This window comes from Solenopsis invicta, chromosome 10 (genome assembly GCF_016802725.1).
Source record: "Solenopsis invicta isolate M01_SB chromosome 10, UNIL_Sinv_3.0, whole genome shotgun sequence".
Classification (NCBI taxonomy): Eukaryota; Metazoa; Arthropoda; class Insecta; order Hymenoptera; family Formicidae; genus Solenopsis; species Solenopsis invicta.
In genome coordinates, this window is record NC_052673.1 from 7,534,761 (window position 1) to 7,606,849 (window position 72,089).

General features: G+C 35.5%; 4 protein-coding genes across 6 annotated transcripts; 3 read left to right on the top strand and 1 right to left on the bottom strand.

The window, feature by feature from the left end:
* The first annotated feature begins 13,916 nt into the window (after positions 1–13,916).
* Positions 13,917–15,394, top strand: LOC120358899. The gene is made up of 2 exons (XM_039454654.1): positions 13,917–14,146; positions 14,520–15,394. Exons 1-2 carry the CDS (start codon positions 13,940–13,942, stop codon positions 14,967–14,969), a joined length of 657 nt encoding a protein of 218 aa, XP_039310588.1. The 5' UTR covers positions 13,917–13,939; the 3' UTR covers positions 14,970–15,394.
* Positions 15,395–18,775: 3,381 nt separating this feature from the next.
* LOC120358767 lies at positions 18,776–19,336 on the bottom strand. Its single transcript, XM_039454026.1, has one exon. The coding sequence runs from the start codon at positions 19,334–19,336 to the stop codon at positions 18,776–18,778; it is 561 nt and encodes a 186-aa protein (XP_039309960.1).
* A 15,889-nt stretch (positions 19,337–35,225) lies between these two features.
* On the top strand, positions 35,226–39,821 carry LOC113003588. Of its 3 annotated transcripts, none has more exons than XM_039454652.1 (3): positions 35,226–35,776; positions 36,257–36,316; positions 36,666–39,821. In XM_039454652.1, exon 3 carries the CDS (start codon positions 36,837–36,839, stop codon positions 38,649–38,651), a length of 1,815 nt encoding a protein of 604 aa, XP_039310586.1. In that variant the 5' UTR covers positions 35,226–35,776; positions 36,257–36,316; positions 36,666–36,836; the 3' UTR covers positions 38,652–39,821. The 3 variants fall into 3 exon arrangements, with proteins under 3 accessions (XP_039310586.1, XP_039310585.1, XP_039310584.1); XM_039454651.1 differs by having other exon boundaries at positions 35,228–35,776; positions 36,241–36,280; XM_039454650.1 differs by having other exon boundaries at positions 35,234–35,776; positions 36,241–36,316.
* A 5,720-nt stretch (positions 39,822–45,541) lies between these two features.
* On the top strand, positions 45,542–49,254 carry LOC120358900 (putative fatty acyl-CoA reductase CG5065). Its single transcript, XM_039454655.1, has 2 exons — positions 45,542–46,687; positions 48,864–49,254. Exons 1-2 carry the CDS (start codon positions 46,479–46,481, stop codon positions 48,883–48,885), a joined length of 231 nt encoding a protein of 76 aa, XP_039310589.1. The 5' UTR covers positions 45,542–46,478; the 3' UTR covers positions 48,886–49,254.
* Positions 49,255–72,089: the final 22,835 nt, after the last annotated feature.

Consider the following 72,089-nt stretch of genomic DNA (forward strand, 5'->3'; position numbering starts at 1 on the left):
CCCAAAGCTGTTGATTTTCGAAACGCAGCGCGGACGTACGTTTAAGTCGCGATCGCGAACGTCGGTAAACGATTTGGACATGTTTGCGTATGTCAATTCAAAATTTGTGTATGTCGAAAAACATATAAAGTTACAGCTCACGCGATTATACAAGGACCTGATGGAGCAAAAGTGCGCGTTGGAGCGTCAAGTGTTGCAAAACGTTCTATCCCTCTCCAGTATCGCCCCAGACGAGATGGCGTTCCGCATGATGAAGATGCCGGGGTACACTGCCGTAATCAGGTGTACCGCCGGTGAGGTAATCCACCTGATTAAATGCGTGCCAGTCCAATGCAAAGTCCGGCATACGGAGGGTTGCCACAACGAACGGGAGGGTCCCAGATACGCACGAACCCAATCGGACACCACCAATCACGTAATCTAATCTAACCCAACCAACGGAAATACTCTAGGCATCGGCCGCTATAATTGGTGGTGTCCAATTGGGTCTGTGCGCATCTGGGATCCTCCCCAACGAACTCCCTGTGATGTACCGGAATGAATCCTATTTCCTGCAACCAAGGTCACGAATTCTCACGCGAAAAGGGATTGTCATGGGTTGCTCCCAGCGATGTATAAGATCCAGGATACATGGTTCCGCATCACCACTAGGCCAGAAGAAACAATTGCACCACCAATTATACAACCCTTGACGCAGCCGTCGTGGAAGTACGTCAGCCCGGATTCCTTAGCAGTTAGCGGAATATACACCGCGGAAGATCTCGATCGTCTCAGGGACCATATAATGTTCCCAGTGGAGAAGCCTTCGATGCTAAACACAATAGCCCGAGGTGCCATGGGACAAGATATACCAGCAGGTAGCATCTCAATGCTAAATTTAGTAGATGAGAAATCCTTGGACCGTATCCCGCAGAAAATGCAGGTAAACGAATCTGGAACGGATTCATGACCTTTGAATCGTTCAGCGCAGGAGTGCTGGCAATATTTGTCATTATAAGAATAATAAAATTAATCATTGACACAATTATACATGGGTATGCACTACACTCCATTTACGGATGGAGCATGCACTTATTGGGTGCCATATGGAGCTCGGTAACAAACCTCTTGATGCATAGGAAATAAGCAGCAAACACCTACATAAGTTATCAACAGGTAGTACGTCCTTATCCGCGCAGAACCCAGGGACGGGAAAATAATATCCAATTAAGAGGTGACTCCCACGGAGCAGATGGAGGGGCAAGGCGAGAAACCTTCGACCGAGCAATCGTATAGTCAACTGCGTAGATATTTAGAAACCGAAAACTTGTAATCAAATATTTCCTTTTCTATAAATATACATATATGTAGAATTAATAAAGAAAAATGTTGGACATGGTCCAACATTTTCATCGATGGGGGGAGGTGTTACATCCACTGTTTCCCGACATAAATTTTTTTGCAAGACTGTACCCATGGAAACAGGATAAGAAGCGTCTCCCTCCTCGATATCAGCGCTGCGCCCGGTAGCATAGGCGAGATAGAACCGTGTTACATCCGCCGTTTCCCGGTGTAAATTTTTGCAAAGATGATACCGAGTAAAACTCAGAACATAAAACTTTTGTTTGAGACTATAACCATGGAAACGGGATAAGAAGCGTCCCCTCCCTCGATATTAGCGCCGCGCCAGTGGCATGGGTTACGTAAACCACGAGGCGACGTCGGCCTCCTGTGTCTATGCGAGCATCTCCCTCCCCGGCACCAGCGCCGCACTCGGTGGCGTGGGTCATTTTGGGACCGCGTGGGAGAACACAAGACGCCTCCACATGACGACGCCGCTTTTCGTCTCCCAGTCTCCGACCTCAAACGTGAAAACACGTGTCGCACGCGTCCTCCGTTAAAACCCACGCGGTGTGCGGTAAAAGTTAAGCCACTTTCTAAATCTCGCTCCAATTCCTATTCTAACTGTAAATTCTAATTTTAAATTTGACTCTATTTCTGAAATTGATACCGATTCTAAATTAGTTTATTTTACGATAATAACTTTAAATTCAATCTTAAGTTGTTGGTGTTTTACTAACTCTAATTTCAACGGCGATTATAAAATTGTTCATTCTATTATGATAATTTTAAACTCAATTGTAGTTCGAGCATAATATAGCGTAGTGTTATGTAACATTAAATTTGAGTAAGGATAATTAATTTTAATAAATATTATATATAGTCCATATAATCTATTACGATAAAGCCTGTGATCATTTCAAATACCTGGCCTTGCCCCCACTAGCCATAAAGCCGGTGCAATTCGATTCTATTTACCTTCTGCGATATTAATCAAAAACCTAAGAAACATCATGTACTTCACTCGTGTGCAACGAGGCCTCCAGGAACCCCCGCGGGGAGCGAAGGACCCAGCGGCGCCGCAGTCCATTCACTTGGGGCGACCACGAGGTATCCACCCCACTCTGTACCCAAAGTAAGTGCCATATTCTCATTAAGCGTATTACGGCGCGTAAATTTCCTTTTGTCAAGTGTTTAAATAATGTGCCCGCGTACCCCGGCCTCTCAATCGCGACAAATAGTTTCAAGGAATCTCCCTGCCACTTATTACGATTGGGTAGCGACCGCCCGCTGTGTGCGCGCCGTGTTTTATCGTCATCGATTGGATCGCTACAATATAATTTGTGAAACTTGTTATCGGAACTTTCCCTCGACCGTCTCGGAGCATTATTGTAAAAGGAACCGCCATTACATAAATATCGGCGCTACTCATAATCCGGAACGGTGCATACTTTGTCGGATTCCCCTTACCACCACTCAAGTGATTCGCGATTGTGGAACATGCCCCACGGATCTAGGGTATTTTCTGGAGTATCTCGATCATGAAAACTCGGCCGCCTACGAGGATCCCGAGCCGACAATCCTCGCAATATCCGAAGAGGGCGTTTAAAGGAGAAAATTTTTAGCTTCGAATAAACTTCATCCCTCCCCCTTGCTCCTTTCTGTACAATCAATCGAGCAGTGTGAACGTGCCGTAAATCTTTGCACCGCGCCGTAACAACCGCGTGGGATGGCGACGCTACGCCTCCGCACGCCGATGCCAGGGACTTCGTCGCCCGACTCGAACATGTGAACACGCGTCGCGCCGCGCTCTCCGTAGCGAACCACGTGGCGCGCTGTACGGTTAAGGCTTTTCCAAATCCCACTGAATCACATGCTAAATTCAATCCCAATTCTAATTTTAAATTAATCCTAATTCAAATCAATCCTAATTCTAAATTTAATTCTAACTACAATTACTCCTAACTTTAAATTCCATACTGATCATATATATATATATATATATATATATATTATTTTATGATAATAATCCTAAATTTAAGTTAATGGTTGTCGCTTCATAATTCTGAATTTAATATTAATCCTAACTCTGTTCACGCCAATATAATAATCACGAACCTAATTTAAGTTAAATGTAATCAGCCGTAAGTTGTAACTCTAGATTTATGTAAAGTCAAATGATCTTTTGTTATTAAATATTGCATAGTGTGTAACAATAGAGTCTGTGTTAATTTTAAATACCCAGTGTCGTTCAGTCTAATTCGATTCAGTCGATCCTAAACAATATTACGCAACATTGCACGGCGACACGTGTTTCGCCCACGCGTATACCACATCATCACTCAGAGTCCGTGCCGAAAGAAGGAAATTCAGTGGCCCAACATCTACTCCATCAGGGGAGTTACGGCGAGAGATCGAGCGTTGCTACAGGGAGATGAGGTTTACCCATTCATTCTATAAATAAAGTCAATTTCGGGATCTGATTATTCGAATTGCGACGCGTCAACTTTCCTGTCGAGTAGGTTTTAAATAATGTGCCCGCGTATCCCAGCCTCCCAATCACGTCAAGTAATTACTAGGAATTTGCCGGCCGCTTATTATGATTGGGTAGCAACCGCTCGTTGTGTGCACGCCATATTTTTTTGCCATCGGTTGGATCGCTACAAAACCATTTGCGAGAATTGCCATCAAAACTTTCCCTCGAACATTGCCGAGCATTACAATAAAAGAAACCGTCATTATATAAATATCGGAACAAGTCATAATCCGGAACGGTGCATACTCTGCCGGGCCTCCCTTACTACTATTCGAGTAATTCGCGATTGCGCAACGTGCCCCGTGGATTTAATGTTCTTTTTAGAGTTTCTCGAACGTGAAAATTCCGCCTTATACGAAAATCCCGAGCCGACAATCCTCGCGATATCCGAGGAATCTGTTTAGAAAAAAAAGGGTTTTCCGCCTCCCTTTTTCCCCCTAGCAACCGCTCAGGTTAACCCACTCACTACAATTGAGTATCGGCCCAGTTAGAGTTGGTATAAAGAGAGTTGCGACAATGTATGTGCCTAATGCTGATTGGCTCCTCCATTAAGGGGGAAATTTCCGGTTAGCTATCAGTTAGGTTAGGTAAATTAAATAGAGCTGTACACACCGAGTGCCTTGGACTGTCGTTTTATCTTTGTTGTTCACTGAATGTTAAACAAGGATAAAATGATACTCGGAAGAACTTGGTGTGTATTCCCGAACGCAGCCTAATCATCTTTGGTTGAAGAGTGTGTTTACGTGTGTCAGTTGATACAAACTCTTTTGCAACCTTTTTGCAAACTCTGGAAAGAATATTAATTCTGAAAAGAATATTAATTACACAAGTGTAATTTTTGTCAATATTTTTTTAAAGCCAAAAAGTTAATTTTTTTTTAATAAATAATAAAAATAATGATATACAAATATAATCTCAAATTGTTTTAAAAATTTATCTATTTTTTTATTTCTTATTGTTAACATTTTATTTATTATTCCAATATTATTGTCATGTTATATGTAGACTAATGAATAATATTAAAGAAAATATGTTAAATAGTCTTTCTGTACACATTGTTTAGCGATATGGTACATTGTGCAACAGAAGGATGTCAAAACACTTTAATGTAATAATTATTTTTTTATTAACATATAATTTTTCTTTTAAACATTTTTTTTATATAACAATTTACGAGAAATTTAAGATGATTGAGTTAAGTATTTGATCCTGGTATATTTATAAAACTAACTTTTTCTTAGCATAATCTTTCTGCTACATAAAATAAAAATTTCCTTAAAATAATCTTTTTAAATTATATAATTCTAATTGTAAGTCGTAGAACTCAAAATATAAAAAACTTATATATATTTAAAAAAAGTAATGATTATTTAAAGTTAAAATTTTGTTTCATTGTTATTGAGAGCTTTCCAGCAACAAAACATAGTCATACACTGTGTGACACAGTATTACACAATATCAACTCGTAAAACACTGCTTCTATCAAAGCTAGATGTATTCGACCTCTCATGAATAAATAATATCGATCATTTGACATGGTTTTCAAAATTGTGCAGAAATTAAGGTTAAGAATGTTCGCTGTATACGAAAAAACGGCTCTGTATGATTGTGTCAAAATTAGAAAGCATTGAATTGTATATACATTGTGTTACACAGTATTGCTTGCTCATATTTTGAAATTGGCGCTATGTAGCTATATATTTTCCCCCTTAATGGCGATTTCCGAGTAATTGTCGCAACTCTCTTTATACCAACTCTAGGCCCAGTGCGTACACACCTCCATCTAGTGGCATTTGGGTCGTAACACCCTCACGCACGTGCGTGAGTCGTGTTACGGCCGTGATCATACGGCCGCCTGAAATATCGGTGAATTGGCGTGTCGCGCTTGTTCTATTAATTTTGTAGTGCGGTTCAGGCGACGGCGTGTCGCCGGCGCGACTCTTTTTGCGGAGCGTACTTTGTCTCGGAATTGCTGGATTCGCCTTAGCGAAGACTCGGCGTTCACGTACTTGCCGTATCGTTCAGAACGCGCGTGATTGGTTGCCGCGCTTCACGCGGAGCCAGTCGTCGTGATCGGCGCGTGTGGCGTAATTATGGTATGAGCTGCGATAATTCCCGTGTCCGGCTTATTAATTTCTGTTGTCAACTCCTTATCGCTCTGTATTTCTGTCTTACGTTAACCGCTATTCTTTTTTTCTTTATTGTATGCCGTCTCTATCATGCACTGCAATATATGTGATCTCTATCTGTTACATCGGCCCGATTTTACTTAATTTCTCGCCTACCCGTTGCCTCCCGTAAGAGAGCCGCTTCTCCCTGTCTCCGCTATCCCGCCCCTCTACCGGTTAGAGGAGCTAGCTGGCCGCGTGCGAGCGATTTTATCGTTTGAAAACCATTAACAGCATGTTAAAGCTGGAACTTCGAGCTTTAAAATGGTTTTTTGATTTTTTGTCTACGATGATTTTTCACGGAGTACGGATATCATTTGTAAAAAATGCAGGTTTAGCTTCAAAGTAGCGTAACTCGGTCAAAAAAAATCGTAGAGAAATTTTAAAAAAAGCATTTTGTAGGCAAAATGTTGTAGTTTATGAAGCTTTACTTGAATTGTTCGAAAAAAATTTGTTGGTCGAGCTGCAAAGTGTCAAAAATACGAAATTTTAAGGAACAAAACAGGGTGTGCTTTTTTACTGCATAAGACAAGGAAGTTAAAAGAATTTTGAAAATCTGCTGATAGAGCGTTAAAGTTGGATCTTCAAGCTTCAAAATGCTTTTTTTATTTTTTATCTACGATGATTTTTCACCGAGTTACAGTCATTTGAAAATAGCCTAATTTTTGGTGTCTGGAAAGTGTTCCCTATTTTCTTTTGAGTAGTGTAATTCAAGTTAAATTCTAAAAACAAAAGTAGTTTACTATAATTTATTTTGTCATTGTAGGATGGTTAGTGATTATTACTGTTAGAGACAAAAACTGCGCACTACCAATCCTTTGTTCGCCTTGGATAATTGAAAACGGTCAATTTTTCCGAAAAAGAAGCAAAGACTTGCGATCAGGACAAATCTACAAAATAAAGTTAGAACAGCGTTCGAAGGACAGCCGCTGTCGAGCGATAACATTGACAAATAAAGCAGTTTGCTTTAAGCCGCGAGCGTCGCGCGGGAACACAGATAATGTCCAAACAAAAATCGGCGCAAACTTTTATCCGACCCAATGCGAATATATATAAGCTCTGGACCGCGCTCGTTCAGGGAGAGAGTTTTGGACTCTCTGCTAAGCATTAAACTCAATCTCAGCTATGCTTGATCAAAAGATTCTCCCCTCCGGAATTTCCCTTTTAACATTTAAATAAAATATGTATCATAAATGTATGTATCTTTGTAAAATATTACGATAATATGTAGCTAAACTCCAGTAATCTCTACAATAAATCATTATCAAGTCCTACCCTTTTCCAATTTCTTCATTTTTAAAAATTACGCTCCAAATCCGACGCCCGGAGTAACACAAATATAATTATAATATTAAAATTTATTTAAATTAAGAATGTTAAAAATGTAATAATTTATATGTGAGACACTTACAATTGTTTTATTCAAAATTACATTCTTGAGCATTTAATCGTAAATATTTAAAAGTACGTATTGATGTCTATTAAACGGAGCAGCTGACTAAAGTTTGGGAGTTTAACAACTGATAAACAGGATAGAGCCGTAACGTCTTGCATTTATTAATAAAATATTAGGTTCTCGATCTATTACGCCTTAGAATTTGGCTAGCCTGACCATTAATCGAGATATAGTTAATGGTCAATGAGATATTTAATATTTACACTCAGATAAAAACATATTTCTGTGCAATTTTTGAAAAACTCGTCAAGAACGTTTGTATTGTCTAATCGTAAAATTGTGAATATTAGAACTTAAATTGTGATTAAGAATGATTCAAATATTATTTAGATGATCCAACAAAAGTTGTTTTCAACGAAATAAAAAGATCAATAAAAGCCAACATAAAACGTTTTTTTTTTTTTTATTAAGATTAAAGCTCATTTTACAATGGCCGTGACATAAGGAACGTGTTTACATCTTTACAAAAGCCATAACGGTTGTAATTAAGGTCCTAAGGTTTTAAGAACTCGTTTCTTTAATTGAATGTGTTTACGTTTTAACACGTGCTAGAGTATTTATCTTTATTTATATATGCGTCAGGTTTGAGCTTCCCTAATAGATTGCACGCCTGTTGGCTAGGGATCTTTTAGTATAGTAGTGTGGTAAGAGAGGCGCTGCGTGAGAAATCGCAGAGATCGAATCGCTTGAGCGCTCGTCGCCATAAGTCATAAGTCAATTAATACGTTTATAGTCGTGAGAAGTTCGGCACATTAAAGATTATCGTCTAGATACAACAAGAGTGTTTTTCACTTTACCCTTTAGTCAACGAACATTCAGAACAGAATGTAAATAAGATTGTAAACAAAATAAATTATTTTTATTTTTTGTGCATTACGGCCTTATGTTGTTAAACAGTCAGCAGCACAATATGATGACGTTAAATAATATATTGTTCGTAGTTCGTACATTTTATAGTTCTATAACCAAGAAATACTTTCTTCTTTATTTGTAACAGGAAAAAAAGAAATTATGGAAGAAGAGGACTTTTTGGATTATTTGAGGAGAACGATGAGCTCGACGATAAAGAGCTCAATAGTTGAGGCGAATCTTTTTTTGTGTAACAAATCAGAAAAACTATTATATGTAGCAACAACGACATGAAGAGATTAGCTTGTGCTACTGTTGAGGAACAATTATTTAAAAACAAGACTAGTAAGTATTTATTTATTAGTAAGGTAAGTAAGATTTATTTACTTGAAATCTGCCAAATGTTCAGAAATTTTCATTAAAAATATTGAGAGACTCAAATTAAAGCAGCAGAAATAATAAACGGCAGAAAATTAAAGTAGCTGGGATTTAAACTCGGGATTCTTTCATTCCAATAGAGAGAAAGAGAGAGAGAGAGAGGAAGAGAGAGAGAGAGAGAGCGCTAAACGACAATGAATAATCTTGCTGTATTAGAAATGTTAAAGCTACAAAATTTGCGAATGAAGAGGAACTGAATACATAGCATACACATATTTAAATCTTTTCGCATTCTTTGAGTGGGCGACATTAAATTGATTGTATCCTCGAGACAAATCGCAGAGTTTTTTTAAGTAAACTGGTTCCTGTCGGTGACGTTTCGGCGATACAATCAAAACATGGGAGCGGCAGCTATGAGGTAATAGTAAACATGTCAAGCAGTTTCGGTACGGCGGGTCCCGATAGCGCACATCCCGATAGCACACAAACCACTCACAATGGCAGATGCCTAGAGATTTTCCATAGGCTGGGTTAGATAAGTCAAGATGATTGGATGGTGGGCTATCGGGATGTGCGCTATCGGAACCCTCCCGTTTCAAAATAGTCTTGACCGTGAATAATTGTCAATACTCAGGAAGGCGCAACAGGGATACTTGTAAAAGATAACAGAACCATAAGATTTAAATTGTTAATTACTCGGCTCTTTTACTGATTAGGCGATGCTAATTCAAGTTCAAATCGTGATGTAGGAATATTATCGTGATTAAAATATCGAGAAAAGAATAGAATTGCACTATAAACGTTTTCTTGTGCATATCCAATCCTTTGTGTCTATGATGCTAAAAATCGGTTCAAGTTCTGGATTCGAAAAAAAAAGATACTAAAACTCGATTCGTAAATAAAAGCAACTCGGATGAAAATTTCGTATAGAAACCTCGTATAGAAAAATGCATCCTGTCCCATTTTCCGTACTAGATTCATTTTATACTGCCAATATTATTTTTTTATAAATAGTAAATGAATGTTGTTTAATGTAACATTGGACATCGAAAATTGTAATTTTCACAACGTTTAATAAATAAAAATCATAATATTTCAATATTACTATAAAATTCAGTAGCTAACTTCAGATATTTGAGTATAATGCTATCTAGAGTCATCAAAATACAACCATTTCTATTTGAGAACTTGAATCGAGAAGTTATGCAAAGTTAGATGCGGGGCCCAATGCGTATCTTTATGACTCAAACCGACATCAACGAACGACTCAAGGTATTGCCGAATACAAATTGATGAAGTTACGTACAATTAAATTTTGCATAATTTCAGCGATGATACTCTAATTAACTCATCATCAAACTTAAGCAAATTTTTTTAAGCTTTTTTTCAAGTATATGTCGACATTAAAGAAAATTTGCCGCTGTTTAAAGCCAAATTCTTTTTTTTGTGGTAACGGATTAAGAACATTCGTTCCACTTCTACGTCCCTTAACTGTGCAGAGATATAAATAAGCCAAAGCAAATCTCAGAATTCCACAGTTTAATGTGCACTCTACAGCGATTCGAAGGAGAACCCCAAGAAACTTCGATTCTTGCTGAATTTCTTCAATCGTAGTAAGTCAATTTCACTTTTTCATCTCTCTCTCTCTCTCTCCCTCTCTCTCTCACTCTCTCTCTCTCTCTCTCTCTCTCTCTATCTCTTATTCTTATTTTCCTTCTCCCTTTTTCTTTGGAGCTGACTGTTATTCGTGATTTCTTCTTTTTTCTCTGGAGGGGTGTGTTCTTCTTTATACTAGATCGCGTAGTCAATAGTGGTAATTGAAAACTCACGTATTATAAGTATTAGCGAAACAAAGTGAGCAGAATCAATTAAAACTATTTTTTTTTATTTGTTGCTATTTTGTAGCTAAAAAATTGTGAAAAAAACACAATTTGTTGCTCTGTTAGTTTTTTTTTTAATAATGTTCCGCTAACGGAAGATTGAGTCAGCGGGACAATATATGTATATACAGGGTGATTCAGGTCGCTCGGAAGATTTTGCACTTACGTATTCCTCATGAAAAATTGAGTCGAAAATGTTAATAGCAAAATGTTGAGGGGTCAATAGTTTTTAAACGGTGAGCGTTAAAAAGTATCCAACCACAGGGCGTGATGTTGGCGCCGTTAAGGGCGGCACAACCAAGCGGCCGGCCGGGCGCTTTGGCGGGTACCGGCACGGTGTCAAACTTCAAGTATTGTAAAAGTTCCATGAAATCTCTATTAACATCTTTCGTTTAGTTTAATTGACAAGAAGTAATGTCAATTGCAAACTCGTTAAAACATCAATTATCTGAATAAGAAAATGTGTGTTTTTAAAATACATTTTGTGTGTAAACAAATAAATTGATAAATAAAATCAATATTAATTATGTTATCTGATGAAATAATATTAAAAGCTTTCCAAACATTTCCAAAACTTGTTTGTCAAAAGTTTTATCAAAAACAATATTGGAAAAAATTTACATTTGAAATAATACACTCGACAGCAAAATTAAAGGCTCATCTATTCCGACTCCGAAAAATAGGCGTAATTCAAGAGAGTGTAACTTTGTTAAAAATGATTGTAAAAAATGTTAAAAAAAGCATTTTGAAGCTTGAAATCTTTAATTTTGAGATTGATAAGTCATTAAACAATTTACAGATTGTTTACGAAGTTACGCGGATTCAAATGGGGATAGATCAAATCTCTAAATGTTTTACAAATTTTGCAAAGCACCACGACATGAAATAAAAATTGCACGCAAATGTGATTTACAGCATTCGAAAGCGTAAATCTGAATCTTTAATTTGCTTACTTGTTGAGCGTTGTACGATTGTTTTCCCTGAGTTATGCAACACTGAAGCAAAAATGGCCTTTTTTTGCATCAATAATTAAATAATTCAGTGAATAAAAATCGTACAACACTCAACAAGTGCGCAAATTAAAGGTAAAGATTCACGCTTTTGAATGTTGTAAACCGCATTTTTGCAAAATTCGTAAAAAGAAATCCAACAAATGTCAAAATTTTGCCAAGGTGCACAGCGTGAAATAAAACTCGCAAACAAATGCAGTTTACAGCATTCGAAAGCGTGAATTTTTACCTTTAATTTGCGTATTTGTTGACTGTTGTACAATTTTTTTTCACTAAGTTATTCAGCACTGAAGCAAAAATGGTTTCTTTTTTCAATGTTGAATAATTCGATGAATACAAATCGTACAACGCTCAACAAGTGCGCAAATTAATGGTAAAGATACACGCTTTCAAACGTTGTGAATAGCATTTGTGTGATATTTTTAGTTCACGTTAAATAAACTCGCAAAATTCGTAACAAATTTTGCCGCATCTTTATTTTTATCCGTATAGCTCCGTAAAAGATATGTTTTCAAAGTCGATATTAAAAATATGCAGAAACATTAAACTGTAAAATGCGTTTTCATGTAACGAAGTTCTCTCTCGATCGTTGTATCATTTCAATCGTGATAGTCGTAAACGCTTCATCAATTTGATCACTCATTGGCAGTATTTACAGGCATGCGATGCACATATTCTTATTGTTTTCCGTAATAAGAAACCATGATATTAAATCTGGTGACTTCGTTGACTACGCTCGAGAATTTCCACAGTCAAACCACAGATCTTTTCGGTTTAAAATTTACCGTGTGCGTTTTGCATTGTGTTGCTTCGTCATGTGGAAATCACTTAATACGTTGCTTTTCCATGATATATCCAATGATATATCTTCAAATAATTCGGACAAATCTTCAGAGAAATAAATCACTATAAATATCGCCATCAATTTTTGTAGGAAGTTTGAATGGTTCGATGTGCACATACTTTATGGTTATTCTTCTATTTTTTTAACATATTAGTCATTAATTATTCTACAATTATTTTTTAAATTATCTAACATTAAAGACGATATGTAAAAGTGTAAACGCGATTATAAAATGGCAACTTTTTAAAATTAGGTAAATTAATTTTCTAAATAAACATAACGCTAACTACAACCAATTTCACCAAATGTTAAATTGACTATCACAATAATAAATAATTTAAATTTCCGAGTTTAAAAAATCAAGTTTAAATAATCTCAAAATATCAATACATTTTAAATCATCGCAACAAAATTATAATTTAAAATAATTTAAAATAAAATAGTGATATATTCAAATATTTTTGGAAATAACCTCTAGTGAAAATAATGAATAAATAAGTGATCTGAAAATAAATTATAGTCATTGAAAACAAGTAAATGTGCACTGCTACATTATTTTAAAGGCCACATTATTTTAAAATATTCGAAATTATTTTATTGCATCCAATGCTTCAATTACTAATTATAACAAAGTAAATGATGAAGTACATTTATTTTTATTAAAAGTAATAGTTGCCAATAATTTTAGTATAGCTTCTTCAGTTAACACTTTTCTAGTACAAGACTAGGGTCTATCTTCCTTATGATTAGTGATCCAATATTTCTTATCCGATTAATAATTGCAGAATTACATTTTCATTAGAATGTCTGAAAATTGGAAAACATTGGATGAATAATCTTGCAGTAGCGTCTACAAGAAGCAGAGAGAAGAAAATGAGCGCCATTTCCATAAAAATCTACTGCTACTCTTCGGCAAATTTCAACGAATCATATCGAATGATGCACATTTGTTTCTCTGTGTACATATGTATAATAACAAATTGTCATGACAAACAAAGAAATGTTAAAAAAATAAAAATTAAAAGAAAATCAAATATCCACGTTTTTCTGTCTTCAAAGAGTCAATTTTATTTTCAAAAAAATTGTCATGGAGTATTCAGCTCAAGAATATTGTGAGATGATAATATTGTACGGCGAGTGTGGAAGAAGCGCAGAAGCTACTGCAAGGTTATACGCTGAACGTTTTCCGAATCGCAGACATCCTAGTACAAATGTAATTTTGCGATTAATAAATCGGGCAAGAAATATCGGATCACTAAAACCATTACAGGCAATAAATGGCCCTGAGCGTCGTGCTAGAAATGTAGCAAATGAAGAAGCTGTGCTTCAGGCAATTGAAGAAGATCCAATGAGGAGCATTCGGAATGTTTCAAAAATGCTTAATTTGTCATTTTCGACAACGCAGCGAATCTTAAAAAATAATGAGATGCATGCGTACCACTTTTCACGTGTACAAAATTTATTGCCTTTGGATTATAATAAAAGAATAAATTTTTGTATGTGGATTCTGCAATGTCATAGAGAAGATCCTCATTTTGTGGAAAATATCATGTTTACTGACGAGTCGATGTTTACGAGAGATGGCATTTTCAATACACATAACTTTCATTTTTATGCAGATAAAAATCCGCATGTGTATAACATTGGCAACTATCAACACAAATTCAGTATTAATTTGTGGGCTGGCATATACAAAAATTCTGTGGTAAGTATTCTTAATATGTATGTTATAATATTAAATGTTATAATAATAAATACTTTACCTTTTACTTTGTTATGTTAGAAATAAAGCAATGAATGCAATAAAATGGATTTCGAATATTCTAAAATAATGTGGCATTTAAAATAATATAACAATGCATGTTTATTTGCTTTTAAAGATTAGAATTTATATTTTATTTCCAAAATTATTTATCACTATTTCATTTTACCAATTTTTAAAAGTTGCCACTTTATAATCGCATTTACATTTTTACATATTGTCTATAACGTTAAGTACTTTAAAGAATAATTGTGGAATAATTAATGACTAGTATGTTACAAAAATAGAAGAATAACCATAAAGCATGTATGTGCAGATTGGACCATTCGAACTTCCTGCAAGAGTTAATGGCGAAATTTATAGTAATTTTCTCTCTGAACATTTGTCCGAACTACTTGAGGATATATCATTAGAGGAGCGACGTGCTATGTGGTTCCAACACGACGGAGCACCTTCACATAATGCAAGGCGCACGCGGGAAACTTTAAATAGGAAATATCCTAATATGTGGATTGGCCGTGGAGGTCCTCGAGCATGGCCAGCGAGGTCACCTGATTTGACACCCCTTGATTTTTTTTTATGGGGAACTATAAAAGAGTACGTGTATCGCGTGCCTATAAATACTGTCGAGGAACTAAATTACCGTATTATTGAAGCGTTTGCGAATATCACACCTGAAATGTTAGAACGATTAAAACAGAGCTTTATTAGACGTGCTGAATTGTGTATTGAAATGGATGGTGGCCATTTCGAACACTTATTATAAAACTTGAAACATTATTATTCATTTAATTATTTATTTTAATTATTTATTCATTATTTATTTTTTTACTATTTATTTATTTGTTTATTTATTTAACTTCATTTAATTGCGTGTTCATCTAAAAAATTTGGATCAAAGGCTCATATAGAATTTTTGATTCGCGACGATAACCGTGTTATCAACACGAGAAATTGTTATACAAGATATTATTACAGTTAATTTATTGGAATGTACTAGCTTTTAAGAAAAAAAATATAAAATATTATAGTAGCTAGTTCCCGCAATTATTTTTATCGATTTAGTTTCTTCGATATCATCTTTGTAAATGACTATTTCGTTTATTTATTTCATTAATTAATATATTGTTTCCATGTGCTTTCGTTAAAAATAATGTAAAATTGAAAAATAAATTAAATTAAATACTGTGACTGTGGTCTTGATTAAAATAATTTTGTCCAATGGATTCTTTTTGTATTCAACTGTTCTTCGTTTTCAGGCGAGAATGTATAGAACTCCGATATGTCTAAATTTTTTTCTTTATTTTTGAGTGGTCAATAAAATGATTTCCCGTCACAGATGGTAGAAGAACTATGAGAATCAGAAACAAAAAGAATGAGACTTCAAAACTTTTTTTATACTATGTTAATTTTTGAAACTATGAGTTAAAAAACTTACAATACTGTGTTAATAAAGCCAAATATGAATATTCGTCTTTGGATCGATTCTTAGATGTTACTTATACGACTTACGGTAGGAGACTGCCAATTTAAAACAAGTAGGCCAACAGAAAGTGAGATAAAAATATAAATATAAGTATGTGTGTGTTTGTTATGCATATTCAAATGGAGATGCGTCAAATCTCTAAACCTTTTACAAAATTTGCAAAGCTCCACGGCGTAAAATAAAAAGTACATGCAAATGTGGTTTATGACATTCGAAAGCATGAATTTTTACCTTTAATTTGCGTATTTGTTAAACGTTGTACAATTTTTGTTCACCGAATTATTCAACACTGAACCAACAGTGCATTCTTTTGCTTCAGTGCTGAATAACTTAGTGAAAAAAAATTGTACAACAGTCAACAAATACGCAAATTAAAGGTAAAAATTCACGCTTTCGAATGCTGTAAACTGCATTTGTTTGCGAGTTTTATTTCACGCTGTGCACCTTGGCAAAATTTTGACATTTGTTGGATTTCTTTTTACGAATTTTGCAAAAATGCGGTTTACAACATTCAAAAGCGTGAATCTTTACCTTTAATTTGCGCACTTGTTGAGTGTTGTACGATTTTTATTCACTGAATTATTTAATTATTGATGCAAAAAAAGGCCATTTTTGCTTCAGTGTTGCATAACTCAGGGAAAACAATCGTACAACGCTCAACAAGTAAGCAAATTAAAGATTCAGATTTACGCTTTCGAATGCTGTAAATCACATTTGCGTGCAATTTTTATTTCATGTCGTGGTGCTTTGCAAAATTTGTAAAACATTTAGAGATTTGATCTATCCCCATTTGAATCCGCGTAACTTCGTAAACAATCTGTAAATCGTTTAATGACTTATCAATCTCAAAATTAAAGATTTCAAGCTTCAAAATGCTTTTTTTAACATTTTTTACAATCATTTTTAACAAAGTTACACTCTCTTGAATTACGCCTATTTTTCGGAGTCGGAATAGATGAGCCTTTAATTTTGCTGTCGAGTGTATTATTTCAAATGTAAATTTTTTCCAATATTGTTTTTGATAAAACTTTTGACAAACAAGTTTTGGAAATGTTTGGAAAGCTTTTAATATTATTTCATCAGATAACATAATTAATATTGATTTTATTTATCAATTTATTTCTTTACACACAAAATGTATTTTAAAAACACATATTTTCTTATTCAGATAATTGATGTTTTAACGAGTTTGCAATTGACATTACTTCTTGTCAATTAAACTAAACGTAAGATGTTAATAGAGATTTCATGGAACTTTTACAATACTTGAAGTTTGACACCGTGCCGGTACCCGCCAAAGCGCCCGGCCGGCTGCTTGGTTGTGCCGCCCTTAACGGCGCCAACATCACGCCCTGTGGTTGGATACTTTTAAACGCTCACCGTTTAAAAACTATTGACCCCTCAACATTTTGCTATTAACATTTTCGACTCAATTTTTCATGAGGAATACGTAAGTGCAAAATCTTCCGAGCGACCTGAATCACCCTGTATAATAATGGAACTGAATAGAAAAATAACATAAGAATTTATTGCTAATTTGTTGCTCATAAAATATGTTAGTTTCGATTTCGTTAATCGTGCAACAAGTATACACGACAGCGGAGAACTTCTCAGCAGACAGATAAAGAAGGAACAATCAGAAAATAATCTGTTGCTCTCAGGATTATGGTATCAAAATCATTCTTAGATATTGTAACATCAAAACATATCATGACTTGAATTACTTGCTAATGGCATAATATTGGGAATAATTAATTTATTTGAAGAACGCAAACGCCAAGTTCTAAAATCCATTACGCAATCAATGAATTTGTTACTTTTATGATTATGGTATTAAAATCATCCTCGGACATTGTACCATCAAAACATAACAGGATTTGATTTTGTTGCTAACTTTAACGCAATGGAAATAATCTGTTTATCCTGGGAACACGCGGTTCGTGCTCTAAAGTTTGTTGCCCGACTGTCAAAGAATTTGTTGCTCGCATGATTATTGTATCAAAATCATTCCCAGACATTGTATTATCAAGTTATATCAAGATACGAGTTTGTTGCTAATCGTAAGTCTTTAAAATTAATTATTTATTCCGGAAAACGCACGCAGGGTCACTTAAATTTCTTTTTTCATACTGACGTAACCAATTTTTGTTATACTGCAGTTAATAATAAATTTCGATTTTCGTTTACTTTAGTAATATGTTTTTTAGAACATTTTAATATCGATTTTATACCAGCAATAGAAGTATTGCACATAAAATGTGAAAAGTGGAAATTTTTCTAAAGTCTTACCGCAACAATCGGTGCTGTATTGTTTAGAAAAATGAAATTACATATTGCAAATTGCATAATTTTTTTGAAAACCAACTGTTTTTTTACACCAATGAATTTATCTCATTATTCTGTGTATAAAAGTATTAAGATATAATTATCAAAAGATTAATAGTTTACGAGATATTTTATACTTTATATCAAAATATAGTGGTAGAAACTGACTGAATTCCGTTTGTCGAGATTGAACTAAATTTATTTGTAAATAACAAAAATGAGAGCGCTGAACTCAAGCGTGTCGTCCGTGTCTCTATCGAGCACCTGTCGCCAACCATACCCCCGTCGTCGTATGCGCTTCGACATAGACTATACACAGTCGAGATAATCGTAAGAGGATTAAAAGAGAAAAGGAGGGAAATCGTCCATTCCGGTCGCCTTGGAGTATAATTGCAATAATGCAGTTTGCGACAAAAATAAGTGTAACATATAGAGTCTTAAAGTAAACATAAAAATAAGCTACGAAATGTATGTAAAGATAAGTGTCTAAGTATACAAATTATAATTTCTTAATTAATCGGTAAGATACATATCTTAGAGAGAGATCGCTTAACGATTCTTCCTGTCGTCTTTAACAAGACCGTTCGCACAAGTCCATCCGGATAGAGTTCGTAAATTCTACCAGTGTGCCACTATAAAGAGGGCAAATTTTCGTCTCTGATGAGGGCTAGGTTGCCCACCTGAATTTTGGCGTTACGTATTACAGTTTTCCATTTCGCACGCTGTTGTAGCTGAGTAACATAGTCCCTAGACCAACGCTTCTAGAACGATTGCTGCAGCTGTGTTAGTAATTGATAGCGGTTGACTCGACTCACGAAAAGATCCAACATCGAAGGTTCTGGTAGTGACAATAAAGACGTTCTAATTAAAAAATGTCCAGGTGTTAACATGTCTAATTCGTCGGGAGCGTTGCTTAACGGACTCAATGGACGAGAGTTGAGTATTGCCTCAATTTGTGTCAATACGGTATACAGATCTTCAAAAGAGAGTAAAGTATTATTGATTACAGTTTTTATATGAGTTTTAACGCTTTTTACATTGGACTCCCATAAACCTCCCATGTGGGATGAATACGGAGGAATAAATTTCCATGTAATTCCTTGAGTGGCCGCGAAGTCAATAATTTTAATTTGATGAGTGGGATGTAACAGATATTCTCTCATTGATCGGAATGCGTTGCTAGCTTCGATAAAATTTCGACCGTTGTCTGAAGTAATAGAATCGCATTTTCCTCGTCGCGAGATGAACCGTTTTAAGGCGTTTAAAAATATCTTGGTGCTAAGGTCTATAACTAGTTCAAGGTGTATTGCCTTGGTGGCCATACAAACAAATAGGCACGATAAGCTTTGCCTGACTTATTTCGCGAGATTTTAATGTTAAACGGCCCGGCGTAATCAACGCCTGTATGTTTAAACGCTCGTAACGGAGTTACCCTAGACGCTGGCAAATCACCCATTATTTGTATTGGACTACGAAGTCGCAACCGAAAGCACAGGATATATTTGCGTAGTACGCGCTTGATTGCGTTTTTTGCGTGGATAATCCAATACGTTTCGCGAAGTGTAGACAATAGTAGCTGTGGGCCCATGTGAAAATTGCGTAGATGTTTATCGCGTATGATTAATTCGGTCAACGTACTGTTGGAAGATAGGATCATGGGATGTTTCTGTGAATAGGTTAAAGGAGAGTGTCTTAACCGGCCGACAACGCAAAGTACTCCGTCTTGATCGATGAAGGGGTGAAGCAGAAGAATCTTGCTATGTGTGTTTACTTCTCTGTTTCGTTGTAAATCGTATAATTCTTTGGTGAATGTTTCCCTCTGATGAATTTTTACTATAGTAATGCTGCATGTTAAAGTTCTTGGACCGTAAGAGGTTAATAGAGACTTAATGGAGACTTTGACTTTGATAGTATACAATTTGTTTTGAATCTCATGCAAAGGGTTCGTTTGAGTTTGAGTAGTGTCGAAAAACGATTTATAATGTCGAAAGAATGAACCCCTACGAGCACAATCGATAGAGTACGGGCTTCGGGTATTTCAGATGGCAACTGTGTTGTAGATATTGGCCATAATGATACATCTTGCGTCAACCATGGGGGGCCTTTCCACCATAAGGTGGCGTCGATGAGTTGATTTGGGAACATTTCACGAGATATTAAATCAGCAGGATTGTGTTCGGAACGCACGTACCACCATTCTTATTGATTGGTCAGTCGTTGAATCTCTGCAGTGCGATTTCCCACGAACGTTTGCCATGTTGACGGTTCTCTCCGGATCCATGCCAGCACTATCTCCGAGTCGGTCCATAGTTGACGACCTGTAATTGTGCAAGTGAGAGCTTGTGTCACTCTTCTCCCTAAGTTAGCGAGGAGTACAGCACCACACAATTCCAGTCTAGGTAAGCTGATTGTTTTTAACGGAGCCACGCGTGATTTGGCGGTTAACAATTGTACGTTGATATTTCCCGTGTCGTCGACGGAACGAAGGTAGATGCATGCTCCGTAAGCGGATTGCGATGCATCGCAGAAGCCGTGCAGTTGAATGTCGATTGGATCGTGTAATATGGCGTGTCGTGGTATTGTCAGCTGGTTAATCGTTGACAGCTGTTGATAGTAGATCAGCCACATTTGCGTGAAATTTTGCCAATTCAAAACCTGCTGTTTGTAAAATATCTGTGACTTGAGATTTGATCGCTAAGAGTCCTTCCATTGATGAGTTCCCGGTGATCATGTCGTCGACGTAAAAATTTCAAGTGATGACCGTGGCTGCATGAGGATGTGCTCGTTTGAAATCGATAGCTAATTGTTGTAACGATCGTATCGCCAGGAAGGGTGCTGTGGCCGTTCCGTATGTGACAGTGTTTAGACTGAATGTAGTGGGGGGGGGACTTCTGGGTCCGGCCTCCACAGTATGCATTGATGTAGTCGGTGATCAGGTGTGACCATAACCTGTTTATACATTTTGACTATGTCTCCGGTTAGAACGAAAGAATGTTGTCGAAAGCGTAGTAAAATGTCGATCAGTTCCGGCTGAATGGTGGGTCCCACCATCAAGCAGTCGTTAAGAAATTTTCCAGACATGGTCGGGCTGGACGCGTCAAAAACCACTCTGAATTTAGCTGACGTCGGCATTCCCTTGACTACTGCGTGGTGTGGTAGATAATTGGCTTCTGCAGTGTCGACGTCTGGCAGTAGACATATGTCCGAGAGTGATATATTTCGAATAAGCCCGCAGATGATTAGATTGTTGTGGGATCGTAGATGAACTGGTATCATCTCTCCATACACTAACCATCCTAATTTTGTTGATTGTAGTCTCAATCGTTTGGCTCCCAACTGGATCCTATTCATTTCCAGGATGTCCCAGAAAATCTTTGCTCCCAAGAGTAAGTCCACATCTTGTGGTTTGAAGAAAGTTGGATCTGTCAGCTCGATACGCTATGGTACATTTAACGACGTGGCCTTGATGGGTCTGGTGGGAACAAAATGTGCCATTTCGTTGACAACAAGGAAATGAATGTCTGTATCGTATGTCGTGGTCGTAGATGCGATTGTGGTTCGCGTAGTCTCAATGATTGGTGTCTCCATGGTTTCCAAACATGAAATCGTTCGTTGAATTGTATCAGTGTTGAGTTTTAATCGTTGGCACATCGATTTCGTAATGAAATTCGATTGTGCTCCGTTATCTAACAAAACCCGAGCTTTCTGAAATTTGCCTTCGCGATCTTAAATATACACGACGGCAGTAGAAAGTAAAATCTCGGCTTCGAGTTTGCAATTATTGATTGCGCTCATCGATACAGAAGTTGTCGGTTTCTCGTGCGTTTGCTTGTTCCCTGTGCTTTCAGAAGTATTATTAGATGAACCCGCCATTTGGTCTGACGCGTTGGGTTTATCATGCATATGAAGCAACGTGTGGTGTTTTTTCGAGCAGTGTCTACATGCACGAGATGTACATTTTTGTGTTGTGTGATTAGAGCCTAAACAGTTGTAACAAAGGTTTAAGCGTTTAGTTTCATTACGTCTTGATTCGATGGATAGCTCCTTGAAAATTCTACAAGTGTATATTTTATATGCCTGCTTACAAAAAACACACACGTCTGTTTCATTCGTGGCTACATGTGCAAGGATGGTACCTTGACCATTACTAGCGTTATTTTGAGTCGTTTTTTGTACCATCACCTTTGCTGGCGTGGTTTTTGTATGCACCGGCTGGAGAGCCTCGAAGGAATTCGCATCGCGTGTTAAGAAATTCGACTAGTTGCTTGGTAGTAGACGCTTTTTCTTGTATTACTTTTAACTCCCATTCTTTCTTTGTTGTTGAATCTAATTTACTAGTTTTTCAGTTGAATCTAATTTACTAATTAAATAAATGATAAGCGTATCCCATTTATCTACAGATTCTTTTAATTGTTGTAATACTCGTAAGTGTTTTTGGAAGTTATCCGTAAGTAGAGTCCTATATAAAGAGAGAAGTGACATCGAACCCCCACCACAACCTTCAGTATCCAATTGAGTCCTCCACCGCCATTTTGGGACCGCTTTAACGTCATCAAACACCATTCGTATCATTCTACAAACAGCTGTGGTCACAATGGCTGCTCGCTTAGCCAATCAAGTATCAATCAGATTACCAATCAGAGCTTCGGACATCAATGTCGCTTCTCTCTTTATATAGGACTCTATCCGTAAGTACTCGTAATGACTCTGCCGATTTCTTAGGAATAGATGGCGTATTAAATAATTCGTGAACGTGATGGCGTACGAGATGTGATCAAAAAGTAAGGTGACTTTTCATTTTTATAAAAAAATATTCATTTATTTATCTAAAATTATGTTATCCCCTTCAAAATAATCCCCCTCTGATACAATGCATTTGTGCTAGCGCTTTTTCCAGTCATCAAAACATTTCTGAAATGCACTTTTGGGTATTGCCTTGAGCTCCTCCAGCGATGCAGCCTTAATCTCCTCGATCGTCGCAAATCTTCGTCCTTTCATAGGCCTTTTCAATTTTGGGAAGAGGAAAAAGTCGCAGGGGGCCAAGTCTGGTGAATACGGTGGCTGAGGCATGATGATAGTATTGTTTTTGGCCAAAAAAGTACTCACTAGTAACGACGTGTGCGCAGGTGCATTATCATGGTGCAGAATCCATGAATTTTCTTTCCACACTTCCGGACGTTTTTTTCTTATTGATTCACGCAAACGCCACATAACCTCAAGGTAATACTCCTTGTTTACCGTACGACCGTGTGGTAGGAATTCTTGATGCACAACGCCATGGTAATCAAAGAAAACTGTGAGCAAAACCTTCACATTCGAACGCACTTGTCGTGCCTTTTTCGGTCTTGGCTCTCCTAGGCTCTTCCACTGGGATGATTATGCTTTGGTTTCGACGTCATAACCATATATCCATGTTTCGTCACCACTTATAACCCTTATGAGCAGATCAGAATCATCATTGACGTCGTTCAACATGTCTTGGGCGATGTTTATGCGACGCTGCTTCTGATCAAAATTAAGCAGTTTTTGAACGAATTTCGCTGACACACGTGTCATACCCAAAACATCCGTTAAAATTGATTGGCATGAGCCAAATAATATGTTAAGATCATCAGCTATTTCTCTAATCGTGATTCGACAATTTTTCAACACAATTTCTTTCACTTCCTGAACATTTTCGTCGGTTTTTGACGTGCTGGGGCGTCCAGAGCGAGGTTCATCGTTAACATTTTCTCGGCCCTCTTGGAATAACTTATACCATTTATAAACATTTTTTTTTGCTCAAAGTTGACTCACCGTACGCCACTGTCAACATTTCAAGAGTTTTTGAACACTTAATACCATTTTTTACACAAAAATTAATACAAACTCTCTGCTCCATTATTTTCAACAGCAAAAAATTGCCGAGCACGCAAACACGAGTCTAACCTTTATGCCTCTCACATAAAAACAACACATGCTATATAGTCAAAACTGTGAACATATGATCGTGACGAGTGTATCAACACAAAAAAAAAAATTTGAAATTAGAGTGTACAGAGCGCGCAAAATTCAAAAAGTCACCTTACTTTTTGATCACACCTCGTATAGTTAGTCGTACGTTTTGAAATCTTTTGGTTAACAATTTCAGCGAGATTGGATAATTCTCATTAGTCGTTTGTAATGAATGAATTACCTGCGCCGCTAAATCCGACAACGCGGACTGTAAGTAATGAAATTTCTGAACGGAGTCTAATCGAGCTTTATCGTGAACTAGCGTTTTAAAGGTATCGTAAAATTGTTGCCATTGTTCATAATTTCCGCTAAAGGTCGGCAGTGAAATTACCGGTAACCGTACTGGCGTCTGAGTTGGTGCGGTTATGTTTTCAACTCGTATATTAGCCTGCGCGTTTGTAATGGTCCTAGTGGCATGTCCTAGCCTAGATTGTGCGATTGCCTGTGTACTAAAGAACGCGTCCTCAAATCTTTCTCGCTTCGCGATATCCGCTTCCGGAAGTTTAGCGTCTATCTTATTTTGTAACACGTGGTACTCGTGCCACAAATCGTTGTATTTCTCTAGTCGTGATTCTAATACTAATCTATTTTCGTTGCTGTATACGTACACTTCGAGAAAATTTTTAAACCTAGTCGCGCGTCCCTTAAGCGTCGTCCGCTGACGTTTGAGCGATTCTAAATCTTCTGTCATAGTTGTGATCTATCGCGCGTGACTTAACCTAACGAGAACTTATCGATGGTATCGATGCAGCCGTGAGTGGTATCGATGGTGGTGACGCGGCTGTGGTTGTAGCGTCGTCGCGCCTGCGTGTTCCGTCATGAGTCTGCTTGCTCGGCGTATGTGGTAAGATGGCGTCGTAAGCCTGCTTGCTCGGGGTATGACGCAATATGGCGTCGTGGTACCGTTGTAGCTTGCCGATGCTGGGGGAGGGGAAGTAGAAAATTTGTTACCCAGCGTAATTCCTCAATCCGGTGTGCAGGATGTCGTCAGATGTATGTTGGATGTATGACTGTGTCGCCGTTTTCAGTTGACTCTGGTCGTAATGCTTGTCCTCGGCAGCGAGGATTGTCACTATCCCTCACTGCGACAATTCTCTATGTAAAGGATCGTCACCTTTCGTTGTTTTCAATGCTTCGATGCTCGTTGTCTCAATCCGTGTGCAATCTTCGTGTGCCATCCGACTCGAAGGACCAAAACCATGGTGGAAACTGACTGAATTCCGTTTGTCGAGATTGAATTGAATTTATTTGTAAATAACAAAAATGAGAGCGCTGAACTCAAGCGTGTCGCCCGTGTCTCTATTGAGCACCAGTATCGCCAACCATACCCCCGTCGTATGCGCTTCGACATAGACTATACACAGTCGAGATAATCGTAAGAGGAATAAAAAAAAGGGGGGGGGGAAATCGTCCATATAGTATGGTATAAAATACACACATATGTATACGTACTCGCACATGCGAAAGTACAAATGCGCAATTCGTTTGTTTTATATTATTGCATTAGAATTTTCCTTCTCGATTTTACTAACTTTCAAACATATATGTATTTTACTAAGTGTACATTAATTCAGAAAACTCAGAAATACAAAACAATCATGTATAATATCTCGTAAATTATTAATTTTTGAAAAATCTATTTTAAAACATTTATTTTAGAACTTTTATATGCAGAAAAACTAGAAGAATCGTATATAATACGTGAGAAATCATGCAATTATGTTAAAAAAATATAAAGTTAACTTTGACGTAATTTTGAAAAATCAACTTTGGTGAAAGTTTATTTTAGCATTATTTGTCTCCCTCGCGACTATACAACATTATATTTTTAATGTATTTCATTGCATGTTTTTACTATTATATGTATTTAGTTATTATATGTGTTTAGGTAAACTTATCAATTTTATCAAGACAATGATAAAATTTGCGTAAGACAAATAAATACTAAATATCAGTGATACGTGCAATTCAAGTATACTAAAGAAACACGAAGAAAGTTGCTGCTGATTAGAACTGTCATAATATCACAAGCATATTTATTACGTTATTATTACTTATTTTTATCGTATATTTAGCGTATCATTATTACGTACATTATGGGCGATTTGGACAATTGATCCACAAAATACCAGGACCACCGGGTTATCCAAATATTTTAAAAATAAAGGGATTTATTAATATAAATGGATATAAATAGATTTATTAAGTTATTTTTATAAAGATTAAGTTAAACGGTGTTTTTAACGTAATACTTTTTATAATTTTCTAGGTAATGCTAAGTAGTAAAACGAATATTGAAAAGAGTAGAATTTACGATGTATTACATCCTTGGCTCGGTTTGAGTCTTCTCACTAGTGGAGGTAATGTAATTATATTAATACAAATAAAGGATTTTCTACAAAACCTAAACGAGTCTATTAAAAAAAAATTAGATTACGATGTCAAATCAATCGTATTATAAACAATTTTGTTATGAAAAGATCAAATAAAAAACGGAAAATAAAAATATAACCCTAATCTCAGACAGTTCATTTTTTAATAAACAAGGCCTTTGTCAAGGAGAACGCTTCACGGCCTTATTCACACCGCAGCTCGAACTCGCCTCGCAGGGACGGCTCAGCTCGTAACAATATCATAAATTATAAAAGAAATGTTACAAATCAAAGCACGATAAATTATAAAGAAGTGTCAAATAATAACGTCATCGGAAATTGTAATATTAGCTGGACAAATAAACTCGTTGACACAAAAAGTAATTTATGGGAGCCCTTCGCGGTAACACCTTGCTCGACACCGGAAACGTATAAACTCCATCGGCAAACATTAAAATCAGGAAGCCGAAAGGCACGAGTATACATCACTTTCGGCTTCCGGAAACTCAGCACCCATAGAACACTAAATCAAAATCTGTCACGATTCTTAGTAATTAGATGACGGATCACGCACGTTTTCATAACAATAATTATCGGGAAATATGGAAAAGAAATGACGAGACCCGATGAACGGCGTAATTCGATGCCGGACACGTGTCCCATACGCAAAGGATTAAACTGCGCGTAGGCGTTTAGACAACAAAAATTTGTGCACACGACCCTCTCAGAACAAAGGAAGCAATAGTATAAAATAGAGAATTTTCCAGCGGAGCGATCATTACCATCTCAATCTTGTTCGTCGCATAGTCCGTGGCATCTTGAATGCTCGAGTCTGTGCGGTCGGGTGACACTCTTTTGGACACAGCACAATTGGACACCAACCAATCATCTTGACTTATCTAACCAAACCAACGGAAAAACTCTAGGCATTGGCCGCTGTGAGTCCAATCGTGCGGTGTCCAATCGTGCGCACCCCTGTGTGGTCGAACCTTCATCAATACTTAGTCATTTGTGGCAACAAGTTCTGCCAATGTAAAGTGCCGAACCAAAAACTTAGTAAAAATCTATACTTAATTCTCTCACGAGTGAGAACATCATATTACATCCAGAACCGTCCTCAGCCTCCACTACCGTAGACGACCATAGCGGATCAATTCAGTTACTGCGAGCGGATCTTTCACAGGTCCGACCCAAAAATTTCCTGACCACTAAACGAGTTCCAGTTTAGAGTTGGCTCAAGGATCCCCAAAACAGTAAGTCACTCAACATTCACTCCGTCCCTTTCCCCTTTATTTATTTTTTTTTTTTAATTTTAATTATTCTCAAGTGAGAAACTCGCGTCATCCAGAGCCACTCGCCGGGTCCCGATACTTCCTCAACGAGACTTACGAGGATTTTTTTCAAAACACTCAGGAACCTGAACAGACCCCGCAACATTTTCGATCCCCGTCACCTCCCTTTCTCGAACCAGAATCTCCTTACGAGCACTAACCCCCTTCACCCACTCTCTCAAAATCCTTAGCACTCACATATAGAATTTCCCCTGATTCCCCTCTTTCCCCGTTTCGCGGTTCTTTATACTCTTCAATCTCGAGCAGTCTCGCTTCTCCAGGGAGTTCCACCGCTAGCGTGGAATTCCTAAATAAAGTTATTTGTCTCTGTTCTCCTCCCCCTCTCCCACTCACGGTATAGAAATACTGGTAGAAATCCCATATGAATCTCCCCCTCCTCGAATTTATTTCACTCCCGGTCCTCAGCGGACGTTAGAATCATTAGTTATCCCTACGCAAAGTGCTCCCAATACTTTCCTGGGATTCGGCCGCCCATCAATAACCCCCATTCCCCTTCGCTAACAACTCCGACGAATAGGCGGAGTTGAATATATGCGCCGAAAATCTGCGCATTTTTCGCTCCATACTTTTTGCTGTTCGTATATAAACATGCCTAAAATGTCTCCAATCACAGTAGCTATCGAGACATTCTAAGATATTCTATCATTAAGTTGCGCATTTCATACGAATTTCTTCTTTCGCAACCGACAATACTGGTGCACGCATTCAACAAGTACAATTTGTTCATCGCCGAACATCCCTTGCAGGTGACTATTCTCACTTTGACAGCATGTTATATTTAACGTAAAAAACACGTAAATGACTTGCCTTATGCTGCGTCACAACAGATGCGATGTGATGTTAAGACTTATCATAATACTTTCTATGCTTTGTTCTGATTTCTTAAGGCTTATATCATACCATGTCGCTCCATCCCCTCTTCCCGAAAGCACGTATTCCCGCGGCCCTCATGAATTCGTTTTTAAAGAACTTCGCTCCGTTCTTCCGAAGTTCCCACCTGAAGCCACGATTCCAGTCACTCTCCCCTCTACCTATCCAAATTTTCACCTCGTTCCCTAAGAACGCGTTTTTAAATCTTTTCCCCCCAAGCACCGCTGTCTTCGACGAAATAGAATAATAGATTAGAATAATAAATTTTTCTCGACATATTGCTTCCAATCCCCCGCTAACACACACACACACACAAACACACACACACACAGAGAGAGAGAGAGAGAGAGAGACGCACATTGAAAAAAATATGTTTACATACTTCATTTACGTACTTGAATTTCAATTTAAGCATTTATATATTTAATTTAAATATATAAATACTGAAGACATTTAATTAAGTTGATAAATTCATTAACAATTTTTTTTTTCTGTGCATGATGCTCTTTTCTGCTTAATTTATTTTTGTTTTATAGCGTTTTTATTGCAATGGGTTTGAACTATAATCGAAAACTTTTTTGCGAAACAAAACGGAAATAGTGTCTCTTCTTTGATAGATTTTTGACAGAACACAATCAGAGTGTCCAAACACCTTGACCAAGGTCTTCTCTGTGAAAGGCGACGTGAGCCTGCCGGAATTGGGACTTAAACCCGAAGACAGGAAAATGTTTTTGGATAAAGTCAACGTAGTGTTGCGCGGCGCGGCCACCGTGCGTTTCAACGAGCCGCTGAAAATCGCCGTTAATTTGAATGTAATGGGCACCAATCGTATATTGAACTTGTACAGACGCATGACAAATCTTATTAGCGTTATTCATGTCAGCACGGCCTACAATAATGTTGATCGACGAGAGATTGCGGAATCGATTTACACGTAAGTTCCTCTAGTTGCACGTCTGACACTCATACCGATGATATGATACCACCGCTTTTATCTTGAGGACACATTTTCGAGATCAAATTATTTCATTGCGAAGCATTCTGTAATTTTGTAATATTTTACCAAGCTCTTACTTGGTCGGAGTATAAAAAATATAACACCATGTTGATGAAACCATAAATGAAACCATAAGCGAAGTGATTGTCCTTAGAATTTGTAACACTCAATCATCGCATCCGAAGGCTCTTACAATTTTCCTCTTTACAACAACGCTGTCCCTTGTTTATTATTAAAAAAAAAATCGTAAGATATCAGGCTCAAATATCGCGTCCGGAGCAATAAGTCGGCTAAATAAGAACACAAAGAGGAAATGGTGCGGTTACAAAATTACGAGCAATATTTGCTCACCCTAACACAGTAATTCATAAGAACGAACAAAGCCGGAACGGAAAAGAAAAACAGAAATGATATTTAAGTTTGGCGACAGCAAATGATAACATTGAGTAGCGACGCCAGACGGAAACTATAAAACTATAAAATCTATATCCCCGGTTTCGTTTGTTTAAACGCACGTTTCATCACAAGCCGAAAGACGATTTATATAAAAAATGAGTCCTAAATAAACGGACGCGGTAATACAAGGAATCGGCATCGAACGTTCCAGAAAGGGAGAAATCGTAGATAACGAATCCCTTACGCAATCGTCCGCCCCTCTAAAGATTAAGAAAACCCAGAAGAAGATGGAAAATTAGCCAACGAGAGATGATTTGTAGTGAGCGTTGGTGAAATATCCAACAAGCAAACCCGAAATTTCAACAACAAATAATTTACGAAAGATTAGATAAATATTCAATAATATTTCAATATGGTGTAACATTTAAGGAAGTAAATTTATTATTGCATGAACAGCAAGTTGAAGCGTTCCTAAAACAAAATGTATTAAAAGATATAATCTTCTTAAATAATCCTATAAAAAGTACAGAATAATCTTTTTAAACTTTCTTAATGATTTTAAGAAGATTAGAAAGATTATTGCAGGTTTTATAGATATATTAACTATATTTAAAAAAAAAGTTTCTCGACCAAAAAAGTAAAAGACAACTTACATTATTAGCTTTAGCACGCGACACATTAATTTTAGATATAAAAAATACGCATAACGTCAGTTTTATGATGTACTTTCGTTAGAAAATCTTGTAACTTTTTATTTTAATTGTAATACATTGCATACTGACTTATAAAAAATAGCATTATTTTTAAGCGATGTGTGTGACTGACAAATCCCCTTAAATAGTTTTTATTCTTCCAGAGTTGTATTTATTCTCCATGAAACTAGAACAATCGATAACTTTTCATCGTTTTTTAATTAAACCCGTGTCCACTTGACAGTTACGAAAATTTGCCTTTGACTGGCCGTCTTAAAAAAAAACCTTGTTGGACATTTAATTACTTTTTGTACTCAAAACGTTTTGGAAGAACAATCAAATCAACGCAAAACAAATGTAGATCGCAAAACCCCAATTCGAATTTAACGATCGATAGACAATTTTTTTAATCATTTGCATGAAAACAATTTTTTAGAAATTGTTTTAAAAAAAATGCCGCCCTCTAAATTAGCCTAGGCAATTAGACCATAGATATAGTCTCAGATAATAATCCGATTATTGAGATACACCGTCGCGTTTACGTGAGTTTGTGTAGAATGATTCGGCTGTACACATTTTCTCTTCTACCCTCCCTTTCTTTCTTTCTCGTACCGTCGCGGATATAAAACCACGCGAAAATCTCGACCGACTGTTCGTTACCATTTTCTTTAAACGTAAAGAAGTGGATTCATTTTAATTCTGTCTAAACGTAAAGAAGAAAGTTAATAGAACAAGTTTCTTAAAAATTTAATAAATAACTGCATATAACCGAACAGAACTACATTTGCAACAGTGACAGTAAGTAAATTTTTACAAACACTCACTATTTGTGAGCAACATTTAAATTTCAAAAACAGATGATTGAAAAAAACTCTAAAAATTAAAATAAAAAAGATATTACAATCTCCCCTATCGTAAACATTTATTTAATTTAACAATACATTTCAAGTAGGAAAAAATGATTTTCATGCTTTTAAAGACATTATAGTGATAATATGCTAATTTATCAATGAAAAATTTTACAGCTTGAAATTTACTCCAAAATGATGAGTACGACGAACGCACAAACAAATTCTGGATACGCACACGATGAGGCTCACTCGAGAGAAAATACGATCGACGTATTTTTTGCCGGTATGGTGATCCTTTTAACCGGCGCTACGGGCTTTTTGGGGAAAGCCTTTCTCGAAAAGCTAACAACATAGCTACATTAATTCAGAAAACTCAGAAACACAAAACAATCATGTATAATATCTCGTAAATTATTAATTTTTGAAAAATCTATTTTAAAACATTTATTTTAGAACTTTTATATGCAGAAGAACTAGAAGAATCGTATATAATACGTGAGAAATCATGCAATTATTTTAAAAAAATATAAAGTTAACTTTGAATTAATTTTGAAAAATCAACTTTGGTGAAAGTTTATTTTAGCATTATTTGTCTCCCTCGAGACTATACAACATTATATTTTTAATGTATTTCATTGCATGTTTTTACTATTATATGTACCCAGATAGCCAAACGTTCCTTGGCATAATAAGAAAAATGATTGCTTGACATACATTTCCTTTAAGTTGTCATAATGTTGCTATCACCAAAGCAATACTCATTTTGTTTCGACTAATGTAAGAGCATTATATGGACAACAGTTGCTTTCGTAAACAAATACAATGTTGTAGCATATTTATTGTTATAAAAGTTGCTACAATATGTTGGAAACTATTGTTGCAAAATATTTAGTCATATGTTTCCATCAACTTAATGGAAATATAATTACTATAAAATAATACATATATATAATAATATACTTATACTTATATATATTTTATATATTTGCGCACGTGTAATATTTAAATCTGTGTCTGATAATTTATTTTTTTTATTAAGAAAGTGTTACATCCGGAGGATTTCACGATTTCCCTTTTCGCATCCATTATATAAATTATGCTAAACAAGCTAAGGGATTGTCTGTAAAATTTACAACACTTATATCCGGAACACCACGATTTCTCTTTTATAAATAACACTATCACTATTATAAGAAAAAAATCAAACATTGTTCTCGGAATATATATATAATGGCCACATATTACATCCGGAGCAATAAATAGAAGCAAAAAAAAGGAGAAATCGTGCGACGACAAAATTACAAGCAACGATGCTTATTTAATAATTCATATGGACGAACAAAGCCTGGACTCAAAAGAGAAAAAATTTAAACGTTATTAAAGTCTGGCAACAACCAGAGATAAGATTGAGTCGCGACGCCGGACGGAAACTATAAAACTATAAAATCGAAATTTACAACCCGGCTTTGTTTGTTCGAATCTATGTTTCATCACGAACGGAAAGATGATTCATATGGAAAGCGAATCCCAAATAAACGGACGCGGCGATATAAAAAATCGAGACCAAACGTTCCAAGAAGAAAAACCGAAGATAACGAATCCCTTAAGCGATTGGGTGATGCAACTGCTCGCCCCTCTTAGAGTTAAGAAAAATCGGGAGAAGATGGAAAATTAGCCAACGAAAGATCATACGAGAATATGATTGGTAGTGAGCGTTGGTGAACTACCCAACGAATAAGCTCAAAATTTCAACAACAAGGAATCTCCAGGGAAAGGGAAAAAGCTCAAAAAGCTTCACCGAATCAAATCCTCATCTCACCCACCAAACTAATCTCACGCCCTTTTCCTAAGCCCTATAAAATACGCAGCTTCGAACGGCTCGAGCATTCATTGATTCAATTCAAAAATTCAAAGTTCAAATTCGCACTCACATCCGCGCTTTCAACTCCGCACTCACACCACGCGTTGCAAGTGTCGAAGCTGTGCGCGTTAAAATCATTTTAAAAACTTAGAATCTGTGCCTCAATTAAACAACCACCGAGCTTCCGAGGTCAGCCCAGAACCGACTTCAACCACAAACCCTTCGAAGGCAGAGGGACCTGACATAATTATCAATCAGAGGGTAAGTTAGTTTTTATTCAGTCACTTACCGGATCCCCTTAATTCACTGATTAATTATCGATTAGTGGGCAAAACTCACATCCCGCGAAAATCGCGACCCCATCGCCATCGTCCGAATCGTCTCCGGGAATACTTCAGGAGGCAAGTCGTTATCCTCGAGTGCCTCTGGGCAATCCTAAGGATAAGGGAACGGGAGTTGCGCCCGGAACCGGCTCCTGGATGGGCGCCATCTTTGGAGATACCTCCGGTTATCCAAGAGGAACGCGACCCACCTTCCCCTTCCCCATCTTCTCCGTCCCCTGCTCCCTCTATCTCCTCTCACCTTACATATAGAATCGCTCCAGATACCCCTCCGTACTCGCCTATCCTCGAAGACCCCGTTGATCTCCTTTCCCCCTCATACTCGCCTGTCCCAGAGGATCTCTCTGATCCTTCTTCCCCCATGAGTCCCGCGCCTAGCGTGGAATTCATAGAGGAGATTCCTCCTCCCCCTTCACCAGTGAATTCCACGTCCAGCGTGGAATTCCTAGAAGAAATAATTCTCCTTTCCGATCATGATCCTGAAGATCCACCTCCCACCGAATCCACGTTATTTTATAATTATTACCACACCTAAATAATAAATTAGCGAAACTTACAATTCCATCTTCTCCTACTCAAATGTAATAGAATTAAGTTTTTTATTTTTTATATTTTATACTATAACTCCTAGCGATAATGCGTAATACTAATTTCTTCAATAACCTTTAATTAATTTCTTGTTTTGTTCACTTTTACAATTATGTATCGATATTAAACAATGTATATAACTTTTAAACTTCTGAATAATCATTACCTAATCGTTTCGTATTTTAAACTAACCGATTACGTACTGCTGTCTTAATTAATAATGATTACCTTGTTATATTGTTTTCTTTTGTCCTATTAAATAACCATAACCGATAATGTATTCATTTGCTAATTCCTTTTGAACCTTTATGTATGTAAAATTCAAATATTAGAATATATGTTAAATTTTAGTTTAAAAGAAGCTCCAATGTAAAATTTTATTTCATCAAACCCATCTCGTACTCACACACTAACCTCCCGACTCGAAAAGATTACACTCGGTCCGATCCCGAGTTATAGAGATTGAATTCTCTGACTCAAATTAGGACCAACGATCGCACGATTTTGAAAAGGCGTTAAAGCGTGTCATTACACGTTGACGCATAATTTCGGAATCTTCAAAAGTGCGTTCGGCTCGTGCCGCACGTCCCACTAGTGCGGTCACGAGAATAAAAGAGTTTTTGTTGCATCCTTCCCTGCCTTCCTTTCCTTAAGGCTGGATGTAACAAAAGCTTATACACACAAAATTATTGTAATCGCAAATTATGGAATATTAATATAAAATATTACAATAATAATTTGAAAATATAAGAATACGACCACATTAAAATGATATTTAAAATAAGAATTGAATAAAAATATAGCGGAATAATTATATTTCTTTGTTGTTGAGCATGGTTAATGGTGTCTCAGGAATTTCTGGTTCCCAAAATCCTAAAACAAATTATTATATATTTTACATAATTAATGTATTAATGTTTCAATGTCCTACTCTTAACAGTTACACTATTGAGTTTATATCTCTTGTGGCAAGATATATAAGTATACTATCAATTACTTGACTTTCTACTTAAAACTGCGATTAACTAATGTAGAATGTACTTTATGCCGCGGCCGTCTTGCGCCTTGTCGTATAAAATAGAAACACGCCTTAAACGTAGATAAAACGGCCAGTGATGCCATACTTGGGAGAGGCAATACTGAAAACGGCGCACGGCGCTCGAGTGCTTGTAAGCAAGACGTTCTGTACGACGCATACGGCACATGTGCTTGAATTGATCGAAGGGCTATTATATCTAGGAGAAGTGAGAAAACACGAAAAATTTTCAAAAAATATAGAGGAAAGGAGAAACCACACACACACACACACACACACACAAATCTTCGGCGTATAGTGTTCATTATCGAGCCTGAAAAGTTTACGTTCGCGTGTGCTGTGTTTATAAGCCGCCACGGGCGGATCGAATTTACGAAGCGGAGGATACAATAGCTGCTTATAAGAATATAATGTAAGTAAATGACACATATATTATTCAATATTATATTTATCAAATAATAGTAGATAATGTACGCGTTCATATTGCTTGAACTTCCTTTTTGCTGTAGCCAGTGTAGAAATAACCTCACAAAAATAGCAGTGAAATTCACATTTTTGTCACGTGGATTTTATATGAAAATTCGTAGAATTGACGTGATAATAATGTGGATTTCACGAATTGTTTTTGTAGAAAAGAAAATAAAATGCATCTACACTTGACCTTTATTCTTGGCATTGGCTGTATAAGATTGCACTATTTCAGAAGCTATCTTTTCATTTTATATTAGAAAAAAAGATAAACTTTGCATTAATACAGCCTAGTAAAGCCAGTGCAGGAATAAAAAACAAATCCACAGAATCTAGATGCTAGAAGTGCAAGCAATGCAAATAAACTGATTATTGTATATGCTAATTGTGTATTTTTTATAATTTTAGATATATGTGAAATAAGCGTATCAAGAGTGCATCAGAAAGTGTGACTATTAGAAGAGATTTACTATACGATGTCGCAGTAAGTTATTTACTTTGTTTCTTTTATTGCTATACGAGCTACACTAGATCGCATTAGTTGACATAAGCTCTGTTTTTTATTACTGCACATATCGTTATTATATTCCTTTGATTTATATATATATATATATTTTAGCAATTTTATTAACACTAGTCAAATTTTTATAACAAAGAAATATAATAATAATGTATGTTTTATTTTATGTGCTTTAATTCAGTATAATCAGTATAATTTAATGCATGAAAATTTAAAACAATTATTTAAAATAATTAATTTAAAATAATTTTAAAATATTTGTTGAATAAGGCTAGATTGTAATAATTACATATAATAAGTCATTTTATATCAGTTTTGTATAACAGATCTGGATTAAATATTATAAAAATGAAAAATTTTCTATTGGAAGCTGGCCAGTCGCTCTACTATAAGCCTCTTCATATGGTATCGAGAAGGCAACAAAGATTAAGATTAGCTCGCCGAAAACAAATAATAAAAAAAACAAAATCACTTTTGATAGAGAATGATTGTTGCAAACATCTATGCTAAAAATGAAGTTCAACATTTTAATGACTGCAACGTAAATCATCTTGTACAAGACACTCAGTTTAATTCAATTGTGCAACTTTCTACAAATGAACAATCTTCTGATTTATATACAGACAATATAGATGAGGTTAAAGTTAGAAATACTTGTAATACGGTAATGTTTCAGAAAAATTTAGCAGCTGTTCTAGTCGACGCAAATCATGTTCTCGGCAATCGTATTTTAAAACTTCTAAGAACTCATAATTGCTTTACATTTTTACCTGCAGATATTAGATCATTACTTTTGACGCCACGGCATTCTTCAATTTTATATAAAGTTGAGCCAGGAGAATATTTACATATTGGAGTAAAAAAATGTTTAGCCGAAATTCTTGAAGAAACACATTTTTTATCAATTCCCGAAGTTCTCGAAATTGACATTAGTACGGATGGAGCACAATTATATAGAAATGGAAAACATAATATTTGGCCAATTCAATGCAGAATTGCTAATATTCCAAAATCTATTCCAAAAACTATAGGAATATATAAAGGTTCAAAAAAACCTAAGAGTGCAGAAGAGTTTTTCCAATATTGTAACTCAGATTTTCATGAAATTTTTAATGAGGGTGGTATCATTTTTAAAGATAAAAAATTCTCAATAAAACTGCGACGTTTTATCGGAGATGCACCAGCTAGAGCATTTATTTTAGGACATAAGAGTCACCGTTCTTTTAATCCATGCTCAAAATGTACAATAAACGGATTTAGTATTGGAAGATGTACGGTACTTAGAGGCATTAAGCATAGGCAACGTATACATGAAGAGTATAGACAACAAATTGATGAGGAACATCATAAATGTTCAAGTCCATTATCTCATTTACCTTTTGATATGGTTAAAGATGTTGTGTTTGAATATATGCATATGTGTTGCCTAGGAGTTATGAAAAAATTAATCGTGACATGCATACGTGGGGATTATACAAAAAACGCCAAATTATCGGGAATCCAAATTAAAATTATTTCAAATCGATTAAAGATTCTCTCAAAACACTGTCCACGAGAATTTGCACGCCGCGTTGAATCACTTAATGACTATGATCAATTTAAAGCCACTCAATGGCGTCAAATTATGTTATATATTGGAATAGTATGCTTTAAAGAAGTTGTTAAGGATTACATATATGATCATTTTTTACTTTTCCATACATCCATGCGCATTCTTGTTTCATCGGTATGTAATACGAATAGAAATCTAGTTTTTTCTGAAATAGCAATCGAAAAATTTGTGTTACTCTGTGAAAACATTTATGGCTTAACTTTTTTATCATATAATATACACGGAATTTTCCATTTGGTCGAAGATGTACTCCGATTTGGCTCTTTAGACAGTTATTCAGCATTTCCATATGAAAACAGCATGCCTTTTTTCAGAAAAATGTGTAGAAAACCACATCTTTCCTTGCAGCAAATTGCTGCAAGACATGCAGAGAAAGAGCAGTGCAAAAAGAAATTTATTGTACAGAATAATTGTATTAAAGTGTGGAAAAAACACGAGGAAGGTCCATTACCTTTCGCTGACGCTGATTCTAGAATATATGATCAATATAAATTTTTGAAAACTCCGGATATGACAATTGGTGTTTGTGCACGCGATGATTGTTGCATTTTATCAGATTCAAGTATATGTTGCGTAAAAAATATTTTGCATTATGAAAATGATTATTTTATTGTTGTTAAAAAATTTCAGCAAGTAGTAGATTTTTTTCAATATTGGCATTGGTTCATCTTGTGTCGGTATTTATAAATGCTCTGAATTAGCTTATAATTATGATATTATCTTAATAAAACCGCCCTCGTCTGGCTCTAGCGACTCCGGAGACGGTTCCGACGGCGATACGATATTCGAAAATAAGCATAGTATAAGTGAAACCATGTCTAATCAAAATATTTTTGCTACTCTAAAATACAATTTTTGGGACTAGCCGGATATTATAGAAGATTTATACCTAATTTTTCTAAATTAGCTAAACCATTAACAAACCTATTAAAAAATGAGGTACGATTTGAATGGAAATCGGATCAAGAAGAATCATTTGAAACGCTTAAACAAAAATTATGCGAAGAACCAGTCCTGCAATATCCTGATTTTTCAAAACCTTTTGTTTTAACTACCGACGCTTCCGGAATAGCAGTAGGAGGCATATTATCTCAAGGAGAAATAAATAAAGATTTACCGATAGCATACGCTTCGAGAACTCTAACCGACAACGAATTAAAATATGATACATATGAAAAGAAAGCTTTAGCAATAATTTATTGCGTTAAACACTTCCGACCGTATTTATATGGACGAAAATTCACCTTAGTTACGGATCATAAACCTCTGGCTTGGTTTAAGAATGCGCAAGACGCTAACATGAGAATACTCCGCTGGAGATTGAAACTAGCAGAATATGATTATGACGTTGTTTACAAGGCAGGTAAAACCAACGTAAATGCTGATGCCTTATCTAGAAATCCCGTAAATCTCGAGGATGCAGATTGCAATGTGATTAAACACAATAAATCTCTTAATCCTAATGATCCAAAAGATGCAGAATTAATTTCAAAAATGTTAGAAGAATCAGATGAAGAAGAAGAGGACGAAAATTTCGAGCTTTATCTTTCAGACAACGAAGAAATAGACGAGTGCGTGCCGGGCGATTTAGCCGACGAGCACCACGATTTGACAACGTCTGTACATAAGAAAACGAGTGAAGCACTAAAAACTCAGGTCGAAACAGCTATTATACATGACCCTCCTGACCATAATGGAATACAGACACGAAGTTAAACAAAGAATAAGAATACTCAATCACCAGAAGAATTAAGAGATTATGAAGAGGAAATTAGAGAAATAAAAGATAAAAATGATCCACCAGACAAATCAATCGAGAAAAAGGAAGACGAGAAAATAAACAGCGAAGATGAAAAATCAATTATTGAAAATCAAGATCGAGTCACGAATAAAACTCACACAAAACCTACAGTGATTAATATACAAACATTTAAAGGAAATGTAATTGAAACACGAGATTTATTATTCTTACGCAAAGATAACATTGCCTATTTTACTGACACAAACGGAAAACCACTAGATAAAGGTTCACAAAAGTTATTCGAGCGGAACGAATTACCAGATTTAAGCTCTCTTACATTAAGCCAAGCAAAAGCAATAAAATATTTCATTCAGTTAATGCGAATAATACAAATATTTTGTCACGACAATTCAGCATTAATAGAAATAGTTCTCAACGTAAAATCCTTCAAGAATCAAACATTATAACAGAAAACATTAGACAACCAGCTGTTCAGCTAAATAATATTCAAAATTTAAGAAATGATAATAGACAGCTCTTAAACAATGTACAACCACGTCGTCAGCAATCTTTTCAAAATATTACATTCGACAATCCATCAGAAGACTCAAATCATATACAAGAGGTGGAAAATACAGTATCAGTTGAGCCACTTCAAGAGAAAAACAATGCACCATTACTGAGACAAGGAAATGATGTACAAATTGAAATACATCGCGACATACAGCAGAAAATACAGTACGTTATATATTTTTTTACTATTAATTATTAACAAGTAGATAATAATTCTAATTTAAATGATATATATGTATTTTTTCTGAAAGTTTGTAATAAATAGTTTATGAAAGTTTTCAAAAATTACAAGTTTTTTTTTAAGAAAAGACTTATATCTTGATTTTTAAACTTGACATGATATATTATTAATTATAATTTATTAATTTTAGAGGAATAAATAGGCGATTGGATTCGCTAGAAGAAAAAATCGATGGCAATATTATAAATGCAATGCTCATGAAACCGCGAATCCTCCCATTTTCAAGTATAGATGCGATAAAAAGGTTCACAAAGGAAGACAGGGTTCATTACAATGAAGTCGTAAGTTAAATTAATATTTTACAATTTTACACACACGCACATACATGCACACATATACAATATATGCATTAGAGTGGAGCGTTTTTAAGTTATTTTTGAAATTACGAATGCTAGGGTGTGGAATGAATGCTTTTTTAGAATAATATAAAGTATACAAAAGCTCAGTTGTCATGTGCGACTTCATTGTTAGGTTCCTAGATGAAAAAAATTTTTGTAAAATAATACTTTTTAATGTTATTAAATCAATCAATTTTTAAGGTTTTAAATTAATTGTTGCATTACAATTAGTGCTAATTTAGGTTAATAACGACGGTAAAAAATTTTAGCCATCTTAGACTTTATCTTCAGATATCTAAAATAAACGATTTTGAGAAAAAAGCAAGAAAAACTACACTAGTTAAAAAAGCTCCACTTTAATATGCATATATGTATGTACGGTACTCGTCATTAATTCGTTCCAGGTCCTTAGCGAGTCGATATAAGATATGTAACATATTCTATATCAACTATAGAAATCGGGAACTAATTAATGGTGTGTACGTGTATTCTATTAATTTCTTTTTATGTTTATTTTCTAAGTCACCGTTCTATTATTACATTGAAAATTATTTTTATTACAAATCGAAGCATTTGCGAAATTATTGCGTTTTATAATTATATCAAAATATATTAGACAGCATATATATAACTAGCTTAGGTTTTTATTTTTGTAATAATTTGTTTTTTGTAGGTAAACTACTTCAAATTCTTAAATTGTATGACATTAAAAGACAGCGTACATCAATGTGTAAAAGAATCTATAACAATGCAAGTAGCAGCGGAACTGACATGGTGGGGTGTTCCTGATGTTAAATTCCCATTTACAATACGGTTTTATGTCAAGCGATTTACCGTATGTATACATATATTTGTTATTCCGTTGTTATTATTACACAATATTGATTGTGAAACCAAAAAGTTATTATATCTATTATTTTTCAGAAGCCGTAGGATCGAATCGATACTACCTTAAACCAACCAGGGAAGAATTTCAAAAAGAAGTTGTGGCATCTTTAAAAGTTGCAAAACAACGTTAACGAAATGCCAGAGAAAGACATCCTGGAATTCAAGGAAGGCGAAGAAATTTGCAGGCTGCTGCAGATGCATTGTATGACGAAAACGTTAGCAATCACGAGGACGAAAACATTAGCAATCACGAAGATGATGGAAATCAAAGCGAAGATAACGGCGAGCACATTACAGACGCGGAAAATGAAAACAATGGCGACGAGCACTCCGATGAATTATAAATTTTTCTACGTTTTGTGTAGTATATACATATCTATATATTAGATTGCTATTAATAAGTTTGATACTTTATTTTTTTATTTTTTTTAATTAGACTTTAATAATTGATATTTTTAATAGCAATATAATATATAAATATTAATAGCAATATATTAATAGCATTATTATTATTAATATAATATATAAATACCTATATGTACCTAAAAGAGACTGCTTACAAACTTACAATTAGTGTTGCAATATAAAAACCAAAGCAAATATTTTATGAAGCTAATACATGTTTATAATACAAACTTAGAATTTATATTTTTTTAATACAAGTATCTTTTTAGTTTTTTTACATAAGAAGTGTTAGCAACAAACATTTATTAAATAAATATATATATAATTAAACATATTATGCGTATACACTTTTTTTGTTTTAAATTTATAATAAAATATATGTAAAATATATACACAGAAATTTAATACATTATATAAGGTTTTTAAATACTTGTAGTAGTAACAATGTAATTGTAATGTCACTTCTCTCCTTTGACATTACATTGATCTACATTGTTACCGCTACGAGTATTTAAAAGCCTTATATAATTTATTAAATTTTTGTGAAAGTGAATAACCTATTAAAATCCTTAGTCTTTTATTAACGGCAACGGTTTCCTTTAAAATGCCATCAAAGTACTAGTAAATGTTTTGGAGACGGAAATTGTTTTTATCATGTTGTTCTTTAGTTTCCACCAATTTTCGTATAATTCATTTTTAAAAAGCAACTGTTGCCATGATGTTGCCATCAAATTGCTTTCAATTGTTGGTGCCAATAAAAAGACAGCAATTCAATAGGCAAAATCGGTAGCCGCTTTCCTCAATATGGAAAACAACTTAAGCAATATAATTCGAGCAATTTGACAGCAACCTGTGGGCAACTGGCTATCTGGGTATTTAGTTATTATATGTGTTTAGGTAAACTTATCAATTTTATCAAGACAATGATAAAATTTGCATAAGACAAATAAATACTAAATATCAGTGATACGTGCAATTCAAGTATACTAAAGAAACACGAAGAAAGTTGCTGCTGATTAGAACTGTCATAATATCACAAGCATATTTATTACGTTATTATTACTTATTTTTATCGTATATTTAGCGTATCATTATTACGTACATTATGGGCGATTTGGACAATTGATCCACAAAATACCAGGACCACCGGGTTATCCAAATATTTTAAAAATAAATGGATTTATTAATATAAATGGATATAAATAGATTTATTAAGTTATTTTTATAAAGATTAAGTTAAACGGTGTTTTTATCGTAATACTTTTTATAATTTTCTAGGTAATGCTAAGTAGTAAAACGAATATTGAAAAGAGTAGAATTTACGATGTATTACATCCTTGGCTCGGTTTGAGTCTTCTCACTAGTGGAGGTAATGTAATTGTATTAATACAAATAAAGGATTTTCTACAAAACCTAAACGAGTCTATTAAAAAAAAATTAGATTACGATGTCAAATCAATCGTATTATAAACAATTTTGTTATGAAAAGATCAAATAAAAAACGGAAAATAAAAATATAATCCTAATCTCAGACAGTTCATTTTTTAATAAACAAGGCCTTTGTCAAGGAGAACGCTTCACGGCCTTATTCACACCGCAGCTCGAACTCGCCTCGCAGGGACGGCTCAGCTCGTAACAATATCATAAATTATAAAAGAAATGTTACAAATCAAAGCACGATAAATTATAAAGAAGTGTCAAATAATAACGTCATCGGAAATTGTAATATTAGCTGGACAAATAAACTCGTTGACACAAAAAGTAATTTATGGGAGCCCTTCGCGGTAACACCTTGCTCGACACCGGAAACGTATAAACTCCATCGGCAAACATTAAAATCAGGAAGCCGAAAGGCACGAGTATACATCACTTTCGGCTTCCGGAAACTCAGCACCCATAGAACACTAAATCAAAATCTGTCACGATTCTTAGTAATTAGATGACGGATCACGCACGTTTTCATAACAATAATTATCGGGAAATATGGAAAAGAAATGACGAGACCCGATGAACGGCGTAATTCGATGCCGGACACGTGTCCCATACGCAAAGGATTAAACTGCGCGTAGGCGTTTAGACAACAAAAATTTGTGCACACGACCCTCTCAGAACAAAGGAAGCAATAGTATAAAATAGAGAATTTTCCAGCGGAGCGATCATTACCATCTCAATCTTGTTCGTCGCATAGTCCGTGGCATCTTGAATGCTCGAGTCTGTGCGGTCGGGTGACACTCTTTTGGACACAGCACAATTGGACACCAACCAATCATCTTGACTTATCTAACCAAACCAACGGAAAAACTCTAGGCATTGGCCGCTGTGAGTCCAATCGTGCGGTGTCCAATCGTGCGCACCCCTGTGTGGTCGAACCTTCATCAATACTTAGTCATTTGTGGCAACAAGTTCTGCCAATGTAAAGTGCCGAACCAAAAACTTAGTAAAAATCTATACTTAATTCTCTCACGAGTGAGAACATCATATTACATCCAGAACCGTCCTCAGCCTCCACTACCGTAGACGACCATAGCGGATCAATTCAGTTACTGCGAGCGGATCTTTCACAGGTCCGACCCAAAAATTTCCTGACCACTAAACGAGTTCCAGTTTAGAGTTGGCTCAAGGATCCCCAAAACAGTAAGTCACTCAACATTCACTCCGTCCCTTTCCCCTTTATTTATTTTTTTTTTTTAATTTTAATTATTCTCAAGTGAGAAACTCGCGTCATCCAGAGCCACTCGCCGGGTCCCGATACTTCCTCAACGAGACTTACGAGGATTTTTTTCAAAACACTCAGGAACCTGAACAGACCCCGCAACATTTTCGATCCCCGTCACCTCCCTTTCTCGAACCAGAATCTCCTTACGAGCACTAACCCCCTTCACCCACTCTCTCAAAATCCTTAGCACTCACATATAGAATTTCCCCTGATTCCCCTCTTTCCCCGTTTCGCGGTTCTTTATACTCTTCAATCTCGAGCAGTCTCGCTTCTCCAGGGAGTTCCACCGCTAGCGTGGAATTCCTAAATAAAGTTATTTGTCTCTGTTCTCCTCCCCCTCTCCCACTCACGGTATAGAAATACTGGTAGAAATCCCATATGAATCTCCCCCTCCTCGAATTTATTTCACTCCCGGTCCTCAGCGGACGTTAGAATCATTAGTTATCCCTACGCAAAGTGCTCCCAATACTTTCCTGGGATTCGGCCGCCCATCAATAACCCCCATTCCCCTTCGCTAACAACTCCGACGAATAGGCGGAGTTGAATATATGCGCCGAAAATCTGCGCATTTTTCGCTCCATACTTTTTGCTGTTCGTATATAAACATGCCTAAAATGTCTCCAATCACAGTAGCTATCGAGACATTCTAAGATATTCTATCATTAAGTTGCGCATTTCATACGAATTTCTTCTTTCGCAACCGACAATACTGGTGCACGCATTCAACAAGTACAATTTGTTCATCGCCGAACATCCCTTGCAGGTGACTATTCTCACTTTGACAGCATGTTATATTTAACGTAAAAAACACGTAAATGACTTGCCTTATGCTGCGTCACAACAGATGCGATGTGATGTTAAGACTTATCATAATACTTTCTATGCTTTGTTCTGATTTCTTAAGGCTTATATCATACCATGTCGCTCCATCCCCTCTTCCCGAAAGCACGTATTCCCGCGGCCCTCATGAATTCGTTTTTAAAGAACTTCGCTCCGTTCTTCCGAAGTTCCCACCTGAAGCCACGATTCCAGTCACTCTCCCCTCTACCTATCCAAATTTTCACCTCGTTCCCTAAGAACGCGTTTTTAAATCTTTTCCCCCCAAGCACCGCTGTCTTCGACGAAATAGAATAATAGATTAGAATAATAAATTTTTCTCGACATATTGCTTCCAATCCCCCGCTAACACACACACACACACAAACACACACACACACAGAGAGAGAGAGAGAGAGAGAGACGCACATTGAAAAAAATATGTTTACATACTTCATTTACGTACTTGAATTTCAATTTAAGCATTTATATATTTAATTTAAATATATAAATACTGAAGACATTTAATTAAGTTGATAAATTCATTAACAATTTTTTTTTTCTGTGCATGATGCTCTTTTCTGCTTAATTTATTTTTGTTTTATAGCGTTTTTATTGCAATGGGTTTGAACTATAATCGAAAACTTTTTTGCGAAACAAAACGGAAATAGTGTCTCTTCTTTGATAGATTTTTGACAGAACACAATCAGAGTGTCCAAACACCTTGACCAAGGTCTTCTCTGTGAAAGGCGACGTGAGCCTGCCGGAATTGGGACTTAAACCCGAAGACAGGAAAATGTTTTTGGATAAAGTCAACGTAGTGTTGCGCGGCGCGGCCACCGTGCGTTTCAACGAGCCGCTGAAAATCGCCGTTAATTTGAATGTAATGGGCACCAATCGTATATTGAACTTGTACAGACGCATGACAAATCTTATTAGCGTTATTCATGTCAGCACGGCCTACAATAATGTTGATCGACGAGAGATTGCGGAATCGATTTACACGTAAGTTCCTCTAGTTGCACGTCTGACACTCATACCGATGATATGATACCACCGCTTTTATCTTGAGGACACATTTTCGAGATCAAATTATTTCATTGCGAAGCATTCTGTAATTTTGTAATATTTTACCAAGCTCTTACTTGGTCGGAGTATAAAAAATATAACACCATGTTGATGAAACCATAAATGAAACCATAAGCGAAGTGATTGTCCTTAGAATTTGTAACACTCAATCATCGCATCCGAAGGCTCTTACAATTTTCCTCTTTACAACAACGCTGTCCCTTGTTTATTATTAAAAAAAAAATCGTAAGATATCAGGCTCAAATATCGCGTCCGGAGCAATAAGTCGGCTAAATAAGAACACAAAGAGGAAATGGTGCGGTTACAAAATTACGAGCAATATTTGCTCACCCTAACACAGTAATTCATAAGAACGAACAAAGCCGGAACGGAAAAGAAAAACAGAAATGATATTTAAGTTTGGCGACAGCAAATGATAACATTGAGTAGCGACGCCAGACGGAAACTATAAAACTATAAAATCTATATCCCCGGTTTCGTTTGTTTAAACGCACGTTTCATCACAAGCCGAAAGACGATTTATATAAAAAATGAGTCCTAAATAAACGGACGCGGTAATACAAGGAATCGGCATCGAACGTTCCAGAAAGGGAGAAATCGTAGATAACGAATCCCTTACGCAATCGTCCGCCCCTCTAAAGATTAAGAAAACCCAGAAGAAGATGGAAAATTAGCCAACGAGAGATGATTTGTAGTGAGCGTTGGTGAAATATCCAACAAGCAAACCCGAAATTTCAACAACAAATAATTTACGAAAGATTAGATAAATATTCAATAATATTTCAATATGGTGTAACATTTAAGGAAGTAAATTTATTATTGCATGAACAGCAAGTTGAAGCGTTCCTAAAACAAAATGTATTAAAAGATATAATCTTCTTAAATAATCCTATAAAAAGTACAGAATAATCTTTTTAAACTTTCTTAATGATTTTAAGAAGATTAGAAAGATTATTGCAGGTTTTATAGATATATTAACTATATTTAAAAAAAAAGTTTCTCGACCAAAAAAGTAAAAGACAACTTACATTATTAGCTTTAGCACGCGACACATTAATTTTAGATATAAAAAATACGCATAACGTCAGTTTTATGATGTACTTTCGTTAGAAAATCTTGTAACTTTTTATTTTAATTGTAATACATTGCATACTGACTTATAAAAAATAGCATTATTTTTAAGCGATGTGTGTGACTGACAAATCCCCTTAAATAGTTTTTATTCTTCCAGAGTTGTATTTATTCTCCATGAAACTAGAACAATCGATAACTTTTCATCGTTTTTTAATTAAACCCGTGTCCACTTGACAGTTACGAAAATTTGCCTTTGACTGGCCGTCTTAAAAAAAAACCTTGTTGGACATTTAATTACTTTTTGTACTCAAAACGTTTTGGAAGAACAATCAAATCAACGCAAAACAAATGTAGATCGCAAAACCCCAATTCGAATTTAACGATCGATAGACAATTTTTTTAATCATTTGCATGAAAACAATTTTTTAGAAATTGTTTTAAAAAAAATGCCGCCCTCTAAATTAGCCTAGGCAATTAGACCATAGATATAGTCTCAGATAATAATCCGATTATTGAGATACACCGTCGCGTTTACGTGAGTTTGTGTAGAATGATTCGGCTGTACACATTTTCTCTTCTACCCTCCCTTTCTTTCTTTCTCGTACCGTCGCGGATATAAAACCACGCGAAAATCTCGACCGACTGTTCGTTACCATTTTCTTTAAACGTAAAGAAGTGGATTCATTTTAATTCTGTCTAAACGTAAAGAAGAAAGTTAATAGAACAAGTTTCTTAAAAATTTAATAAATAACTGCATATAACCGAACAGAACTACATTTGCAACAGTGACAGTAAGTAAATTTTTACAAACACTCACTATTTGTGAGCAACATTTAAATTTCAAAAACAGATGATTGAAAAAAACTCTAAAAATTAAAATAAAAAAGATATTACAATCTCCCCTATCGTAAACATTTATTTAATTTAACAATACATTTCAAGTAGGAAAAAATGATTTTCATGCTTTTAAAGACATTATAGTGATAATATGCTAATTTATCAATGAAAAATTTTACAGCTTGAAATTTACTCCAAAATGATGAGTACGACGAACACACAAACAAATTCTGGATACGCACACGATGAGGCTCACTCGAGAGAAAATACGATCGACGTATTTTTTGCCGGTATGGTGATCCTTTTAACCGGTGCTACGGGCTTTTTGTGGAAAGCCCTTCTCGAAAAGCTGCTGCGCTCGTGTCCCGTGGCCGTAATTTTCGTTGTAATTCATCCAAAAAAAACAAATCCATCGAGCAACTTTTCGAGGAACTGCTGAATAAACCCGTTCGTATACATATACGTGTTCTACATCGCATTTAATGATATTCATTGTGACGTGGCAGTTTTATCTGCCTCGCCACTTCGTCCTCCGCCTGAGCATAACGCAAGGAGGCGCGTAAGACCGGGTCGGGCACTCAGCGAGAGAGCGAAATCTCCGGCGGGACTGCGGCGCGTATTGATTTCATTTATTTATTCGCGGCTTATTTCATGTATCCGCGGGCACCTCGACAAACGTCGCCTAAGGACCAGCAGCGGCGAGGAGGATGGGCAGCAGCAGGACAAGGAGAAGGCGATCGTCCAGGGCCGGCGCACGGAAAACCGACGGCGGAGAGAAGGACGAGACTCGACGTGGTGACAGATATGTGCCACGCAAAAGAGGCTCGCAATTGGCGCAGCCGAGGGACAGGCCAGGGCGGACGAACGGTCAGGACAAGGGCCGTCGAATGCCGGCTGTCCGTCGAGAAGGGTAGCGGCGAAGAATTGTCGCGGGAAATCTCTGCTACTGTCATCCGCGAGGACGACGAGAGCGGCGAGGATATCGGATGCCGACGGGGACACCTGCGGAGACCCGACACTGCGCTGCCGTGACGTCGCGGCTAGATAAGGGCGGCCGCTGATAGGCCGCGCCGCTAGGCGCAAGGATATCGCGCACCCTGTAGGAGGGGTAGCGCTCATCGATCGCGCATCGAGCGCGATCCTCTCGGCTTTTGCGTGCGATCCGGCGAATTGAGCGCGTGCGGGACGAATCCGAGCGAGTGTTATCGGCGAGCGAACTACCGGATTTTAGCTATCGGAACTGTGCCCGGCCTGGCGATCCCTGCGGAGACGTCCACGGGACCAACGGAGGACAGGATCGTCGTCGAGGTGACCCTCTAGAGACGGTGTAAAGCCACGAGCTGCCGGTGCCGGCTGACTCGCGCTCTGAGGTGGAGCCATTGGGTTAGTGTGCAGGTGCGTCCGCCGCGTGGCGATAGAACGCACCTTTTTAGTGTTTGGTCGGCTCTCCACCTCAAGCGTGAGACCTTGTCGAGGCACCCAGCTGTCGGCTGCCGCGTGTACGTTGGCTGTCCTGCCGTAGAAGCTCGCGGACGACCGGCTTCCCGGAAAGCCGCAAAGCCCTCGCGCACGTGCGCGAGTCGTGTTACGGCCGTGATCACACGATCGCCCGCGTTATCGGTGCGTTGTCGTGTCGCGCGTCTTCGAGAGAATTGTGCATCGTGACCGCGACGACGGCATTGCCGTCACCGGGTATCTTTGGTTGTATTGCTTTTGAGTTAATTACTGTCCGTTAGCGAAAGTTCGACGAGTGTGTTCTCGCCGCGCTGTTCCGAGCGCGCGTGATTGGCTGTCTCGTTCCGCGCGGGATCAACCGCCGTTGTTCGCGCCGCTAGCGTAAGCATTGTAGTATTTAAGAAAATTTTCGCGTTCCGCTTATTCGTTTTCGTCAACTCTCTTCATCTTTTCCGTTCTTTGCTTGCTTCGACTGATAATTTCTTCGTGTTTGGCTCTACTCTGTCTCTGTCATATGCTACAATACATGTTATTTCTGTCTGTTATATCGGCCTGATCTTGCTTGATTTCTCGCCTACCCGTCTCCTCCAGTAAGAGGGCCGCTTCGTCCCTGTCTCCGCTACCCCGTCCCTCTACCGGTTAGAGAAGCTAGCTGGCCGCGTGCGAGCGACGATTTCGTGTTTCGTTCTGAGAAACTATCGCGTGGTGTGCATCCGCGTCTAGCGTTAAATAGTATACCCGGCGACGCGACCGATATAATCGCGTCTGGCGCCCAAATTCGCGATTGGTGGTATCTATTGGTTCTATCGTCGCTCACGCGTGTCTCGCGCGTAATTCCGGTGTTTGATCGCGTATTCCGCCGCTGCTCTCCGGCGTGGGATAAAAATACGTGACATCATAAACAAATTTTGTCTTCTATCTGAACAGAAAAATATTTTTCGCGTCTGTTATTGTCGAAAATTGAACAAGTTGAACTACATTAGATTTAGCTAATTGCCCACTTTAATTGGCCAAATAAAGCAGATATAGCTCTTCAAATTAATGCAGTTGCTTGACACCGGTCACGTGCAAGCTCCGGCAGAAAGAATTAAAGACGTAAGAAACAATTAGCCGAAAAGTGGGGGTCACGTGAGCCCTCAATAAACGTAAAAAAAAAAAAATTTAATGCACCTGGCACCATAAATGGAAAGATTGTCTCGCCGGCCTGGTCGCATGCATTAATCAAGTGAATATTAAAATTAAATTATGAGACCTCTTAAAGACACGGCGCTTTCCAACGTCGGACGCAAGTGAGCTGCGTCGGCGAACGCTGGAGATGAGAAAAGCCAGGAAACCGAATTTACACGGCTACGACTCTAAATATCTGAGTACCTGGTACAATAAATATGCCAAAGAGTTACTGAGTAGCGGTCGTCTGAGGTTCGTCAATAGGTCACATCCATTAGTGACATGAACATTAATTCAATTTATGAGATCACTTCTAGGAGCAGCGCTTCTGGGCGCTTGACAGAAGTAAGTACCATTGACGAACATTAGAGATAGTCGAACCCTGGGAACCGAGATTCGGGGTATGCGTAGGCATAAATAGGAAAAGTGGTTTACACGGCTTTTAAAGAACACACGAGTTATAGACTAAATCAAGTATATAAGTCGGAACTCCGGAGCAGAGATTCATTCTTGTACCATCCGTCGCACAATTTATCGTTCGAGTCTGTGACGTTCAAACCCGCGGTTGTTGAATAGCACTCAATCAGTTCGCGAACACTCGCCCGGGAAAGGCTTGAGAAATACTAAAGTTCTGTACAAAGCAGTGCGAATAATTTTGGCGTGCTCATTATTGAGTCAAATACATCCACAAGCACATCCAAATACATCCTGGGCTAAAGCGTTGAATACGTTGCCCCGAAACAGGACCGAGGAACGCCGCAAGTCCGGATATTTGTCGTTGGACAATGAAGTTATACAAAGCTTGCCGCGCGGCCAAAATTGGCTGGAAAATATTTCGATAGCCAATCAATGTCTCACTTGCCTGGATGTAATTTCCGCCGCGCGGCAAATGTTGGACCGAGTTTAATTTCATGATTGGCTATCATGCCAACTTCCGCCGCGCAGCAAGCCTTGTGGGCACGAGCCAAAAGATTAAACCACCCAAGGGAATGGCGCATTCAAATTCGTTCGCCTCATTAAAATACGCGGTCCAAGTCATCCTTTTCTTTGACGAGCATAATATTTCGTTATCTTATTTTATCGAGAGATGCGAGGAAAGTAAGTCCATGTTATCCGCGAATAGTGTGTATTGCATGCCCAGCCCTCCCGACTAGAACAACCGTCTTTCGCTGGGCATGGGACAGATTCCAAACCTGCGGGCCCAAGGGTCTCACATCAACACTAACATCAATTCAACCATACACCAACACTACTACCACCAAGCAGTAAATCCATACTTCGCCTCTCTCTCTTTTTTTACCCAATTCATATATGTCAACTCTTATGTTACAAACGGCACAGAGGACGAACCTCTCTTAAATAGTACATAGCTAATAAATCATTTTAACGTTCTTGTTTTTTAATTGCCATTATTGGACATTCCTCCTATTCTTTTTTTCTATTTTTTTCTTTTTTTACACTTTTTTTGTTACTTCTTTCCTATAATATTTTTTTTCTTTTTTTCAACATTTTATTTTTTTCTATTTCTATTTTTTTCTTTTTTTCTTTCTATAATATTTTTTTTCCTTTTTTTATATTATATTATTTTTTTTCTTTTTTTTTATTTTTTCTTTATTTATACTTTGTTTTCTTTAACTTATTCTTTTTTAAGTTATATTTTTTATGCCTATAATGACAATTTTACAACGCAAAAATTCAAACATATTATCTATAATCTACACTAGTATAAGAAAGAAAAAATTATATTGGATTGAAATAAAAGTTTTTAACGATATACATTGTATATTGTTCGAGAGCGTAAAGTTCGGCACGAGTTTACAAGAGTTGAAGGATACGAGGTGTGTTCAAAAAGTATCGCGACTTTTGTGTTTTTTCAAAAATTATTTATTTATTCATGAATATCTATTTTGTCCCCTTCAAAGTAATCCCCATGAGATATTATACACTTGTGCCAACGGTTTTTCCAATCTTCGAAGCACTTCAAAAAATCATTTTTTTTTATTTTGTTCAGCTCCTCTTTCGATGCCGTCTTTATCTCGTCAAGCGTAGCGTAACGTCGTCCTTTCATGGGCCTCTTCAGTTTAGGGAACAAGAAAAAGTCACAGGGGGCCAGATCTGGGGAATACGGTGGCTGCGGCATCATTAGTGTGTTGTTTTTGGCCAAAAAGTCGCGCACAAGCAACGATGTGTGAGCAGGGGCGTTATCGTGGTGCAAAAGCCAATTTTTGTTCTTCCAGAAATCCGGGCGTTTCTGGCGGATTGCTTCGCGCAAATTGCGCATAACTTGCAGGTAATATTCCTTATTGACCGTTCTACCCTGTGGCAAGAACTCATAATGCACCACGCCCCTGCAATCGAAGAAAACTGTCAGCAAAACTTTCACATTCGACCGAACTTGGCGCGCTTTTTTCGGTCTTGGTTCGTGCGGCAGCTTCCATTGAGATGATTGAGCTTTGGTTTCCACGTCATAACCATAAACCCACGATTCGTCACCAGTTATGACCCTCTGGAGCAAATTTGGGTCGTCGCGGACAGAGTCCAACATCTCATTAGCAATGTTCATGCGATGCTGTTTTTGGTCGCAATTGAGCAATTTTGGTACGAATTTCGCGGCGACCCGTCTCATGCCCAAATCATTGATAAAAATCGAATGGCACGAGCCAATCGATATGTTTAGGTCCTCAGCAACTTCTCTAACGGTGATTCGACGATTGGCCAATACCATTTTCTCCACTTCATTAATTTTTTCGTCTGTTGTTGAAGTGCTCGGGCGTCCGGCACGCTCTTCGTCGTTCACATCTTCTCGGCCTTCTGAGAACATTTTGTACCACCGATAAACGTTGCTTCGGTCCAAGGTAGCTTCTCCGTATGCCACAGTCAACATTCGGAATGCATCCGCGCACTTAATTTCGTTTTTCACACAAAATTTGATACAGGTTCTTTGATCCATTTTTTTGAATAGGTAAAAATCGAAGACGATCCAAAACACGTGCAAGCAAAGCAGCTGTCAACAATTAAGTGAACATTCAAAATGGCCGAGCTTGTCGGCATAAGTGAGAGACATGAGTACCAACATAACGCCACAAAAAGATCGAAATTCGAATATACGTAACCCGCGAAAATTCAAAATTCGCGATACTTTTTGAACACACCTCGTAAGTTAACTTTATTGTGTGTGTGTGTGTGTGTGCGTGCGCGCGCGCGCGCGCGCGCGCGTATGTGTGTGTGTGCGTATGTGTATACACATAGGGTAAAGTCGCTATATACGCCGTAGCTATTGAAAATTTAATTTATCAAGTATTATTTACTATGTGTAAAAAAAATAAATTATGCCAATAAAAACTTTATATTGTTTACTATTATAAAAAAAATTTTAAATATGAAATATTTCTTTTCTTATACTTGAAAAAGAAACTTAAAAAAATCTTTGCATTATTGACATACAAAAAAAGTGGCGGGATTTACGACTACTCATGTGTAAGATACACGGCATATCGATTATTTACAAATAACATTTACAAATATAATATAAAATAACATAATGACTTACAAAATGTATTTACAAAGTTTATTAAGGAATAAAAACAATAAATATGTTTACAGAGTAATAATAAGCAATATTGAAGAAATTAATATGCACAGACATCAACAGAGTACAGATATGTACGCATTGTGTTCTCAACATAGTGCTCAACATAGGGTAAGTGCTGCTTTCCAATCACGCAGTGTCTATATTATGGCATAAATTCCGCTTGCTGAAAAGGTCGTATATCCTAAACAAGATGAATATACAAGATATCAAACTAAATAAAGAATACAAGAGCTATGCACTTGTATCTTGCTTGTATTTCATCTTTTACTATCGCTCTACATTTACATATTATGTAATAATCATTATGCTTTCTATATTTTCTACAATAATCATTTTACGTAGATGGTAATTCACGATCGCGCTACTTCTACATGAAAAAATTAATTCAATTCATGATATTTTTGTTAATATTAACAATAAACACCTGTAACAATACAATATTAATATAGCATAAAAGCACATAACAAAATACTTGTGAGCAAACTATCTTTATTCCTTCTATTTTGTCTGACTGCTGCGGTATACTGATGGGATTTGAAGGCAGAGCACACAGTATTCGTTTGGAATGCTGATGAACAAAATGTGTTTTATTCAGATGAAAAAGATAAGAGGTTATATATGTATCGTAAGAGAACTCAGGTCAAGTAGTGAACAACTATGAGTTCGTAAAGTTACCAAGACGGTCAAAAACTGAAAACTAGAATAAACTAGAGTCGCTGCTAACCAATGGAGAAGGCGCGTTTACAATAATAATTACGCATGAAATTACTACCTTTAATACCGTTTCTTAATTTAAGTAGTAACATATTTTTTTTGTGTCAAAGTCCATTAAATCAAATTCAAGTTAGCACGATGTTTTTCAAATAAGTTTCTTCCAAGAGCCTTTGTCATGATGTCAGCTGTCTGGTCTCCAGTTGACTTGTATTCCAAATTGATTTCCCCATCTTTGATGCTTTCTTGTATGAAATGAAACTTCACGTTAACGTGTTTCATTCTTCGATGAGCACGGGGTTCCTCAGCCACTTTGATTGTCGACTGATTATCGATGTAAGTCGTAGTTGATGATTTACATGTGTATCCAATCTCTTTGAGTAGACCTCGAATCCACTTCGCCTCGCAGATTCCTTTTCCTAGAGCAGCATATTCCGATTCTGTTGATGATAAACTGATTGTCGACTGCTTACGCGAAGCCCAACTTACTGTGTTGCCATAAACTTTGAAGATATATCCAGTAATAGATTTCCGTTCTTCCATGTCGTTCGCACAGTCTGCATCAGTAAATCCAGTCAGAATATCATTTGGATTGCCCTTGCAAAAAGTCATCTTTGTATTGATAGTACCAGAAATATAACGTAAAATCCGTTTTGCATGTGTGAAATGCTCATTTGTGTAACAATTCTGATACTGACTGAAGTAATTAGTTCCAGCGCTTAAATCTGGTCTCGTGGTTAACGCTGCATATGTTAAACAACCAATTAACTCACGATAAGGAATACTTTTCGATTCGTCTTACCCTTTTTTAATTTGAGTCCAGCCTTCATTGGTGTCGAAATACTTTTGCAGTTGCTCATGCCAAATTTTTGTAGTACGTTCTTCAAATATTGTGTTTGACTTATATTGATTGTTCCCTTTTTTATATCACGTTCAATGTGTATTTCGAGGAATGTGTCCGCTTCACCAAGGTCTGTCATCTCAAATTCATTGCTTAACAATTGCTTGATGACATCAATCGTTGTTACGTCACAACAAATTATTAAAACGTCGTCGACGTATAATAAAATAAAACAAGGAATTGCATCCTTGTTTCGCATGTACAAACATTGATCCGATATACACCGACTGAAACCAATTTGCAGCATAAACTGATTAAATTGCTCGTTCCAGGTGCGAGATGCTTGTTTCAACCCAAATATGGCCTTATTCAGCTTACATACTTTCTTACCAGTCTTGAAGCCTTCAGGTTGCTCCATGTATATCTCCTCAATAAGTTTTCCGTTTAAAATGCTCCCTTTACATCCATTTGATGAATGTACATATCGTGTTGATTTGCAATTGATAATATGATGCGTAATGTTGTCAACTTTGCCACTGGAGAGTAAGTTTCAGTGTAATCAAAACCAGGGGTCTGTGTGAAGCCACGCGCCACTAAACGTGTTTTGTACTCAATCTCACCATTCGCTTTGTGCTTTATTTTAAAGACCCATTTGCACGAAATGATTTTTCTATCTTTTGGTGGATCACAAAGAGTCCATGCAGCATTTTTAATGAGCGATTCATATTCGTTATTTATAGCCTCTTTCCATTTATGTCAATCTTTGCGTTTCTTTGCCTCTTTAATTGATGTTGGTCCATTTCCGACAAAATGCAGTTCAGCAAAAAAAGCGAAATGTGCCATCCAGTCACCATAGCGATCTGGTTCTTGTCGAGTGCGTTGACTACGCCGTAAAACATTACCATCTGTGTTATCTTCTTCAGCGTCGACAAAGACATCATTTGATGTATCCATAGATGTATCATTATTTACGAGAGTTTTATTCAAAAACTCTTCTCCAACTTCTTCTTTAGCCTCTGGTTTATTCGCCGCCTCTGAATCCGAGATCTGAACCATTTTGCTTCTGTTTAGTATTATTCCTTCATTGAACGTCAGGTTCCCACCAATTATTAATTTATTTGTTTCAATATAGCATAAACGATATGTGTATGATGATGCATATCCGAGAAATATACATTTAGTCGTCTTTGCGTCGAGCTTCGTTCGTTTTTCGGCAGGGATTTGATTATAACAGATTGAACCAAAAATACGAATAAATCCTAAATTCGGTTTTTGTTTAAACCAAAGTTCTGCTGGAGTCTTATGTGTAAATTGTTCTCCAAAAACATTGGTAGGCGAGCGATTCCTTAAAAAGTTTGCTGCAAGAATCGCTTCATTCCAGAAACGTCGTTTAATACCTCCTGCAATTAGCATGGATTGGGCCTTTTCGCAAAACGTTCGGTTTAAACGCTCAGCAATTGAATTCATCTCAGGATTGTACGGCACCGTAGTAATCATTTGAATACCTTTGTCTCTACAAAACTGCTTGAATCTGTTTGACATATACTCACCACCGTTATCTACACGTAGCTTTGCAATTTTACATCCATGCAATGCTTCAGCCATGGAAGCATATTCTTGAAATTTTTCAAAAACGTCGCTCTTCTGTTTAATGCAGTAGACCATCGTTGCACGTGAATAATTATCTCTAAACGTAACAAAATAGTTTGAGCCATCTCAAGCAGGTTGTGACATTGGACCACATACGTCACTATGTGCTAATTCCAGAATACGATTTGCTCGTCCCTTTTTGCGGATAGGACAATCGTGCCTATTTACCCATAACACATGACTCACAAAACTCTGTTTCTGTTTTAATACTTACTCGTTCAGGTCCTTCTGCCATTTTCCGATCAATTAGTTTCTTAATATCATTTACATTTAAATGACCTAATCGAAAATGCCATAAATTACTTGCCTGTTGTTCGTTTGCCAAACCTGCAAATTCTTGATCGAGTTGAAATGTTGCTTCGTAGAGTTTTCCATTTGTGTGTGCAACAAATTTTATATTGCCATTGAATGACACGTATGCATGATCGTCCTTGAATGTAACTTGGTATCCTTTTCTTGCTAAGCTCCGAATTGACATTAAATTGCACTTCAGATCCTTGACAAGCAGAACGTCTTGAACGATTCTTGATTCTCCGTCTCCATTATGTAGCATCTTCACTTTAATGTTACCTTTTTGCATAGCCCTCAATTTTTCGTCTTTCTTAGCTACTGCGATAGTGATTTCCTAAACATTAGTTAATTTTTCAAAATAAGATGGATTGTTAACAATATGTTCCAATGCTCCTGAGTCCAGAATAAACTTTATTTGTGTTGCGTCATTCCGTTCCATGCCTCCTTTGTCTTTATCCACACAAGTATGTGCATGTGCTATATTGTTCTTACTGCTGCTTTCTTCGATAACTGCACACAAGGTAAATGCCTCGGCGTTATTTGTAGAAGCATCCTTTACATCCTTCTTTGTAGTAGACTCGACATTCTTTTGATTTGCACCTTTCTTGACGTATTTTCCTTTTCGGAATTTACATGGCGATTTTAGATAGCCAGCTTTTCCACACCAGAAACATGTGATATTAGTTCTCATCGCATGCGCTCTGCTACTTTTTGTATTTGATTTGCCTGCCTTCCGCTTGTTCGTTTCATCTAACAAGCGTCCTTTTACATATTCCAACGTGAGTTTTATTGGATCTATTGATTCAATTGACACAATCAAATTATCGTAACTATCTGGCATCGTAAGTAACAGGTGACAGATAATGTCGATTTCTCCAAGAGTTTCACCAGCATCTTTAATCTGTCAAATCTTTGAGTCAAATTGCATGAAATAATCGCACATTGCATCAGCTACGTTGTACTTCATCATCAGAAGTTCTTTCCGTAAGAATATCTGACTGGAAACATTTTTTTGTTGAAATATACCAGCAAGCGTTTCAATCATTTCTTTGGCTCTGTTTGCTTACCTTTAATACACTCGAGCTGACTATCATGCGTACTCTTAACGATAGTAGACTTACATTTCTTTTCACCCGCAGCTTGTTTTTAGCTTCTTCTCCAACGGTCTTTTCCAACAACAAACTTAAATCTTCATTGATAAATTTTACCAAGTCCTTCTCGTCCAGATATGTCTCCAAACGATAATACCAGTTGTTGTAGTTTGTGCCGGCGAATAACGGAATTCCCGTATGAATCGTGCTATCGTGCAGTGCCATACTTAATTGAGAAACAATTTCTGATTCACAAGTTTATAACCTATCTTTCCAGTTAAATTCTCCCTGGGCCCATAACCTGATGGGATTTAAAGGCAGAGCACACAGTATTCGTTTGGAATGCTGATAAACAAAATGTGTTTTACTCAGATGAAAAAGATAAGAGGTTATATATGTATCGTAAGAGAACTCAGGTCAAGTAGTGAACGACTAAGAGTTCGTAAAGTTACCAAGACGGTCAAAAACTAAAAACTAAAATAAACTAGAGGCGCTGCTAACCAATAGAGAAGGCGCGTTTACAATAATAGTTACGCATGAAATTACTACCTTTAATATATACATCCCCCCGCGGCGTAAATAGCGACTTTACCCTACACACTGTTACGTCTGGTGCCCAAAAATTTTCCTTTAACCTTACGCACCATCCGCATACATCCGTTATCGTAAATTTTAAAATAATTAAAACTTCTAGAAAAATTACAGAGACAAATTTTGACACATAAGAATAATGTAACGTAAACAACCACTTCAAATCTAAAAATAATAATAGCAACGCATAATCGCCCAAATTTTGTAACACTTTTCCGTAAAAATAGTAATAAAATAATAAACCTGTGATCGCGTTATGATTGCGTGTACTAAGTGCTATCGCGCCGTACATGCAAACCTGAGATCACTAGTTAAAGTATAGATTTGATTAAATTGGAAATAATGCGCGGAATGCGATTCACAACGCTCGCGCTGTCTCCCCGTGCCTCGCGGCTCCTGCCTGCGTCGGCAAGCTCGCGCGCGCACCGAGTCCCAAGATATATCCAGGCATAAAGAAAAATAGTTTTCTCTTAGTAAGAATAATAACCTTGCAAACTTCAACGTGCACTCTTGTAGAGCGTATCATGGTCCAAAGTATAAAAATCAATTTCACCCAAAAGCAAAATTGAAATTTAAACTTTTCGGTAACGTAACGATTCAGAAAAATTGTCACTACCATCCCGCCAAATCAGAATTTAGATAGCTCAAGAGTTGTAACCTATAGGAATTTTTAAAGAATCTCGGAATAATTTTTGTCGCGACACCGGTGCGCGCGGGGGCGCGCTCCTCGCGACTCTCGTACGATAATTCCGTCTATCTTTACGGGACCATTAAAAACAGTATCTTTAATAAACTTATTAATTTCAATCTATAAATCATTTACCCTCGTTCTCGGCTTGCGCTCTGTTCGCACTATATTAAAATCCCATAAAAATTACAACCGCTAGAGTCTTCTGAAAATTCAAGATCGATAAAAAAATAGTTTGCGTCGAAAAATTCTAATTCTTTTGCGATGTAACAACTCAAAAAAATCGGTACTACAGGTTGGCGCACTCAATTTAAAAATCCTTGGGAAATTATATTTTATATTTTAAAGTACCGAAATTAATTCTCGATCTCATACGCGATTCCCCCTTAACTCGCGAGCCGCGCGGCACGCAGAAGGCGCGTAATCGTTAGAGGGCTTACTTATATTGAAAATCTAACAAAAATCGGAAACCTCTTCTTCCTAGTACCCCTGGTCTACAATCAGACGGTATAAATACGGCGCGAAATCGGAAAACAGATCCTCCTATCGAGTCAGCAATTGGTGAGAGTGCAACTCAGGGCAGCTTCCCAAGCTGTAGATTGCTGATAAGATAACAGGTGGGTAAATTAATAACTTCCATCAGAGGATTTCCAAGATGTCTCTCCTCTGGTTTCCACCCTTCCACAAAAACCCTTCCAACACCTACGTCGGTTGCAGCGGCCAGGTAGTGCGCTGAATGAGTCGCCGCTCAAACAGCGCCTCCTCGGACCCTGTTTCAGACAGAAAAAAATCTTTTCCATCCTAAAGACGAGACCCTAGTGCGCGCTCCTGAGCCTCCGCTCAAATAGCGCCCTTGCAAACTCGATCCTTCAATCCGCACTCATCTCAAAAATGCTAGTCCTTTTGAAAAGAAGCAGGGGCAAGACATCTCTAATCCTCGGTGAAAAATTTCTAATTAAATCTCTTCCTCTCTCTTCTTATTATATTTATTTCGATTATTTTCCATTATGACGCGCACGGTAGCATTAAGGCAAATTGTACAACTTTTTCATAATTTATAAAACTGTAAAATTCTAGCACTTTCTTCCAGTACCACGCACCCTCTCCCACGCAACGAAAAATTTCCACCTTTTAAATAACACACTCACACAAACAAAAACTTTTATAAAGGAAAATAGCTTAAATACATAATTATTGTCATAAGGCTGGGCATATCACCCAGAATTATTAACAATTGGTGACAGCGGCCGACACTAAAACCCATTACGCCGCCAGGTTCACGAAACGGCGAACGTAACAACACGAACACTCAACAGCAAAATTAAAGCATTACCTATTCTAATTCTTAAAATTGGGCAAAATTCAAAAGAGTGATTTTGTCAAAGTTTATTATAAAAAAATATTTACAAAAGTACTTTAAAGCTTGAAATCTCTAGTTTCATAATTGATAATTCATTAAACAATTTACTGATTGTTTCCGAAACAATACGGATTTAAGTAAGGACGCATCAAATCTTCGAACCTTTTACGAACTTTGCAAAGCTCCATAAAAATTGTAGGTAATTACGGTTTACAGTATTTGAAAGCGTGAAAGTTAATCTGCATTAATGAAAATGGTCTTTACAATATAATAATACACTTATTATTAAATTTTTTATTGTTATTGAACTTCTCAATACGGGGTATATAATACTAAGCTAATAATTATTCCTTTATTTTACAAACAAGTTTATTGCTGTGAAATATATGTGGCTAGGTAAAATAATATTTCCAATTTTAAACTGGATATTAACATACTGAAAAATTGAACAAATTAAAAATAAATATAGCAGAAAATAGATGTTTTATGATTTAATAATTATAATCATTCCGAACAAACACTTTTGCATTCGAATATGCATTCGATTGCATTTAAAATCCATCTGTCGTGTGCAATGCGTTTTTAAGTATAAAATAAAGTGGACCTGCTCGATGCCTGCGAGCATAATTCGGCGCTTGCAGGTCGCCTACCTGCCGAGTGTAAACCTAAGCAATTCTGACAAATCTGATTACAATTCTGTCGCCATTGTGCCGGTTACGGAACTTCGGCAGCCTTGACAGATCTGGTTGCAATCTTGGCGTTGTCGCCAGTCGACGATCCTCTGATTCGTCAAGACTCACTGACGCTGACAAACGCTGAATTCTCCCACCGCTAAATTTTTCCGCCAATAAAGGAACAAGAATGGGTTAAAATTTTGCAATATAAGAAGAGCATAAGCACCGAGGAACACACAGCAGATCGATGTTAGCGCAATAAGCTTAAGAGAAGACAAAAATGTCAAGCGGAATTCAAGTATATTGCGATCTAGTTGACTCAGGGCCACGATGTTGTCGCGGATTGCCAAGCAGCACCAGAATAAAGAACATCAAGCAAATCACAGCGTGCCATTAATCTGTCATCCTGATCCTACACCGTCTACAAAAATTTTATATACTTGACGTAATTTTATATACTTTTTCATATACTTAACGTAAATACTTTTCTTCAAAAATTTTTTATTTAAAGATCTCATTTCTTTTTAATAAATTATAACATTCGTAATGTATACTAAAACTTAAAACTGTATGTCAACACAATAGCATTAAATTTTTGCTGCAGGTAGTTTTGGATACATTTATTTGTTTTTGAACTGTCTAAATATACATTTTTGAGAAAGCTATTTAAAATTAATTTTGTATTTATACTGTTTATTTAATAAAAGCAATTTTTGATTTTGGATAAAATATCTTTATGCTCTAATTAAATATTTGGTTAATCATATGATTTAATATTTGTTTCTGATTTAAAAAATGTTTTTGGTTTTGGTTGTTTCTTAAAAAATTTTTAGTTTGAAAAAATGTAAAGTACGACACATTTTTATACAATACTTGGCATAAATATTTTTTTTAATTTTTAAAAAAAATTCAAAGATCATTATTGTTAATACATTTCTAAATTTGTAATATATGTATAATATAATAAAACAAAATTGTATGAAAACAAAGTGGCGTTTAATGTTTTGCTGCATTCATATTTAAATATATTTAAAGTATTATGATATACACTTTTTGTTATTAATGACAAATAATTAAATGTTTATATGTATATGTACTTCATAAAAATGTATAATTATTATAATGATAAAGTAAGATTTTATTATTTTAACAATTCTATGTTTTTATGAAGCACATTTAATTATATTTATGTAACTCAAGATATAAGAAGTGACTTGGTGGACCAGTCAAATATTATATTTTTAAATTATATTGTTACATAATTTTGGAATGGTTGCAGCGGATCAGATTAAATATGAATAACTTTTTACTTTAGTCTTGTCCTTTTATGTTTTTGTAGTATTGACTATTTTATGGCTTGTGATTTATGCTCTTGTAATAATGACTAATTTTTCATTTGAATTAAAATTTGTTTCTTTTTCTATAGAAATGTTTATAATTAAAATTAACTCATTTTTACTACAATTTACATCTCTTATTTATTTAACTTTCTTACAATGACAAAAAATTAATTTAACGAACATTTTAATTCTTTGCATTTTTATCGAAAAAATTGTGAAACGCAAAAAATATATCATTAATAACACTATGTTTCAAATTCAAACTTCATTTTTAGATCACGTATTGAATTAATTAATTCTTATTGATTGCTTGTCATTGAAAAAAATTTTCAAACAAAATTGCTCTGTTATGTTATATTAAAAAAAAAGGATTTAAAGTTATAAAAAATGGCATTTTAGGGTATTTTTGAATTAAAATTTACATACACAGATCATTGTCGTCCTTATTTCTTTTAACTTATCTATAATCAACATTTTGCATAAAACAGTCAATACAATCGGTAATTTTTATCAATTTTTAAACGGTGAAAACGAATCCGTAAGTGAAATTGCTCTATCATTTCATATTTTTGAGCTATTTTAGATCAAAGTATGCAAAAATACGATTTTTAACAACTTTAAGTCTAATTTTTTCTAAAACGTAACGTGATAGAGCAATTTTGTTTGCACATTTGTTTCCAGACAAAAAATCTAATCTAGAGAATTGACTAATTTAGTGCGTGATTTATTTTTCGTGTAACACAGTGTAAACATAAACATATTATAATGATAGTAAGAAAGCCTTCTTTGGTCGCAGCTAGTTCTTATTGTTAGTGCTTATTATTTATTCGTGTGATTTTTTCGTAATAAATTTCTTACAGTTCTTTTAGGGGGGGATGGGTATATAGATGCAAATCAGCATCAATTATTATATTAAATTAATCAATTTAATATAAATAGTGATAGTACTAATTCTTATTTGACATGCTGTGTTGCGACCGGAATTAATTCGGCGCACATTCTGATTGAATTCGGAGAAGTATATAAAATCACACGAATAAATATAAGCACTAAGATTTAGCTGCGACCGAAGAAGGCTTTTTTACTATCATTGTGTTGTCACACTATCGGTCCAATAATATAATTGTAATATAAACATATTATGTTATTATTAAACGGTAACAATTACTTTGTGAAAGGACGAAAATAAATACAAAATAAATTTAACAACAATTCTTTTTACAAGTACATATAAATTAGTAATAAATACAGAGTGATTCCTAATGGTTGTACCTACTTTTTACCATAGAAACAAGCATTTGTAATTTTTAATATAATAATATGTTAAAAATACATATCCGTCAGTAAATCATGCTGTTATAGTAAAAAGTGGGTACAACCATTAAGAATCACTCTGTATAAAATAAATTTAAAACACTTAATTAAAAATAATATATGTTGATAAAAAAATAATAAAATAATAATAATATGCGTTAATTAATTTGTTAGAAGTATTACAACAAACTACATATTGTAAATTATTTTATGGTTTTATTTGTCAACAACGGACGACACAGACAAGAATGTTCAAATTTTAATAAATTTTAATAAATTCTTCAGCTTGAGTACTTGGGAAAAGAGAAAGCGATTATATTAAATCGCAATTAGTCACCTAAATGCCGCACAAGATACGGATAATTCAAATTCAATGTCGGTTGATGAATCAGAGCATGAATATGTATCAAATACAATACTACGTTCTGCTTCGTCTGCTTCTGGCGATAATTTCCAAAATAATGAGGAACTGAGCCATTGAAGTACTGAAGAGGAAGAAACAAATAATGGTGAAAATACTGAAGAAGACAGAGAGGAAGAAGACAATGTTGAAGATAGTGAAGAAGTAAATGACGATCAGAGAGATGAAAACAATACATCTAATTCTTTTGAAGATGACAATGACTATATGTGCCACAAGATCCTATTGAATTAAAAAAAAAGCTCTAAAACATCCATTTTTATATGCTAATATAAAACATCGTTAGGGAAATATAATATTGAAAATCAAGGATGGAAAGTAACGAGTTACTTGTAACGCCGTTACCCTTACAATTACTTTTTTTCGGTAACAAATGAGTAACGGTCTTACATTTCATAATTTGTAACGGTAACAATAACATGTTACATTTTATCAGTAATGATAACTATTTAAATAGTTACTTTTATTGTTACTTTATTGAGATACTGCAGTAAAGATGTCATCTTAATGATAATTCTATGAGACATCAACTTTTTCTAAAAATTAATAAACCTTTTGGTAAAATTCGGCAAGAAAAATACTGTTTTGAGTTATAATTTAATTTGTGAACTATTTTGCTCTTTCAATTATTATAAAATGTCCAACAAGGTTTAAGCAAGCCTTAACTTTCTTGCTATGCATTGTTTTCTTTTACTTGAATAAATTTATTCTTTTTTTATAAAACTTTTACTCGTTTTTCTTTTATATTACTAAAATATTACTAATCCCAATAATTTTATCTTATAAATATTAGTTACATTCTTCGTAGAAATGATATTAATTTCTATTTCTACACATTATAATAATTTAATAATGAGTGTAAATATGCTGTATGATATTAATGCTTTTTGTTAAAAAATGTAATATATGAGTTCAACAATTTTCAAGTAGTGTCCAAGTTAAACATTTATGTAAAAAGAATCACAAAGTTGTGTCATAACAAAGAAATGCTCACTCTTATCAACTTACATCAAGACATTTTCTGATTAGTCATTTCAACTTCCACTAAGTGGGCCCCACTTTTTTCGTGTTCGGAAACCACGATATTAGTTTCACCCCCGTTAGCATTCGTGCATATCGCTGCAACGATTGTATCATAACCCAATAAACAAGAATAATTAAATAAATGTTTTGAAACATTGATTTCTTGTGACTTTTATCAACGTTCTTATATAATATTGTATATATGTTTTTAAAACATTAGCTAATAATGTGATAATTTCGAATGTTTAAAAAACGTTTCAATAAAGTTGTTCTAAATATTTTTTTAATGTTTTTATATAATGTTATAAAAATGTTTTTAAAACATTACCCAAATAATGTAATATTTTCAAATGTTTAAAAAACGTTTCAATAATGTTGTTCCAAATATTTTTTTAACGTTCTTATATAATATTATAAAATTATTTTTAAAACATTACAAATAATGTGATATTTCCGAATGTTTAACAAATGTTTTAATAATATTTCTCGAAATATTTCATAAATGTTACTATGATACGTTTATTGAGGTAAATTCAATATATGTATCTGCAGTAGTTTAAAAATATTTTAATTTATATGTGATCCATCCGATGATGGTAAATTTAGATGATTGCAATAAATTAATTTTATTCGGAAGTCAAACGGAAAACGCGTGTCTTTCCCGCGCTAGGCGCATATAACATTCTTCACAAATGTCGCGTTTTCCATGTAACGTGTTGTATCATGCGTATCATGCGTATTTGCCGATAACGAGAAGATACGTGCAGACACGTGAGCGAAGTGCATCACGCCACGAGTGATTGAAAATCATAATTAAAATGTGTTGAGTGATTTCTCCTTCTTATTCGTGACTTTACTTTTTTATAGCGTGACAGGTAAGTAAAATTTACTTTGCAAGTAAGAACCGTGGTAAAAATTTCCGATAGCAAACGATCTATCATATTTATGAATTTACGAATCAAAGTCCATATTCAAAACGATAGAATTTTTTCCATTGTTTCTATCAGAAATTTTTATGAGGGATGTTTATTCATACTTTAATTAACTTGAAAGGTTAGGTTTTTTTATTTGCAACATTGTGCCTATTGTTCTTTTGTTTCTTCGCGCACTGTTTTATTAAAATTGGCGAAATAAGAATTAACGAACTTCGAAAAAGATAAGAATTACATGACAAGAAACACGATTGTTGAAATCGTGCGTGAAAAAGTAAAAAGATTATAGGTAAAAACTAAGAAGCAAGAAGCAAAGAGCACATTGTAGATTAGCCTAGTGCTTAGTGCTGTTTTACATAAAATAATTGTTTGATTTCTTTTATTAATCTGTATTTTCTGTTTCAGAGAATTTTTGAAGATTACCAATTTTATATATAAGTAAAGAAATCTATAAATTTGTATTTGGAAATTTTTTACAATATTATACAATGGAAGGACAAAGTTCATCATATAAGGTGAGATTACATGTATATATACGTACATATAACTGTTTCAAGTTTAACAAAGTATCTTTCATTCACGTATTCTCTGACATAGAATACTACAATACTTGATACTACAAATTTAGCTAGCTTTTTGTGAAAAGTTGAGAAAGTATTATATCAATAGTGACCAGATAGCTTACATATCTTAATAATATATATAATCAACATATATATCAATTTTTTATTGGAAAGAATTAAAAAAAAATTGCAAATTGAAATATTGTGTAAACAGAGACTTATAATAGTTTTGTGGATTACAAAATAAAATATAATTACAATTAAATATCATTTTTTTCAGTTTTATACAACAAGTCATAATGAAAAGTATTTGAAGAAAATGATACATCAAAATATTAAAAAGAATATTTTAAAAAATTGTCAGAAAGAAATAAATCCTCAAGAAAGAGAAATACAAGAAGCAGTTTTTACGCCTCCAGTAGAACATTCAATGTATAATCCAAGGAACAGTTCCTACCTTCAATAGTTTTCTATCTTCTCAAAATTCATTAGAAATCAATCAGCTTCCAAATAATCAATTTCATATATCATCTGAAACATCATCTGCATCTTACAACTTTGAATCGTCACTTGAAAAATTTAAAGATCATTTCAGATGTTAAGCAATTGGGCAGCATATCGCACAAACAGCTCTTAGCGATTTATTGAAAATATTAAAATCAGATTTACAAATAAATTCACTACATTCAGATGCACAAACTCTTTTTAAAACTCAAAATATTCAACATAAAATATGTAATTTACCTCCCGGAAAATATTTTCATTTTGGACTAAAATCAAAGTTATTTTTAAAATTAATTCAGAACGACTTCAAAGATGATGAGGTGAACATATCAATTAATATAGATGGACTTCCTCTCACAAAAAGTGGCAGCCAATTATGGCCTATTTTAATAAAAATCGATAACTTAAAAAATAAGTCATTTCTAATAGATATATACCATGGAGAAACAAAACCGAAAAATTCTAACTTTTTTCTCTTTTAATTTGTCAATGAAATGAAAATTTTACAAAAAGAAGGTTTACGCTTGAATGATAAAATTATAAAAATAAAAATTAGTAAAATCTTATATGATGAACCTGCAAAATTATTTGTATTGTGTATTAAAAATTTTAATTCTTATAGCAGCTGCACCAAATGTTATGCAGAAGAATCACTTATAAAAAATAAAATGACTTTTCCCGAGTTAAATTCCAAATTAAGAACGAATGAAGAATTCTACTCTCAAATTGATAAAGATTATCATAAAGAAGTATCTATACTATGTGATTTGGAAATTGATTTTATTAAAAGTGTTCCATTGGATTATATGCACTTAATATTATTAGGAATAATGAAACGTTTGTTAGCATTTTGGGTGAAAGGAAATCAGGAAGTCCGTCTGTCGAAAAATAATACTGATCTTATTAATGAAAATTTAAAAGTAATATACAAATCAATACCCCACGAATTCTCCAAAAAACCAAGATTAATAACAAATTATGATAAATGGAAAGCAGTTGAATTGAGAAAGTTTTTATTATAATATGGTCCATGGTTAATGAAACCATTTTTACCAAATCAATATTTTCTTCATTTTCTGTCTCTGCATTGTGCAATTAGAATGGTTTGCCAAGATTTAGTTAATAAATATCTTGATTATGCTAACGAATTAATAATATACCTTGTTACAGAATTTGGTGATTTATATGGCTAAGAATATATTAATCATAAAGTGCATAATCTCATTTATCTAACATCAGATGTAAAGATATTTGGTCCGTTAAATAATTTTAGTTGTTTTCCATTCGAAAACTATATGCATACAATTAAAATGCTTAAAACGTCAAACAAACCACTATCACCGTTTATAAAAAGAGTTCATGAATCCGAGAAATATTATTTATCTGAGGCTGACAAAAAAGCTTTTTTTATAGAAAATGATTTTTGATTAATAAACAACGAATGGGTACAAGGGTTTTCAGCAATAACCTATAATAATTATAGAGTAGAAACTAAAGAACCTAATTGTAATTTTATTTTGAAAAACAATGAACCTATCAAAATAATTGATAATTTTTGGAATAACAACATATTTTACATCAAATATAAAAAATATAGACTAACATCTTATTTTGACAATCCGATGGATAGCTGTATTTTTTGGTGCGGTTTTGTTGAAATCATTGATAAAGAACATATTATTTCTGCTAACAATATATTACGGAAGGCTTTCAAAGTAAATAATTGCTTCTTATCGATATTACACTCTGATTGATGTTTGTATGTAAGTATATAATGCTTGTTGTATTATAGTGTATTACACATTATATAAATATTTATCCTTTCATTTTTTAAATTGCTTTAAAGTTGAATTGTTGTTATAGTGATTTAATGTTGTCAAATGTAATCATCGATGGTTTCAAAACTCTTTCTCTCTCTCTCTCTCCTTTGTATTACAGAAAAAAATAAACAAATAAATTTCTATAATATAAATGTTATTCATGTTTCAGTTTGCTGTAGTACAATTTGACAATTCTGATTTTTCTGTGGTTCCCGTAATTTGGTTACAAGAATCAAATCATTGTTATTGGCCAAACACATTAAAAAATATTAGAACTGCAATAATAAAAGAAATACCAGTTACAGACAATTTTGTGAAATATAAATGTAAAATTTTTAGTAAACATAGTAAGTATAAATTATAATATATATACTGTTCAAACTGAGCACAAAAGCAAAAGCAATTAAAAATATCAAAAAATATTTTATACACAAGTTGTATCTCTATCCATTCACGTCAACAATATCTTTTAAAAACAATTATTTATAAAATATTAAAAACTTTTTTTAAATAAGTAATTTTTGATATTTTATAATTTTTAAGATATAACGAAAAAAAGTTGAAAACCGTTTTACACATAAGAAATGATTTTATCCCTTGTTACGTCTGGTGCCCAAAAATTTTCCTTTACCCTTACGCACCATCCGCATGTATTCGTTAACGTAAATTTTAAAGTAATTAAATCTTTCATGAAAAAAATTACAGAAACAAATTTTGACATATAAAGATAAAGTAACATAAATAATCACTTCAAATCTAAAATTATAATAGCTACGCACAATCACTCCAAATTTTGTAACACTTTTCAGTAAAAAAATAATAATGAAATAATAAACCTGTGATAATAAACGTGATGATTGCGTGTACTGGACGCTATCGCGCCGTACATGCAAACCTGAGATCACTATTGAACATATAATTTTGATTAAATCTGAAATAATGCGCGGAATGCGATCCTCAACGCTCGATCGCGCGACGGCCCTGCACCTTTCAACCCCCGCGAGCGTAGTAAAGCGCCCGAGCGCGCCGAGTCTTAAGATTTATTCAGGCACAAAGAAAAATAGTTTTCTCATAGTAGGAATAATAAAATTGCGAACCTCAACACGCACTCTTGTAGAGCGCCTACTTCACTATCCTATTGTGCACGCGGAATTAAAAAAACGAGAAAACTGAGAGCGTTATACACGTCCAAAGTATAAAAATCGCTTTCATCCAGAAGCAATATTAAAATTTAAACTTTTCGGTGACGTAATGATTCGGAAAAATCGTCACTACCATCCTGTCAAATTAAAATTAAAACAACTTAAGAATTGTAACCTACATAAATATTTAAAGGATCTCGGAATAATTTTCGTCGCAACACCGGTGCGCGCAGGCGC

Coding starts and splice junctions, on each gene's coding strand:
- LOC120358767 (XM_039454026.1), bottom strand. CDS start 19,336: ATGGCCACCAAGGCAATACACCTTGAACTAGTTATAGACCTTAGCACC.
- LOC113003588 (XM_039454652.1), top strand. CDS start 36,837: ATGATTGTTGCAAACATCTATGCTAAAAATGAAGTTCAACATTTTAAT.
- LOC120358900 (XM_039454655.1), top strand. CDS start 46,479: ATGTTTTTGGATAAAGTCAACGTAGTGTTGCGCGGCGCGGCCACCGTG. Junction 46,688..48,863: donor ATTGCGGAATCGATTTACAC/GTAAGTTCCTCT, acceptor AAAATTTTACAG/CTTGAAATTTACTCCAAAAT.
- LOC120358899 (XM_039454654.1), top strand. CDS start 13,940: ATGTGGATTCTGCAATGTCATAGAGAAGATCCTCATTTTGTGGAAAAT. Junction 14,147..14,519: donor GCATATACAAAAATTCTGTG/GTAAGTATTCTT, acceptor ATGTATGTGCAG/ATTGGACCATTCGAACTTCC.